This window comes from Salmo salar, chromosome 12, assembly GCF_965601325.2.
Source record: "Salmo salar chromosome 12, fSalSal1, whole genome shotgun sequence".
Taxonomy (NCBI): Eukaryota; Metazoa; Chordata; class Actinopteri; order Salmoniformes; family Salmonidae; genus Salmo; species Salmo salar.
Genome location: NC_138302.1, coordinates 18,570,340 through 18,642,428, shown reverse-complemented (window position 1 = coordinate 18,642,428; position 72,089 = coordinate 18,570,340). Strand labels below are relative to the sequence as shown.

Below are 72,089 nucleotides of genomic sequence, written 5' to 3'. Positions count from 1 at the left end.
ACTCTATGATCCTGCTTTAGCTAGACATTTCTAAACCACAGCTAGACATTTCTAACTCTATGATCCTGCTTTAGCTAGACATTTCTAAACCACAGCTAGACATTTCTAACTCTATGATCCTGCTTTAGCTAGACATTTCTAAACCACAGCTAGACATTTCTAACTCTATGATCCTGCTTTAGCTAGACATTTCTAAACCACAGCTAGACATTTCTAGGACCTAGACACTTATAATAGGCCCGGGTGGATCTAAAAAGACTAGAAAGGTGTAAACAAGTTGGGCAATAGCTCCACCTAGCCTTCTGGTAAACTGGGATGCTTACACCTATACAGGGCCTGTATTCATAAAGCGTCTCAGAGGAGTGCTGATCTAGGATAAGTTTGGCCCTGCAGATTATAATGAATGGAAAGGGGGAGGATCTGAACCTCGATCAGCACTCCTGCTTTGAGACGCTTCATGATCACTTGCCCCAGTTTGATCAAATATGGTCCTTTGTTTGAGAGAAGTGCAACATCCTTTAATGATATAGATGTAAACCCACCAGGTGAAAGAGTCCTACTACTAACCTTGGTCTGCAGGGTCTTAGATCCCGTGAAGTGCATTCTGGCATGCTCCCTCATGTACATAGGAGCCTGAGTGGACACACACAATAATTATCAAAACACACCAAAAATAATGATTATATTTCTCTTCTGTACTTGACACAAAGCATTACCTTATTGTAGCCCATGTTCCACAGATCTTATAAAATAACACTGACAACTGGGCCAGTTTCCCAGACACAGTTGAAGCCAATAGTATGAGGTATTCTCAATGTGTTCAGAAGTGTTTTAGTCCAGTGTGGCATAGTACAAAGCAGGAGTAATGTGTTAGCCAGCTAACTTTGAAAAGCAATCAGAAATAACTATAGATTTTCTGGTTCAAATTTTTGTAATTTTGTTTTTAAAGAAGCTAAACTTAGATATGTGTTTTTGTTTGTTGAATCAATTAGACCATGCTCATTTCAAGATGATCTTTCAAAATGTTTCAAAGTTAGCAGAATATTTAGGCAAGTTAGCTGGCTAACTCTTTGATCCTGCTGTATAGAAACCCCTCTGGACTAGGCTTATTCTGGGTTGGGAAACTGGCCCAGAGTGTGAAGTTAGTCTCTCTGACCCTGAATAGTTTCTGGGAGTGTTTGATGAGGAAGGCCATGCCGTTGTTTAGCTTCTTCAGATTCTCCTGGAGGTCACTGGCCACCATCTGGATAAAACACACACAAATTACTGTAGCTGAATGAAAATCAATCAGTCAGAGGTAGCCTAGTGGTTAGAGCGTTGGGCCAGTAACTAAAAAGTCCCTTGTTTAAATCCCAGAGCCGACAAAGTGAAAAATGTGTTGATGTGCCTTGATTAAGGCTCTTAGCCCTAATTGCTCCAGGGTCGCCGTTGATAATGGCAGACCCTGGCCGTGACCCCAATCTCCCAGGGTCTCAGGGGGAGTTGGGATATGCAAAAAAAAAAAAATACATGCGTAACATTACATGTGTGAAATAGGACAAATAAGCACCCACCTAATTATTTATATTCACATCTAAATTGAATGCATTTTTATTTTATTACATTCCTGATTCTACAATTCATAACACAGTGCACTGTGAGGATAGGCTGTACCAGAACAAAACACTGAACACATTTGTGGGCCAGTGTATATCTGAGGTTCTACTAGGCAAGCCAAGTGAATAAATCGCCATGACTACAGGACAGTAAAGCCTACATTTAACAGAACTCTGAAGCTCTGAACCATTGGGTTCTTGGTCACTTCTATGACCAAGACCCTTTTCCCCCCGATTGCTCAGTTTGGTCATGAGTCTCGGTGGTTCCAAACTTCCTCCATTTAAGGATGATTGAGACCACTGTGCTTTTTTTGGTACCTGGTACCCTTCCCCAGATCTGTGCATCAACACAATCCTGTCTCGGGCACTCTACAGACAATTCCTTTAACCTCATGGCTTGTTTTTTGCTCTGACATATAAGGTCCCACAGTTGACAGTGTATAGACAGGTGTGTGCCTTTCCAAAACATGTCCAATCAATTGAATTTACCACAGGTGGACTCCAATCAAGTTGTAGAAACATCTCGATGATCAATGGAAACAGGATGCACCTGAGCTCAATTTCAACTCTCATAGCAAAGGGTCTGAATACTCATGTATTATGCACTACACAGCTGATTGAAATAAGGAAGTCATGGTCAAACTGTGACTATCTGAATCAGTTGTGTAGTGCTAGGACAACAAGCCTCAGGACAGAGTTTGGGAAACCCTGATCCACATGATAAATGATCACGGCACAGTCCAGCTTCAGGCGTTTTTCCTAGTCCCTGTGATTCTGCCTTGGCATTGCTTTCTCTGAGGTTTTATGCTGGGTATCTATAAAGCACTTTTTGTCAACTGCCGACATAAAAACAGGTTTTATAATACACATTTGATTTGAATTTGAGTTGCAGTACATACATCTCTGGGCCACACAACGTGGGGGGCGAACATGAGGGCGAGGTTGAAGGCGGACATTTTGTTCTTGTCCTGCTGCTTGGCGGTGTGGTAGAGCAGGTCCAGGATCAGTTTGAGGAGGCTGCGGTTGGCCTGGGGCAGCAGCAGGAAGAGGAGCTGTAAGGCCTCAATCTGACGCTCCTTATCAGGTACTGACGTCATGTTGCCCTTCTCATCCAACAGAGTCATGTCTGGGGGAATGGAGGGAGGAGAGAGGGGAAGATGGGGATGGGACAGAAACAGAACACACAAGAGACTTCAATATAGGTATATTAAAAACTGAACATCAATTCTACAGATTTTTGAGCACCAGGGTGTGATTGTTTTTTGTAGGTTTTTGAAAACTAAAAAGCTACAGGAGAGAGAGAGAGAGTGGGGAGGTGCTCAGACAGGAGTACCTGCTATTTTGAGGTGAGCGTGGAAGTGTTGGTGTGTGAGGAGGGGTTCAGGTAGCTCTCCCAGGAAGGTCTTGAGGAGGGTGGCCACGTCGTTGGGGTGGAAGCCCCCTGCCTCCAGGTCGATATCTGCCCCACTATTCAGCTGCTCCTTCAGGGCCTGCTGCCGCACACTGTTACCTGGCACCCTGAACAGACCCTCTACCTGCAGGTCTGATCATCAATCAATCAATGAAACAAATCACCTAGCACCCTGAACAGGCCCTTAACATGTAAGTCTGATCATCAATCAATGGTGGAAATCAATCAATAAGTCAAATATGTAGTGAATCAATCAGCAGTGTTTCTCCAATACTCATTTATAAATCATTCCCGGCATTCCAAAAAATTAAGTTATTATAATATTTTTTTTATGGAATGGAAATTATTTTAGGGTTTGTAAAATGTTTTCAGTGCAAACTTAAACTACTAAAACCAGATATACAGTATGTATACTGAACAGAAATATAAAAGGCAACATGATGCAATTTCAAAGACTTTACTGAGTTAGAGTTCCTATAAGGAAACCAGTCAGCTGAAATTAATTCATTAGGCCCTACTCTATGGATTTTACATGACTGGGAATATAGATATGCATCTGTTGGTCACAGATACCTTAAAAAATGTAGGGGTGTATAAATCAGAAAACCAGTCAGTATCTGGTGTGAACACCATCTGCCTCCTGCAGCGCAACATCTCCTTTGCATAAAGTTGATCAGGCTGTTGATTGTGGCCTGTAGAATTCTGTACCACTCCTCTTCAATGGCTGTGCAAAGTTGCTGTATATTGGCGGGAACCGGAACACACTGTCTTACATGTTGATCCAGAGCATCCTAAACATGCGAAATGGGTGACATGTCTGGTGCAATGGCTGGTGCAATTCCAGGAATTGTGTACAAATCCTTGCCACATGGGGCCGTGCATTATCATGCCGATGCATGAGGTTGGAGACTGAGGCAGTTTATGGTAGAGAAATTAATATAAAATTCTCTGGCAACAGCACTGGTGGCCATTCCTGCAGTCAGCATGCCAATTGCACGCTCCCTCAAAACTTGAGACATCTGTGGCATTGTGTTGTGTGACAAACCCGCACATTTTAAAGTGGCCTTTTATCGTTCCAAGCACAATGTGCACCTGTGTAATGATCATGCGGATGAATCAGCTTCATGATATGCCACACCTGTCAGGTGGATGGATTATCTTGGCAAAGGATAAATGCTCACTAACGGGATGTAAACAAATTTGTGCACAAAATGAGAGAAATACACTTTTTGTGCATATGGAACATTTCTGGGACCTTTTATTTCAGCTCATGAAATATGAGACCAACACTATATAAGGAGCTATATAACTACATATTTTTAAATAAGATCACCTTTGAGAACTAACAATCAAAATAAAACAGACAGTCATGGAGAATCGTATTTTTTTTGGGGGGGGGGGGGGGGTACTACACCGAGTCCCAAGTCCCTAGTGTTCGAGTCAGTCTTTTACATTCCAGTTACGACTCCCTTGGTAGTGCTAAAAGCTCCATTGCTTAATGTAGAAAGCTGGTACTACAGACTTGAGTACTACAACACTGCATGTCAGAACAGCAAGTTTAGCCTACTTTCTGATAAAATTTTACATTACATTTGAGTCATTTAGCAGACACTTTGCGACAGTTAGTGCATTTATCTTAAGATAACTAGGTGGGACAACCACATATCACAGGCATATTAAGTACATTTTTCCTCAATAAAGTAGCTATCAGCAAAGTTAGAGCTAGAAAGAAGGGGGGGGGGGGGGGGGGGGGGTTCTGTGGGATTACTTAAGATACTCTTAGAAGAGATAGGGTTTTAGATGTTTCGGAAGATGGGCAGGGACACTGCTGTCCTAGCTGGTTCTACCATTGGGTGCTAGGACAGAGAAGAGAGAATTACATTCAGGGATCATGCCTCAGATGGGAACTGTAACAACAACATGATCAACTCACTCTTGCTGAGGTATTCGATGAGCTGGTAAATCTGGGCGATGCCTCCCTCTGTCAAAGGAGTCCCAAACACCACTTCCTTATCTGTGACGATGACAACGGCCAAAGGACGAGAATCTGAGTGCTGTACATTTATATTATTATTCAACATTATTGCAACCCAGGGCCACGTTCAGTAGCCAAACACTGTCAAACGTTGCAGATTAAAATGCCATGAGTAAAGCCATCGTGATTCCCTCTTCTACATGTCAGACAGGCATATTTGTTCTACATTGCATCCTGCTGAACACACCCCAGGTGAAGACAGCCTTGGTTGATCCTCATGGCAGGTCTCTCACCTTTACGTTTGAGGAAGTTGAAGGAGCGGAAGAATCCCCCTCCGGCCCCTGTGAGTGTCTTGGGCCCTCCCTCGTCCCCTAACAGCAGAGAGAACTCAGCACCGGGAAGGTCGATGAGGCGGCTGATGTTGCTAAGCACCAGCTCTTGAAACACCTCAGGTCTCTCGTGACGTAGCTTCTCCACAAAGAAATCTGGGTTAAAGATGACGGGCGGGCAGCCACCAACACCACCGCCGCCCGAAGATCCCCCTGCATCCTGGCTGATCACCACCTTACACACCGTACCCCTGATGGAACACACATACAGATGCTGAAGATCTAGGCAAATCTTTAAACAACCGCTTTATCTTTACACTGACTTTCTCACACACACCAAATCTGTCTCCCTCTTACACACACGTATGATGATGGTGTAGTGGTTGGCTAGCCCAATAACGGACTAAAGAAGCCTAACGTTACTATAGTCCAAAGACCTCATGTTTTGTTAGAGGCGAATTGAATCTGGCAGCTGAAACAGCAAAATACTCCATCTAAATGTGAATCGGTTCTCAATTGCGGTACAGTTCTAGAAACATAAAGCCCTCCACTTTCATATCACTTCAACATAATTTCACAAATGCAAAAAATGCACGTACTGTAGAAAGCTTTAACAGTTGCAGCCAACAGTATTTTTCAGTGACAACATGTTTGTAGTGTCTGTCTTCAGTGGCCGTGTGTGAACCGTATTTTTTGGCCTTTCCTAGGGAGTTTTTCCGAGCCACCGCGCTTCTTTCACATGCATTGCTTGCTGTTTGGGGTTTTAGGCTGGGTTTCTGTACAGCACTTTGAGATATCAGCTGATGTACGAAGGGCTATATAAATAAATTTGATTTGAACCGTAACCCTATAAAAAGCTGTGTAGTAATTGAACTTTTTGCATTTTGAAAATGAAAGCTACGTTCCTTATGTTTCTCCTCCGGCCAGAAGATACTGTCGTCCATACGCGCTAAAGGTAGTTAGCGTCGATGAATGGGTTAGTGGTTGGACAGACAGGAGAAAGTATGGGTCCATTGCGCTAAAGATCAGTGAACTCATAGCTCTGAAGATCAGTGAGCTGAAGACACCTCTTTCACACAAGTACACACTCACTGGCAATTCAGAGCAGCTTGACTTGGCATAATGGTGGGGAGTTGGTTTTACATGGCCTGGTGCCTCACGTGAGTGGAGATTTGACTTCAGGACCAATGGAATGGTCTAAAAATCAACAAACCCCGCTCACCGGACCATTCAAAACGTAGTCGACCAATGACAGCTCACTGCTGTGTCTATATTTGCGACTACTAGCTAGCTAACTATGGAGTCTTGCTGTAATTCAGCGACAGCGCAGAAATAAATGCTATGCACCGTATTGTTGTTCACTCCGTTCAGAGTAGTTGTGTGATGCACTGAAATTGTATTTTGCCACAACACGTCACTTGATTGTCAGCGCTACAGTAGCTAACTAACGTTAGCTAGCTCAATTAGCTTTCACTGTCACTGAAAAACAACATGCATGTCAGAGAAGCTAGCAAGCCAAATTCGAATGCCAGTACCACAACTCCATAGTATATTTACGTGCGTGCATGGTTTATTCTGTCTACATATTGTTTAAATGTTATTTTACCTTCTGTTTTGTGTATTTTCATTTGTATCTTTATCCGCTGCCATTTTCCGTTTGAATCCTCCGCTGGTATCCCTGACTCCGCCCACTCCACCACTGATTGGTCGGTTATAAAATACGGGCGGGGTGAGCGGTAAAGATTTGCAGGTCTGGTTCTCTGATTGGATTGTTTGAATTCACTTTAGTTGTTTCAATCAAAGAAAAACAATAACATTGAGTGCGGTTACAAGCACACACACAATAATGCGATTATTGTGGATAATCTGATTCATATAATAGTTTATACATTTATATGCGTTGTACGAAGAACGATCTCCCAAATAATAATGTTTACATAGACACATCTGAAATCAGGTTTCTATAGCACTCTGATAAATACAGAAAATCGCTAATCAAAATAAAAGTTCTACCACAGCGACCATGTTATTTTTGGTGAGCATATTTGATTATGGGTTCGGACATGTAAAGTTTGTATTTTAAAACTATTTCTAAGATGCATACATTCCGTTGTACTCACGCTAAAGAGGGAGGAGCCTCGCTTGGCTCGTGCTAGCACATGCAGATCAAATACACAGCTGGAACGCTGATTAAGGTGTTTACATGTCCTAATAATTCGAAAGGTTGCTCAGAAAACCAGGTTTTTCAATCTCATATCGGTATGCTTACTTCAATTTTGACCTTACACCGATTAATAGTCATGTAAGGTGTTTACATGACTATTGCACCTGCCTACTGCCATAATCCGTTTAATATTGAATTGTTACTGTGCATGTAAAGTGACTTTACATAAACACGCTGTCTTACATGTTTTCCGGGGACAGTCCCCGTTTTTGGTGGCCTGTCCCCGGCTGGAGCTGTCACCGGAAATGTCCCCGTTTTTAACAGTGCATTAAAAACAGACCGCAGAGTGAAATAATATTTAACGTTGCAAGAAAGACCGGGCAGCAGAGCCTACCGGTTGACGTCTCAATCGCGTTGTGCTTGTTTTGTCCAGCAGAGGGGGCTGCTCGCTATATCAGCTTCATTCACTCTTCTACTAACTACTTGCTCCCGCTGGTTTTAGAGAAAACTGCTGTGGAAAACTCGACCAGAAGCTAGCAAGTGTCAAGTGAATACACAACATCACCACAAATGCCTTTTCAAGCCAGGTAAGTTACAATCGTTTGAGATACTAGCTAGTGATGTTATATGTCACAATTTATTGTGTTGATAGATGATCTGCTCTATAAGATTTTAAATAGGTTATGCTAGCTAACATTAGCTATGTCGACTAAGTTATCTAGCTAGGTTAGCTAGCTACTGTCATGGTAGCTAGGTTAAAAAACGTTCATATTGTAGCGACCCGCACAGACAGTTGTGGGTTATGTGTTAGGCTATTAGTGGGTTGTGTCGTACTTACCAGTGTTCGCGGGGTCATGCCAATCAACCTGCTATCTGCCAATCACGGGAATGCCTGGAATGTTCTGATACCGGGCAGCCTGGTAGTTGGCGGAGTGGCGTGAAGGGGGGTTGGGCAGGGGGATGGAGCATTGGAAGTTAAGACCGGGTTTAGCCATTGTTCTCTCTCTTATGTCTGGGCTTCACAAGAGAAGGTCACGGTTGGTTTGTAGTGTACCTTTCATTTATTTGGCGTGGGCTACGGCCAAACAGTAGCCTGTGTTAAGTTGGGTTAATAAACCGTCCATTCGTTAACTCCATCCTCTGTCTGGACAATTGTTCCTTCATGATCTAGTCAGGTCATTACACTGGTGTCAGAAGTAAAAACGTGTATAGAAGTTAGCCAGCTAGCTAACGTAGGTGAGAACGGGGTTGAAAATGCTTCAAGGGAATCCAAAAGTGAAGGTGGAGGTAGGGGACGATTATGGCCAAGGAGGTGCGTGTGCATGGACGTCGGAGGATCTGGCTGAGGAGATCGCCAGGGCGTCGGATCCCAGAGGCCGCTTGAGGGAGGACGTTGGAGTGATGGCGGCTGAAGCGGGCATGAGTGCTTCGTCTAACGTGTTTCGTGCGGATTCTGGTGGGCGGACCGAAGGGGTGACGTCGACGAGGAATCTGGGGCTCAGGATGTAAACAAACATGGCGGCGCCCAGCCCCCGGCTGCGTCCGTATCGTTAAGACCCCAAAGTATTCCGGTAAGGCGGATTGGGAAGCTTTTCATGCTCAGTTTGAACTGTTAGCTCATTTTAGGGGGTGGTCGAATGAAGATAGGGCACTGCAGTTGGCTTTATGCCTGACGGATGATGCTCTGGCCTGTTTGATATTGATTAGCCCCGAGGACAGACGCGATTATGGTGCCTTAGTGGGAGCACTGAGGAGGCGTTATGGACAGTGTGTACAGCCCGGGCTGCTGCGCTCCGAACTGAGTAATAGACGCAGGCAGCCTGGAGAGCCTCTACGGGTGCTAGCTAATAACATTGAGAGCCTCTCGGCGGGCATATGCTCACATGCCCCCCCTACGTGCAGAGCGAGCTAGCACGGGACCAGTTCATACAGGTGCTTTCTCCTACGGAGCTGCGCCTACAGACCCAGCTGGCTCATCCTGAGTCGTTGCAGATAGCCTTGGAGATGGCTTTGGAGAGGGAGCTGGTGTGGGCTGGGGCTTCAGCTGGGTCTTTGGTGGGGGCGCAGGGAGGCAGACCCTCTGGGAGAGCTGGGGGGCAGAGCAGCCCAGAGCCGGAAAAGCCTGCATGCGTGGCTGATATGACAGAACTCATTCGTGCTGTGTCGCTACAGGTGGAACGAAACACATGCCGTGGTCCCCGGGTCTGCTGGGGTTGTGGCCAGACAGGCCATCTGCGCCGGGATTGCCCCAAGTCCCCCGGAGCTTAGGGAAACGGCTCGGGGTCCGCATTGACCGGGTAGTGCGGACCCCTGGCTTTCTATCCCAACCACCACCATCTTCTTCAGGAGGAGCCCACCGGCCCAGACGGGGAAGCAAGGCTCCACTTCCCCCAGAAGCAGACGTGGGCAAGCGGACGGAGCCTGTTGTTGTGGTGGGCCGGACCTGTGTTGGGGACTTTTGTCATGTCACTGTCGAGGGGGTGCCCTGCTCTGCCCTGGTGGACACTGGGTCCACAGTAACCCTGGTGAGGCCAGATATTGTACCAGGTTGGATTCAGTGTGAGCCCACAACTGTGCAGCTCCGCACAGTCACAGGTGAGCTGGCACCCATGAAAGGGAAGGGAATAATGACTCTGACAGTAGGGCAGGACTGTGCGTCATCCCGTGTGGGTGGCGGCTGTGCAGGACCCTTGTATCCTGGGGTTGGACTTTCTTAGGAGCACAGGCTGCCAGTTAGACCTAAATGGGGGCACACTGAGCTTCCAGGGAGGGCCTGCAGTCATCATGGCCCCCCCTAATATCACATACACTCAACCCAACAAACCCTTTACTCCAACAGTTAAAGCAGCAGAGACTCATGGCTGCCCCCCCCCCCCCCACATCTGTGTGTGACTTTTCCCCAGCCCCCCTGTCACCTACGGCTGTGTGTTACATTCCCCCAGCTACCCCCACGACACAGCCCTCCGTGAGCCCGGGCCGCACCCCCCCAGCCCAGCTACCCCAGATGGGAGAGGAGAGGACACTGTCTGCAGTGAGGGAGATATGGGAGAGGAACGGTGTTGGTCTTGACCCTGAGCAGCAGGAACGGTTGTGGCAGTTGCTGTTTGAATTCAGAGACAGCTTTGCGCTGAGTGAGGAAGAGGTGGGTCAGACTCATCTGGTGCAGCATGAGATTGACACAGGTGATGCTCGACCCATCAAGATGCGTCCCCGCCGTATCCCGCTGGCATGCCAGGAGGCGGCAGACAAGGCTGTGTTGGAGATGCAGCGGGCAGACTTCATCGAGCCCTCAGACAGCCCCTGGGCGGCGCCGTTTGTCATGGTTCCTAAGAAGGGGGGCAAGCTGAGGTTCTGTGCGGACTACAGGCGGCTGAATGAGGTAACCAGGAAGGACTCATACCCCATACCATGTATCGATGAGTCGCTGGACCTGGTTAGGGGGTCCTCCTGGTTCTCCTCACTAGACCTCCGCAGTGGCTACTGGCAGGTGCCCCTCTCCCCAGAGCCCAGAGCCAAAACTGCATTCTCCACTAACAGAGGACACTGGCAGTTCAAGGTCCTGTGCTTTGGCCTGTGCAACGCTCCAGCTACTTTTGAGCATTTGATGGACAGGGTGCTGGATGGCATCCCCCGACAGCAGTGTCTGGTATACCTCGATGACATCCTGGCCCATGGCAGCTCCTTCCAGTCAGCTCTGGTGGCGCTACGGAGTGTGCTGGAGCGGGTGGCTGCCACAGGTCTGAAGCTCCACCCCGAGAAGTGCCACTTCATGAGGAGAGAGGTGTCCTTCTTGGGCCACCGAGTGGGGAAGGAGGGGATCAGCACCATGGAGGACAAGGTGGGGGCTGTCCGAGACTGGCCCACCCCCACCGACCAGCGTCAGCTGAAGAGCTTCCTGGTCCTGGCCTCGTACTACAGGAGGTTTGTACGGGCTTCTCAAGTGTCGCTGCTCCCCTGAACCGCCTGCTGCCGAAGGACAAGGCCTTCACTTGGACAGTGGAGTGTGAGGAGGCCTTCAACACCCTCAAATGTGCACTGATCGAGGCCCCTGTGCTCGCCCCCCCTGACCTCACCTTGCCCTTTATCCTGGACACCGACGTGAGCAATGTGGGCATGGGTGGGGTGCTGGCCCAGGTGGGGCCAGAGGGGGAGAGAGTGGTGGCCTACTTCAGCAGAACATTTAACAAACATGAGCGCCGCTACTGTGTCACCCGGCGGGAGCTCTTGGCTGTTGTGGCTTCCATCAAACACTTGAAGTACTACCTGGGTGGCCTGCCATTTACTGTGAGGACTGACCACTCTGCTCTCCGGTGGCTCATGTCGTTCAGAGAACCAGAGGGGCAGGTGGCACGCTGGTTGGAGGAGCTTCAGCCGTATGACTTCACAGTGGTGCACAGGGCAGGGGCACGCCACTCCAACGCCGACGCCATGTCCCGTCGGCCCTGTACTGCAGATGGCTGCCGCCACTGTGAACGGAGAGAGGGACGGGAGTGAGCGCTGAGTGCAGAGGAGGGGGTCTGTGCCACAGTGTGTCGGGTGAGCGGCCCTGTCTGCTGTGAGCTGCAGACTGTCGACGTGGCTGAATGGGGGCAGCAGCAGGGACGGGACACAGACCTACAGCCAGTGCTACAGTGGGTAGAGGCACAGGTGAGGCCACCATGGGAAGAGGTGACAGCGCTCTCACTCGCGACCAAAGGGTTGTGGTCAAAGTTTGAGAGACTGCGGCTGGCTGATGGCGTGCTACAGCGGGCATGGAAGGAGTCAGCTACGGGAGAGGAGAGGTGGCAGGTGGTGGTCCCATAAGCATTGCGGGAGGCGGTGCTCCAGAGTACTCATGGGGGGGTGGGGACTGGACACTTTGGGGTCACAAAAACACTCCGCCGCCTCCGTCAGGGCTTTTACTGGGGGCAGCACAAGAGGGATGTGGAGGACTTTTGCCGCCGCTGTGACAACTGCACAGCGAGAAAGGGCCCCCCAGGCCGCTCTCATGCTCAGCTCCAACAGTTCCCAGTGGGGGCTCCCATGGAGAGGGTGGGAGTGGATGTAGTTGGGCCGTTCCCCACCACAGACAGTGGAAACCGCTGGGTGCTCACGGCTATGGACTATTTCACAAAATGGCCTGAGGCCTATGCTCTGCCTGACCAGGAGGCAGAGACCATCGGCGACGCCCTGACAGCGGGGATGTTCAGCAGGTTTGGAGCTGCGGAGTCCATCCACAGCGACCAAGGCAGAAACTTTGAGTCCCGTGTGTTCGCCACCATGTGTGAGAGGCTGGGTATTCACAAGACCCACACTACTCCTCTCCATCCTCAAAGTGATGGCCTTGTGGAGCGCTTCAACAAAACACTTGGACAGCAACTGGCCATCGACTCTGCCAAACACCAGCGTGACTGGGACAAGCACCTACCTATGGTCCTCATGGCATGCCGTTCCGCTGTCCAAGACTCCACCTCCTGCACGCCTGCCCTCCTCATGCTGGGGAGAGAGATCCGCACCCCTGCGGAGATGGCGTTTGGTCGGCCCCTGGATAGCCCTCATGTTCCCCCGGGGCCGGAGTATGCCCGGAGACTCCAGGACGGCCTGGAGACAGCCCAGACCTTCGCCAGAGAGCAGCTGGTGAATGCAGGTGTGAGGCAGAAGAGGAACTATGACGTGCACACCTGGGGAAGGCACTTTGTGGCTGGGGAGCTGGTCTGGGTCTACAGCCCCCTAAGGAAAAAAGGCAAATGCCCCAAGTTGGACAGTCACTGGGTGGGGCCCAGCAGCGTCCTGGAGAGGGTAGGGGAGGTTGTGTACCGGGTGCAGCTTCCTTCCAGGGGGAGAAAGGTGGCACTGCACCGGGACAGGTTAGCCCCATACAGAGGGTCCGCTTCTCCCCAAACCCCAGGGACCCCCACAATTCCCCTCTCTGGCAAGGACATTCTCCAGGCACCCACCCCCAGGTGCCGTCGACAAGGCTCCAGACGGCCCACTCCCCCTGTCTCCCTCCCTGTGTCACCGCGTGGTTCCCTGGAGCAACGGACTGTATTCCCCGTTCCCGCTTCCTTGTCCCCCATATCCCTTCCTTCATCCCCTGGGTCCCAGAGGGGCAGCCCCCTGCCACGGATGGAGCCCCCTGTTTCACATCTGGACACTCTGCGACCATCACGGCCACGCAGGCAAAGGAGACCTCCGGGTCGCTTCAGAGACTTTGTTTGTTCCCTCGGGGACGAGGGACTTTGTGGTGGGGGGGCTGTGTAGCGACCCGCACAGACAGTTGTGGGTTATGTGTTAGGCTATTAGTGGGTTGTGTCGTACTTACCAGTGTTCACGGAGTCATGCCAATCAACCTGCTATCTGCCAATCACGGGAATGCCTGGAATGTTCTGATACCGGGCAGCCTGGTAGTTGGCGGAGTGGCGTGAAGGGGGGTTGGGCAGGGGGATGGAGCATTGGAAGTTAAGACCGGGTTTAGCCATTGTTCTCTCTCTTACGTCTGGGCTTCACAAGAGAAGGTCACGGTTGGTTTGTAGTGTACCTTTCATTTATTTGGCGTGGGCTACGGCCAAACAGTAGCCTGTGTTAAGTTGGGTTAATAAACCGTCCATTCGTTAACTCCATCCTCTGTCTGGACATTTGTTCCTTCATGATCTAGTCAGGTCATTACAATATGTAAACATGCAGTGGACGGGCTATTTTGAAAATATGATATTAAATGAATGCACAATTAATTATGAGGATATTTATTTGTAGATTACAATTTTAATGGTTTGGCATTATAAGTAGTGTGAAAATATATTTTGACATTTTCATGGATAACATTAGCATAATGTTTTCTGTTAGAGTAGAGAGGAACGAGAGGAGGAAGACTGGATAGGAAGAAGAATGAAAGAGAGAGGGGGGAAAGGTAAAGATATGATTACAGAGCCTGCCAATTTATTATTCTTAACAATGTTTTTGATATAAAATACAAAAATGAGGCAAGCAATGGGAATCTGTTAACCAAAGTATTTTATCTAATAGTGAACTAGTTATTATTAAAGATTGGAGAGGAAGGAGAAGGAAAAATTAAGGGAGTAAAAAGAGTGAAGCAAGGAGAGTGTAGAAGAGTGAGGTGAATAGAAGGAAAGGAAGATGAGTGAAGAAAAGAGGAGGAGAAAGATTCGAGCAGAAGAAAAAGTTAAGCGAGTAAGAAGAGAAGACAGAGGAGGTACAGTGGCTCTTTCCAAGAAACGGAATGAATGATATATGGACAGCAGCAAGAAATAGGTTCAATGTTCCTACCATCAAGGCCATGCTTATTGTGAAGTTAAACTTCAACCTCCCCTGCCAGGAGTTCATGGAGAAGCTGGCCAAAGACGGAGCAATCCTGAAGAAGATACATTCTTCTGAGAAATATACAGATTAGGTTGGAATAAGTATATTATGTAGTTACCAATCACATCATCGTCTAATTTTTTTATTATGTTAAGTATTTCACATATACTATTGTCTGTTTTTTTTTTATTTTTCTCATGTTCTCTTCTGCTCTTATTCTACCCAGACTACCAGGACCACTGAATGGCTGTTCAGATTGGACAGTTCTGTCTTGTCTGTAGTGTTTCTGTAATATAGTTGTTTTCTCTATCACAGTGAGCCTGTTAGACTAAATACATGAAACTGTAATTGTCCCCTTTTTTATTTCATATATAATAACATTGGATATTTTAATGGTATATTGACCGCCGAACTGGAAATGTCCCGGTTTTAATTTCAGAAATCTGGTCACCTTATTATAAACGTACTCAATTGATGAAACGCTTTTGTGGGAAATGTGAAACCCTTGCCTGGTTCCCTGGTCCCTGGCCAAAATGTTGGCTTCGCTGCTTCCTCTCTGCTCCTGGCTTTTTCTTCTTCCTGTGGTTTTCCAACAGACTAGACACATTGTTGCTATTGCTGCCCTTTCACAGTTTGGAAAGTGCATTGCACATTTATTCACAAAAAAAGGGAAATGGGGACAAAAGGAAATTGCATCACCATCTAAACTTATATATCCCACTATCTCCAACACATCCCACCACTACTTTGGACCTAACAGATCCTACACCTAGGAGGCTGGAACCCCTTCTCTCAAAACCACCTGTAGTTCTACACTAAAATCTCTGATACCCCAACACTTCTCTGCTGCTGCTACTTTGAATTCAATCTTCTGGGATTTCCTTTCCATCTTTGCGGTACAATTAATGACTACAGCAATACATGCCAAGAAGCCTACCTTACTAAAGCAAAAATTGTTTGGGTTACTCTGTACCGGCCTAGTACTCACATGGATCCTCTCAGGCTCCCTCATCCTTAGCCCACCATCCTGTACTTTCCTCACTGTCTCAGTATATGACACTTGCTGCACTTCAATCTGTCTCACTCACAATGGACATTTCTGATCCCCACCATGGTCATCCTCACAATTGAAACACTTTTTCACCGAAACTACAGTCCTTTGTCCCATACCCTCCTGCACACTTATCACACCTGGGAATCTCCCTCCTACATACTGCTGCAACATGGTCATAAACTTGGAACCTGAAACACCGTACTAGGTTCGGAACAAAAGCTGTCACAGGATAACTTGTATCCCGTAGCATGACTTTATCAGGCAAAAACTCTGCATCAAAACTCAGAAGGACAGACAGGGTCTTCTTAGTCTCTCACTCGCCAGCGGGTCTGCTACACACCAAATGGCGTGCATCACAGACACCGGGGATTCTCAACTTCAGTAGATCCACTTCAACACTAAACACTGAACAGTTATCACACCTTTCAGCTGCTCTCTGCTGCAGAGAGCAAAGCAGGACACAGAGCTCGTTCCGAGTTGCAAAACACATAGCGCCCTGTCCCTCTGGGCAGCAGACACACAAAAAATCCACTTCTGGATAGTTTGACCAAATTGACAGAACCCAACTCCTTCTTCACACAGCCTGATACCATAAACGGATCGGCCAAAAGGCATTGATCCATTTTCTCCACGAATCGTACTCCCACTGGGCCAGAGTAATTTTCCTGATCTGAATGGACAAAAGGCCACCAATTAGTGGCAAAGAAAAATGCATACTTTTAAATTATATTATGTGAGCTAAACACAAACATTTAAAATAAAACAATATTAAAAAAAAAAATCTTTAAATTAGAATTTTTGGAAAGTACCAATGTTCCTTTCCCACTACAACAACAAAAATACTTAAATAAATGTAAATTTGTCCTTGAAACATTGAATTGAAATATGTAGATTTCAGAGGAGGCTGGTCGGAGGCGCTATAGGAGGACGGGATCATTGTAATGGCTGGAATGGAATTATTGGAACTGAGTCAAAAGTGGTTTCTATATGTTCCATGAGTTCCAGTCCAGTCTTTACAATGAGCCCATCCTCCTATAGCTCCTCCCACCAGCCTCCTCTGGTAGAATTAAATTAATTCCTATGGGGGACTGCTTCTTCTTGGGAGTACCACTATGGCTGACTGGTGGCCTCAAATCCTGTCATTACCCAATACATAGCATCAGCAATCCAGGGTTTATAGACGTCATTGGCCCTATGCCTTTTTGACTATGTCTCGATTCTCCACCTGAAGTATCTACTTGCACACTTTCTCATATGGATTTAACAAAGATGGAATCTGCAGCCAATGTTCACACCAATTCCATACATTAAAATCCATGACAGGAAGTGTGCACTTGCACACTTAGGAAAGGGTCCTCCTAAATAAAGGTTAAATAAAATACTCAGGCACCTTACTACTAGTTTATTATTGATCTGTTATGTACTGAGTTACTTTTTGCCCAGCTACAAGGGGTTAATGGGGGTGTGGCTTTGGGGGTCATATTAGACTGTTCTGAAGTGATCTTACCCAACATGTAAATGTAATGTTGATCTGAAGCTCTTAGTAAAAACCCATGAACATGCATCGGTCTTTAGCTGTCCTTCCTACTAATAGAGAGATGTTATACTAATTAGTAGGAAGGACAGCTGAAGACTGTTCTAATAAAAACTTCAGATGATCCAAATGGATGAGGACATGAGACTAGAGGCTGCAGTAATGTTGAGATGCCAGTAGGAGGAGCTCTAGTCTAGAACACAGTACCACTTTGATGCAGTTGATGAGGAGTGATGGGAATGAGTCACATTTAGCCTCTTTAAAAATAATGTAGGCCCACTCTTCAAATAAAGAAATGAAACTGTGCTGAATATTTTCCATTTTATGTTCAGTAATGGGGCCCTTTACCCCATTTACAGTTTCTACTTCAATGTATCAGGTGGAGTTATTCACCAGCTATAGAGTGAGTTGTTGTTTATGTTTCTAAGACTGCAGGGTGGAAGATGCAACAATGGCCTTGAGAACAGCAGGAAGTGTGTTGGTGGTCTTTCTCTGGTCTGTGACAGTTCATTCCTATCTTTTAGGTTATCTGTTTAACAGTCTACAAACATTTTTAAAAGGAATCATAATGATATTCTAGTGTGTTCTGTTAGGAGTCTCCACTTCACTTATATAGTTCTTTCACACCTCAGAGTGATGCTTATCTGTGGTTTCCATTCACGCTCAACTATGGCAACAAAGTATGGACAAACCCTACTGTTAGTGTGAGTCAATAGGCATTGGCTTAATATCCTTGTGTTCTGTGACTGTTTCACTGGTGCTGGGTCAGAATTGCTGGAGTGTGTGTCACGTTGTCTAATGATTGGAGACAGGGGCAGGAATACGAAATAGTTTTTATTTTCTCCACCTAAACAAAAGAGCGAGGTGTAAACCTCTAAATAATACACGGGACGAGACCCGTAAAACAAGTGCATAATAACACGTAGCATGGAAGCCGATACAATAGCACAGGTACTCACAGGACCAACGGACATGGGGACAATAATCAACAAGGACAATGGGGAACAGAGGGCACATATAACATACTAATCAGGGGGAATGGGAACCAGGTGTGCATAATGAGACAAGACAGTCCGGGGTTGGTGGTAATGAATTCAGTTCAGTGACTCCTGGAAGGCCGGTGACGTAGACCTTCTGAGCTGGTGAACGGAATGAGCAGCAGTACTGGGGGGAACCGTGATAGTCTGGTGTAAGTCACACTATCTGTGCCTTGAAGGGGTCAACAGTGGAGCTGTCCTGCTCTTACATGTATTTTGCATTACTCAGCTCATGCGTATATACAGTAGAACAGAATACAGTATCTTAGTCTATGCCGCTCCGATATTGCTCGTCCAAATATTTATATATTTTTATCACATTCCTTCACTTAGATTTGTGCGTATTGTTGTGAAAATGTTAGATACTACTTGTTAGATATTAATACACTGTTGGAGCTAGCAACACAAGCATTTCGCTACACCCGCAATAACATGTGCTAAACACGTATATGTGACCAATAAAATTTGATTTGATCCCAGTGGTAACGTCACAACAACCTTCTGGTTCACCAAAATGGATGTTGTGAAGGATTATTTGAGTCTGAGTGATGACCCAGACTACAAAGGTCGTGTGACGTACCATAGAGATAGAGACTGGTCACACCCTTACAATCACAGACCTGAGAGAGAGTGACTCAGCTACGTACAAGTTAAGATTTATAACAGATCAGACTGGAGGGAAATATACTGGTGATCCTGGAGTCACTCTGTCTGTCACAGGTACAGTAACATTCTATATACTGGTGATCCTGGAGTCTCTCTGTCTGTCACAGGTACAGTAACATTCTATATACTGGTGATCCTGGAGTCACTCTGTCTGTAACAGGTACAGTAACATTCTATATACTGGTGATCCTGGAGTCTCTGTCTGTCACAGGTACAGTAACATTCTATATACTGGTGATCCTGGAGTCACTCTGTCTGTAAAAGGTACAGTAACATTCTATATACTGGTGATCCTGGAGTCACTGTCTGTAACAGGTACAGTAACATTCTATATACTGGTGATCCTGGAGTCTCTGTCTGTCACAGGTACAGTAACATTCTATATACTGGTGATCCTGGAGTCACTCTGTCTGTAACAGGTACAGTAACATTCTATATACTGGTGATCCTGGAGTCTCTGTCTGTCACAGGTACAGTAACATTCTATATACTGGTGATCCTGGAGTCTGTCTGTTACAGGTACAGTTACATTCAATAGAGCTAAACTGTTCCCCCCCTACTGTATAAACAATGTATATCGGTCAGAAGTGTGACTTTCACCCCTCAGAGTATCTGTGCCTTGAAGGGGTCAACAGTGAACATATCCTGCTCTTACACATATCCCAGTTATCATGAGATCAAAACAACTTTCTGGTTTACTGAATGGGAGTCTGGTATTGGTCCTAAAGATCTGAGCTCAGTGCCAGGGTATGAGGGTCATATAGAGTACCTTGGGGATAAGAAGAGTGACTGTACCCTGAGAATCACAGACCTGAGACTGAATGACTCTGCTGGGTACAGGTTCAGATTCATAACATCTGGAGGAAAGTTTTCTGGCTCAGCTGTCTCCCTGACTGTCAACAGGTAATCTGTCATCTCATATCTTGAAAGTATGTGAACCCTACAGGGCTGGTCATTATTTTGCTTTAAAATATTTAAATAAACATTACATACTTGGATTTAGGTCTGGACTTTGACTTGGCCAATCCAAAACACAAGTCTTCTTTCTCCTGAGCCAATCTTTGGTAGATTTGCTTGAATGCTTTGGGTCGTTGTCTTGTTGGAAGACCTTATTTTCAGCTCAGCTTTAGCTCCTTGACTGATGGCCTGACATTCTGTTCAAGAATCTCCTGGTATACCTCAGAATTCATGGTTCCCTTAAATGATGTGGTGTCGTCCAGGTCCAGAGGAGGAAAAGCAGCTCCAGATCTTGACATTCCCACCACCATGCTTGACTGTTGGGATAAGGTTCTTTTGGTGGTAGGCAGTGTTGGGTTTTTGCCAAAAATAGCGGTGTTGATTGTGACCAAATGTCAATTCAGGACTCATCGGTCCAGAGAATGGACTTCCAGAAACCTTCAGGTTTGTCCAGGTGGTCCTTGGCAAAGTTACAGGCAGTTTGCTGTCAAAAGAACCAGAGGCTTCTTCCTAGTGTAACCGATGTGAAATGGCTAGTTAGTTAGCGGTGGTGCGCGCTAGTAGCATTTCAATCGGTTACGTCACTCGCTCTGAGACTTGAAGTAGGGTTTCCCCTTGCGTCGCAAGGGCCGCGGCTTTTGTGGCGTGATGGGTAACGATGCTTCGTGGAGTGTCAGTTGTTGATGTGTGCAAGGGTCCCTGGTTCGAGCCCGGGTTGGGGCGAAGAGAGGGACGGAACCTACACTGTTACACTAGCAACCTTCCCATGAATGGCATTTCGATTCAGTGTTCTTATTGTTGAAGCATGCACAGTTACCTGAGATGCAGCAAGGGAAGTCTGCAAATCTCTGGATGTTATGTTTGGGCAGGGTTTGGGAGTAATGGATTACATGTAAGGGAGTACAAAAAAAACAGTAACAGCAAAAATATTGTAATCGGATTACAGATACTTTTGAAAAACTTGATTACTTTTAAATTCAAAAAGGGTGTTTGCGAAGAAAAAAACATCTTTGACACTTGTTTTTTCAATGACATTCAAATTGGCATTGAATAAAGCTTACGTTTGTTGCACCTAAGCGAGTCTGACCACAAGTTAGAGACCAGTGTGATGACACACCAAATGTGTTTGATGGATCGCAGGAAAAGGCTTTTGTTGGCTACTGTCCAAGCTATGTCTTCCAATGGTGCGACTACTGTCGGTGTAACGAGTGCGCTGAGAGTCGGGAAACAAGTTCAGGGAGTGAGCGTTTTAATAAATAAAAGAACCAACGCACCGACATGAAAACAGAGTCAATAACACATGAGGAAAGAGCCAAGGGGAGTGACAAATATAGGGAAGATAATCATGGAGGTGATGCAGTCCAGGTGAGTGTCATGAGGCGCAGGTGCGCGAGACGATGGTGACAGGTGTGCGGGATAATCAGCAGCCTGATGACCTAGAGGCCGGAGAGGGAGTATACGTGACAGTCGGCATCCAAAGATTATCCAACTTGAATAAACGTTTGGAGGTAAGGATGACAGCAGTGGTGTAGTCTACGGCGATATGGATATCTCTTATTATTGATATCTACATAGCGCATTGATGTGAATCATACTGCTGCTCTCTCATTTAGCTGTTTGCGCCTACGGATTGTGGTTGTTGTGGATGGCTGTTCAAGAAGTTTTTGCTGCCTATCAATCATTGTTTTTGCAACCAGTGGACAGCCAGTGAAACATGTGCTCTTGCAACAGTTGCATAGTGCAGATCCCAAACTATGGAATAAAAGTGGGCATTTTATTGCTCAATCTAATTCATGCTGATATTTCTTTTTATCCATAGGCCTAATGGACACATGCTCAAATTCGCACACTTTTGCTAGACTTAAAGGGGCAATCTGTAGTTGCTACATCCATTTTTTTTTATATATATATATATATATATATGTGTGTGTGTGTGTGTGTGTGTGTGTGTGTATGTGTGTGTATATATATATATATATATATATATATATATATATCTATATCTCCATTGATTCTTAAAGAATCTAGTTATAAGCTGACAGTCTGCACTTTAACCTTGGTCACAAGCTTAATGTGGTCATTGCATGCTATGAATATGGGACCAAATACTCAACTTTTTACTACTTTAATGCACATAAGGGAATTTGTCGCAATACTTTTGGTCCCCTAGAATGGGGCACTATGTACAAAAAGTGCTGTAATTTCTTATGGGTTCACCCGATATGGATGTAAATACCCTTAAATGAAAGCTGACCATTTGCACTTTATCCTCACAGTCTGGAGTACAGAGCCAAAATGACAACACTGTCCCAATACTTTTGGAGCCCACTGATGTTACCCGGACTATCTGCATTGACCCTTTTTGCAGTAACTCTTTTGACTCATCATATACGCTGCTGCTTTTGTCTTTTATCTGTCACTTTATTCCTAGTTAGGTACATATCTACAGTGGGGGGGGAAAGTATTTGATCCCCTGCTGATTTTGTACGTTTGCCCACTGACAAAGAAATGGTCAGTCTGTAATTTTAATGGTAGGTTTATTTGAACAGTGAGAGACAGAATCACAGCAAAAAAATCCAGAAAAACGCATGTCAGAAATGTTATAAAATGATTTGCATTTTAATGAGGGAAATAAGTATTTGACCCCTCTGCAAAACATGACTTAGTACTTGCTGGCAAAACCCTTGTTGGCAATCACAGAGGTCAGACGTTTCTTGTAGTTGGCCACCAGGTTTGCACACATCTCAGGAGGGATTTTGTCCCACTCCTCTTTGCAGATCTTCTCCAAGTCATTAAGGTTTCGAGGCTGACGTTTGGCAACTCGAACCTTCAGCTCCCTCCACAGATTTTCTATGGGATTAAGGTCTGGAGACTGGCTAGGCCACTCCAGGACCTTAATGTGCTTCTTCTTGAGCCACTCCTTTGTTGCCTTGGCCGTATGTTTTGGGTCATTGTCATGCTGGAATACCCATCCACAACACATTTTCAATGCCCTGGCTAAGGGAAGGAGGTTCCCTCAGCCAGGGTCTGGTGAGGACCTGCCTTACAACATGCCTACAAGCTCTCAGTCCAGCCTCTCTCTGCCTATTGCGGACAGTCTGAGCACTGATGGAGGGATTGTGTGTTCCTGGTGTAACTCAGGTAGTTGTTGTTGCCATCCTGTACCTGTCCCGCAGGTGTGATGTTCGGATGTACCGATCCTGTGCAGGTGTTCCTACACGTGGTCTGCCACTGCGAGGACGATCAGCTGTCCGTCCTGTCTCCCTGTAGCGCTGTCTTAGGCGTCTCACAGTACGGACATTGCAATTTATTTCCCTGGCCACATCTGCAGTCCTCATGCTTCCTTGTAGCATGACTATGGCACGTTCATGCAGATGAGCAGGGACCCTGGGCATCTTTCTTTTGGTGTTTTTCAGAGTCAATAGAAAGGCCTCTTTAGTGTCCTACGTTTTCATAACTGTGACCTTAATTGACTACCATCTGTAAGCTGTTGGTTTCTTAATGACCGTTCCACAGGTGAATGTTCATTAATTGTTTATGGTTCATTGAACAAGCATGGGAAACTTTGCAATGAAGATCTGTGAAGTTATTTGGATTTTTGATTATTTGAATCAGTCATAACTGAGGTTTATTTCCCTATAATAAAATATGGATGAGACAAGTACATATTATTATTATTAACCGCAAATGAATACACAGCAATAAAGCAATACTTGTATATATGAGCCTAAGTGTAATTCGGGAAGTATTCAGACCCCATTACTTTTTCCACATTGTGTTTCAGCCTTATTCTAAAGCAAATTCTATAATTTTTTTTCCCTAAACAACCTACATACAGTACCCCATAATGAAAGATAAAATAGGTTTAGAAATTTTTGCTAATATTATAAAAAACAGAATTCAGACCCTTTGCTATGAGACTCGAAATTGAGCTCAGGTGCATCCTTTTTTCCATTGATCATCCTTGAGATGTTTCTACAACTTTATTGGAGTCCACCTGTGGTAAATGCAATTATTGGATATGATTTGGTAAGGCACACACCTGTCTATATACGGTCCCACAGTTGAAAGTGCATGTCAGAGCAAAAACCAATCCATGAGGTCAAAGGAATTGTCCGTAGAGCTCCAAGACAGGATTGTGTTAGGGCACAGATCTGGGGAAGGTTACCAAAACATGTCTGTAGCATTGAAGGTCCCCAAAAACACTGGCCTCCATCATTTGTAATAGGAAGGCGTTTGGAAACACAAAGACTCTTCATAGAGCTGGCTGCACAGCCAAACTGAGCAATCGGGGGAAGAAGAGCCTTGGTCAGGACGGTGACCAAGAGCCCGATGGTCACACTGAAAGAGCTCCAGAGTTCCTCTGTGGAGATGGGAGAACCTTCCAGAAGGACAACCATTTATGCAGCACTCCACCAATCAGGCCTTTATGGTAGAGTGGCCAGACGGAAGCCACTCCTCAGTAAAAGGCACATGACAGCCTGCTTGGAGTTTGCCAAAAGACACCTAAAGACTCTCAGACCATAAGCAACAAGATTATCTGGTCTGATGAAACCAAGATTGAACTCTTTGGCCTGAATGCCAAGTGTCATGCCTGGAGGAAACCTGCCACCATCCCTACGGTGAAGCATGGTGTTGGCAGCATTATGCTGTTGGGATGTTTTTCAGTGGCAGGGGCTGGGAGACTAGTCAGGATCGATGGAAAGATGAACGGAGCAAAGTACAGAGAGAGCCTTAATGAAAACCTGCTCCAGAGCTCGCAGGACCTCAGACTGGGGCAAAGGTTCATCTTCCAACAGGACAACAACCCTAAGCACACAGGCAAGACAATGCAGGAGTTGCTTCGGGACAAGTCTCTGAATATCCTTGAGTGTTCCAGCCAGAGCCCGGACTTGAACCCGATCGAACATCTCTGGAGAAACCTGAAAATGGCTGTGCTGCGATGCTTCCCATCCACTCTTGACAGAGTATGAGAGGATCTGCAGAGAAGAATGGGAGAAAATCCCCATGTACAGGTGTGCCAAGCTTGTAGCGTAATACCCAAGAAGAATCGAGGCTGTAATCACTGCAAATAGTTAATCAACAAAGTACTTAGTAAAGGGTCTGACTACTTACGTAAATGTGATATTTCAGTTTATTTTTTACTTTGCCTTACAAAATTGGGAGTTGCCGGAATAAAAAGTGAGCACGAGAGGGGGGTGACCTGGGAAGCTCTGAGGTACTAGAAAGAGAAATCAAATGTCCTTTTATAATAATAAAACATTGCATGCATATCATTGCTGTCACGTCCTGACCGGTAATAGGGGTTATTTGTTATTGTAGTTTGGTCAGGACGTGGCAGAGGGTATTTGTTTTATGTGGTTCGGGGTGGTTGGTTGTTTAGAAGGGTGTTTGATTTATTATTTCCGGGTTTTGGGCTATGTTATATGTTTTGTATTTCTATGTTCATTCTAGTATTAGTATTTCTTTGTTTAGGTCATTGGGTGTTGGACTCTCAATTGGAGGCAGGTGTTTCCTAGTTGCCTCTGATTGAGAGTCCTATATATATATAGGTTTGTGTTGGTAGTTTGTGGGAGATTGTGCTAGGTATAGCTTTTATGCCTTACCGGCCTGTTATTCGTCATTGTGTTTTGTGTACATGTTTATTTTGGTTTTTCCTTCTTTGCCAATTCAATAAAAGAAGATGAGTGCACATAACCCCGCTGCATTTTGGTCCGACAATGATTTTTCTTTATCATCTGACGAAGAAGAATGTGACAAATGCATTTGCATATTTAGTGTAAGATGGCACCAGAGTTTTACGTACCCCCAACCAATTGTTTTTTGGTTCGTTTATCTGCGTTGATTGTAACTTTTTTATTTTTTTTAAACTTTTTTTGTACATAATGTTTCCGCTACCATCTCTTATGCGCCTTATGTGTTTAATAATTAGCTTTGTATTGCTGTCAGACATTATTACTCAATGGCCTGTTACTAAGAGTTTTTATTACGTAATACTTTATGGTTCAGTATCATGATATCACTTGTTTTTATCATCAAATTATTCACTATTGCCTATTTTAGATACATTTAATTACATGTTTACCTTTGCAGTTTTTACAGTGTGGTTTAGTGGCAATACATTATAAGCATCATGTTGTAAATAAGCTCAGAGTTTAAGACAATAAATACACATTTAATTGTGTTTGAAAATATTACAGCTCAGCCTGCCATTCTTTACTGTGTGTTAACTTGAAAAATGAAAAAAGCTTTAACCCTTGTGAAGTCTTAACATTCTGTATACTCCCCTTGTCCTATGCGTAAAAAATTACCCACCTTCACTAAACCCTTAAAATAAAGCAGCTTAATTGAATTTTAAACCCCAAATCTATTTTGCATGAAGAAACAACCTGTCATTCATCACAAACTTTGTGAATATGTGGGTTTTCCCTCTTCACAATGCAGAAAGACTGCATTTAAACAGGTGACACCACTTGTTTTTATGACAACACACCTGTAATAATTGTTTTCTTTACTAAAGTAGAGGTTTATTATTATTGCTAAAGGTACTACATAGGTGTAAAACATTGTTTGCAAGAGATAGCACTTGTATAGCCTAAGAAAGTAGCAGAAATATGCAGAATGTAGTTTTGAATGCATTTTAATGTACAATTAGGAATTCAACTACAAAATGCTAGTCTTCTCCCTTTTTTAATGATTGCCCCCACCCACAAGGTGTATAAACAACAACAATGAATAAGATAATAGATACAAAAACGTGAAGAACATAAATCAATCAACTCTAATTAGCACATGTAGGACAGTATACAAGTGTGTGTGTGTGTGTGTGCATGGACTTTGCAGATGCATTTCTCACATGTGCAGCACATAGTATTTGTTTAACAGTCCTTCTTTGGGGGGCAGAATTGGTATCTCCTCCTCTTGCCTGCTGCAGCCTTAGGTGGATCAGGACAAGATTTAGCCCCCCTCAACAGCTTTCACAAGCGCTGCAGAGGCTGCTGTGTGGGGGAGGCGCTCCCTTCTTCGAATGTGTGGGGTTACTAGTGACTTTCCCAGCTGCTCCAGGAACACCATCTTGTTCTGCTTATCAGGCATCCAGGTAGGGTTGATCTTGTTCCAAATCACGAAGGCATTGTATGAGGACAAATCAATGATTTTATGGAAGATGGCCAGCGGGCAGTTATCCTCCTGCAGCTGTAAGTTCCAATCACCTTGTCCAGGTTGTCCACGTCTCCTTTGTTGTGGTTGTAGTCCAGGATGATGGCTGGCTTCCTGTCCTCACGATCGCTGATCTCAGCCGTTTTGTGCAGTGTGCTCAGGAGGACCACATTCTTGTTCGACTTTGGGAGGTAAGAAACTAGAGTGGGGGTAAAGGCAAACTTTGATGAGAAGGCCTCTCTCCCCCTTGTTGCAAGGAGTGCAGGGGGAGCTCAGGCTTGTTCTTTCTAACTATGCCAACCACGGTGATCTTCCTCTTCAGGAGCTGCTGGCTGAGTTCAATCAGTATTGCACATAATCTCAATTTCTCATTTTGTGTGTGTGTGTGGTGTGTAAATGATTTTATAACTGCCGGGTCAAAAAGGACCCTAAGACGATCTTTGTACCCTGGTGGTGTACAGCTTTCATGGAAATATGAACAAAGGTGATTTTTCACTTTTTCTAAAGTTGGGGTCACTCTTGGAAAAGTCATCAAATTTTAAGTTGAAACAATATAATTTAGGGGGTTTTCCCTGCTGTTAAACATAGTGGCAGGTCATTTTTTACCCTTTAGACCACACAAGGGTTAAACATGTATTCCACGGTACAGTAAACAGTTATTATAATATTGCATTACATTGTTGGTTGTCAAGCATGTAAATGTGTTGTTGAGGAAGGACGCCATCTGCGTCAGCTTCTTGGTCCCTGACATAGAGTTGGATAGAGGGTGCATCTTTGCCATGATTATGTTTTCAGGTGAGTAACAACTTTTTTAATGAATAACATATAACTTCAACCGTTCATGTAATAAATATAATACCAAAATCAATGTTTTTATGTGCCATTATGTACCCAGCATGAGACACATGGCTCTGCCTTCTTGAGTCTGAAGGAAGATCCAACTGACAATTAACATTTGATCATTAGTTGATCAAAATGTATCTATTTTCATACATTCTGAATAAGCCTGCAGTGACAGCAGTTCTGACAGTTTGGTGAATGCACAGGCGGCAAAGATAAGTTTGCAACACAGGAAACCTCTCTTCCTGTGTTTGTTCTTGCTGACTTCTTCAAAACCAACACCATTGAGTAACTCGTTGAGAGGTCAAACTATCAAACACATGTTGCATTTTGCTTATTCAGTTTATCAGTCTGAAATGTCTAAAATAGGCATATTTTATGTATTAGTGGTGATTGACATGAATGATATGTCTAAATAGCATGCAGCAATCAAACATTCATCATAATGCTTCTCATCAATTGTTCTCACGGGGCGACAGGTAGCCTAGTGGTTAGAGGGTTGGACTTGTAACCGAAAGGTTGCAAGATCAAATCCCCAGATCAAATCTGTCGTTCTGCCCCTGAACAAGGCAGTTAACCCACTGTTCCTAGGCCGTCATTAAAAATAAGAATTTGTTCTTCATTGACTTGCCTAGTTAAATAAAGGTTAAAAAAAATCAACAGGCCCTTGGTCAGCCTTGATGATAAGGTGATAAAAACATGTTACCTCAGAACCACATTACACCTTTATGAAACCTTTATGAAACCTTCATTAGTGTTCCAGAATCGTTCATTACAACTGTCATAACACATTTATTTGACATCATTTGTAAGGAATTTTCAAAATAGAAGTCCCTTTTGAATAGCTCTTTATTTATCAGCACAACGGAAATGCAAATTATTACTGTCATAGTACCCAACCCCACTGACATGCTATTTGTGCAACAGTCTGGGAACACTGGGTAATCCTCAGAGCATTAACCAGGTAGCATTAGCAATTAAGGCGTTTATTTGCCTTGTACAAGGCTACAATGGCAGAAGGGGCTGGGACCACACCTGTGTGTAAATAGTGTATTTCATATACTTTAATGAGCTGTACTTGATGATTGAGCTTGTTTGGTGCAATGGAACAAAGGTGCAAAGGTGCAAAAAACATTCAGCTGGCACTCCAGGCGGGCTCAAGCAAACTCTCAAAATATTTGAACGATATAAAATACTATTTGAACCCAGGTCTGGATAACACCAGTGTAATTGGTGTCATTTTAGCATCGTAACCTTGCCTGAAAACGGAATACTTGCATTAGCTCCACAAGCTAACACATTGGCTTGTGCTCAGCAGAGTCTAAACCAGTCAGTAACACCAGCAACCATCTGGCTCAATCCCACCATGTTCTTCTACTAAAGAAATGTGTAATACTGTAATAAAAACTGGACTTTTATTTTGACGTTTACAGTCTCAACATGTATTACAAACACACACAATGGTACAGTACATACCCCTACATACAGTCTCAACATGTATTACAAACACACATAATGGTACAGTACATAACCCTACATACAGTCTCAACATGTATTACCAACACACATAATGGTACAGTACATAACCCTACATACAGTCTCAACATGTATTACCAACACACATAATGGTACAGTACATAACCCTACATACAGTCTCAACATGTATTACCAACACACATAATGGTACAGTACATAACCCTACATACAGTCTCAACATGTATTACCAACACACATAATGGTACAGTACATAACCCTACATACAGTCTCAACATGTATTACAAACACACATAATGGTACAGTACATAACCCTACATACAGTCTCAACATGTATTACCAACACACATAATGGTACAGTACATAACCCTACATACAGTCTCAACATGTATTACAAACACACATAATGGTACAGTACATACCCCTACATACAGTCTCAACATGTATTACAAACACACATAATGGTACAGTACATAACCCTACATACAGTCTCAACATGTATTACAAACACACATAATGGTACAGTACATACCCCTACATACAGTCTCAACATGTATTACAAAAACACACACAGCCCCCCGGCACACAGTCATGTGACAAAATAAAACACACACACTCCGGCAACATTTGTATTTTTTTTATATGAAAGTCTATTGTACAATGGGAAAGTGTATTTCTGCTGTCACAGTACCCAGCCCTATGACACATCAGGCACAGAACAGGAGCACAACAGAGTCAGTCTTGTCCTTGGAGCAGTTTAGGGGCAAAGTGTCTTCGTCACGGCCACCAAGGCATTAGGGGATTTACATTTAAGTCATTTAGCAGACGCTCTTATCCAGAGCGACTTACAGTAGTGAAGGCATACATTTCATACATTGTTTTCTCCGTACTGGTCCCCCGTGGGAATCAAACCCACAACCCTGGCGTTGCAAACTCCATGCTCTACCAACTGAGCCACACGGGACTACACCTGAGCCACACGGGATGGAACCTGAAAAGTGATGTAGGTGTTGAGAACTTGTCTGAGACCTGAAGATTTGTATAAGCTTCCTAAGCTAACGCCTATGCTTACTTGGTGTAGCAGGGTAACACAGTCTTGTGGCCTGCAGGAGACCTAGGTTAGAAACCAGTTTGTTACATTGCTGCCTGGATAGGTACAGTCAGGTCCCAAGTGAATGGCACCCTTGATAAAGATGAGCATAAAGACTGTATGAACTAAATAATAGAAATATATTGTTATATTGTATGGTCATTTTGGTTTTTGAAAATGATATTTAATACTAACACAAAGCTCAAAGAAAGAGAGAAATTCATCTTTCACAAAAATGAGATCAAACTTTGAAAAAGCAGTCACAAAAACCATCAAGTGCTATGATGAAACTGGCTCTAATGAGGACCGTCACAGGAAAGGAAGACTCAGAGTTAGCTCTGCTGCAGAGGATAAGTTCATTAGAGTTAACTGCACCTCAGATTGTAGCCCAAATAAATGCTTCACAGAGTTCAAGTAAGACACATCTCAACATCAACTGTTCAGAGGAGACTGCGTGAATCAGGCCTTCATGGTCAAATTGCTGTCAAGAAACCACTATTAAAGGACACCAATAAGAAGAAGAGACTTGCTTGGGCCAAGAAACACGAGCAATGGACATCAGACCGGTGGGAATCTGTCCTTTTTTCTGATGAGTCCAAATTTGAGATTTTTGGTTCCAACTGCTGTGCCTTTGTGAGATGCAGTGGAGGTGAACGGTTGATCTCTGCATGTGTGGTTCCCACTGGGAAGCATGGAGGAGGAGGTGTGATGCTGTGAGGGTGCTTTGCTGGTGACACTGTCAGTGATGTATTTAGAATTCAAGGCACACTTAACCAGCATGGCTACCACAGCATTCTGCAGCGATACGCCATCCCATCTGTTTTGCGTATTTTGTTTTTCAGCAGGACAATGACACAACACACCTCCAGTCTGTGTAAGGGCTATTTGACCAAGGAGAGTTATGGAGTGCTGCATCAGATGACCTGGCCTCCACAATCACCCGACCTCAAGCCAATTGAGACGGTTTGGGATAAGTTAGACCGCAGAGTAAAGGAAAAGCAGCCAACAGGTGCTCAGCATATTTTCATCGGATGGGGCCACAGTGTCTCCTGATCCCTCCTGTCTTAGCCTCCAGTATTTATGCTGCAGTAGTTTATGTGTCGGGGGGCTAGGGTCAGTCTGTTACATCTGGAGTATTTCTCTTGTCTTATCCGGTGTCCTGTGTGAATTTAAATATGCTCTCTCTAATTCTCACTTTCTCTCTTTCTTTCTTTCTCTCGGAGGACCTGAGCCCTAGGACCATGCCTCAGGACTACCTGGCATGATGACTCCTTGCTGTCCCCAGTCCACCTGGCCGTGCTGCTGCTCCAGTTTCAACTGTTCTGCCTGCGGCTATGGAACCCTGACCTGTTCACCGGACGTGCTTGTTGCACCCTCGACAACTACTATGATTATTATTTGACCATGCTGGTCATTTATGAACATTTTAACATCTTGACCATGTTCTGTTATAATATCCACCCGGCACAGCCAGAAGATGACTGGCCACCCCTCATAGCCTGGTTCTTCTCTAGGTTTCTTCCTAGGTTTTTGGCCTTTCTAGGGAGTTTTTCCTAGGGAGTTTTTCCTAGCCACCGTGCTTCTTTCACATGCATTGCTTGCTGTTTGGGGTTTTAGGCTGGGTTTCTGTACAGCACTTTGAGATATCAGCTGATGTACGAAGGGCTATATAAATAAATTTGATTTGATTTGATATGTGGGAACTCCTTTAAGAATGTTGGAAAAGCATTCCTCATGAACCTGGTTGAGAGAATGTCAAGAGTGTGCAAATCTGTCATAAAGGCAAAGGGTGGCTACTTTGAAAAATATAAAATATTTGTTTAACACTTTTTAGGTTACTACATGATTCCATATGTGTTGTTTCATAGTTTGATGTCTTCACTATTATTCTACAATGTAGAAAATTTAAAAAATTATAAATAAAGAGAAACCCTTGAATGAGTAGGTGTGTCCAAACTTTTGACTGATACTGTATATATACACTGTATACAGCTGATGTGCTGTGCCCTGAAAATCCACAAGCAAGGGAAAAAGTGGGAGGAGGAAAGTGTGTAGATAGATGTGAGAAGGAAGTATATACAGGATATTTGCTTAAAAAAATACAAATGCAACATGCAATCATTACTAAAATTTTACTGAGGTCACATAAGGAAATAAGGAAATTTCACATGACTGGGAATACAGATATGCATCTGTTGGTCACAGATACAGTACCTTTAAAATCACAACGAGGGCCGTTGTGTTTCATCTCCTTTGCATACAGTTGATCAGGTTGTTGATTGTGGTCTGTGGAATGCTGTCCCACTACTCTTCAATGGCTATAAGAAGTTGCAGGATATTGGTGGGACCTGGAGAACAGTGTCGTCACGTGTCGACCCAGAGCATCCCAAACATGCTCAATGGGTGACATGTCTGGTGAGTATGCAGGTCATGGAAAAACTGGGACATTTTCAGCTTCCAGGAATTGTGTAGAGATCCTTGTGACATGAGGCAGTGATTATCATGCTGAAACAGGGGGTGATGGCAGCGGATGAATGACACGACAATGGGCCTCATGATCTCATCACGGTATCTCTGTGCATTCAAATTGCCATTGATAAAATGCAACTGTGTTTGTTGTCCGTAGCTTATGCCTGCCCGTACCATAACCCCACCACCACCATGGGGCACTCTGTTCACAACGTTGACATCAGCAAAACGCTCTCCCTCAGAATGCCATACACCTGGTCTGTGCTTGTGAGGCCAGTTGAATGTATTGCCAAATTCTCTAAAACAACGTTGGATGCAGTTTAAGTTAGAGAAATGAACATTAAATTCTCTGGCAACAGCTCTGGTGGACATTTGTGCAGTCAGTATGCCAATTGCATACTCCCTCAAAACTTGGGATGTGGCATTGTGTTGTGTGAGAAAACTGCACATTTTATAATGGCCTTTTATTGTCCCCAGCACAAGGTGCAACTGTGTAATGATCATGCTGTTTAATCAGCTTCTTGATATGCCTCACCCGTCAGATGGATGACTTATCTTGGCAAAGGAGAAATGCTCACTAATGGGGATGTAAACAAATTTATGCACAACATTTGAGAAAAATAAGCTTATTCGTGCTTATGGAACATTTCTGGGATCTTTTATTTCAGCTCATGAGACATGGGACCAACACTTTACATGTTGCGTTTATATTTTTGTTCAGTTTCATCACACCGAATATATCCCCTATAGTGTATGCCAAAATGTACATGCCAATTGACCCACACAACACTTGAGTTAGGAAACAGCATGTGAACAGTCCCTCAGCACAACAATTTCTTCTTCTTGCATCTTTGTATCTGTGCCATTATAGTATCTGTGACAGCATGGTCAGCGCCACTGAGGCTATCTCCATTTTGAATTTTTCACGATTGGCTGGTTGAACATGACTCCAACTGGGTCACCAGGAGGGATCAGCCAATAAAGTTGAAAGTCACATCCAGTTGACTACATTAAAATGACACTGCCCATGCTAACACGGCCTTTTGGCCACTTGAGGCCTCTATCCTTCTCTATGGACAGCATTTTAAACAAGCTCTAATTTGAGTTGTCAGGTGCGGATCCCTGGAAAACGTCCAAGAGCCCTGATTGGTTGGCATGTGAGGGTGATTGACAGGCCTGAATGCCAATCAGACTGAAAGGGCTAGCCATTTTCACACATATGATAAGTGGTTTACAGAAAACTAAGATCTGAGGAGAGTACATGGGGAGCTATATCTCTGCAGATGATCTGTCTATGTGATCAAAATCCCTGATACAGGTCCACTCAAATTAATATGGGCGGAATAGGTGTTTTTGCACGGGGTCAAACTTTTCAAATTCCATATTGATACAGAAACCCTAAACAATGATTTAGATGCATTAAGAACACGTTTATTGACATAATCATGAAAAATGTGAAGAATTTAATTATCTGGTTATGATAAAAAATATGCCTCTGGGGTCAAAATGACCCCAGTCGGTAGTATGAGGGTTAAGAAACCATGTACATTCCAGTCAACACGTTGTACTGGATCTGTATAAAGACCACATTGAAAATGGGCTGCATTTTGCCTGTTGACTTTTTTTTGGCACAAATGAAGAAATGCAACTAGCTATGTGGTCACATTTTATATTTAGATACATAAAATACAGTACATCTTTTTTTCTGACATGCTGTTGATGCATGTGATTGTTTTAAATTCCTGACTAGGCTACTTTAAAAGCGTGTCAATCAACCACAGAACTCACACTTCTTGTTTCTATGCCCTGCTACGCCAGTAAGTTGACTCACTGTACAATACCTCTCCCCTTCACTCTGTAAGTACGCTACAGTATATTATATAGTTGAGTGTTTTATGTTATTATTATTATCATTGTTATTATTTTATGTTTTAGCCATAAATGACGTGGTACGACATACTAAATCCTTTAACTTTTTGTTTAGTTTTGAGCTGTGTTTAGGTTGTTACATCAGAGCCTGTATTCATGAAGTGTCTCAGAGTAGGAGTGCTGATCTAAGATCAGGTCCCCCTGGTCCATATAATAATGATCTAAAAAGTTAAACTGATCGTAGATCAGCTCTCCTAGTCTACTTAAAGACACTGTGTGAATATGGACCCTGGACTGTTTTTATGTTTTATGTTTTATATTTAATGTTTTATGTTTTATGCATATTTTTTATCATAACCAGATAATTAAATTCTTCACATTTTTCATGATTATGTCAGGTATCAGGTGGAGTTATTCACCAGCTATAGAGTGAGTTGTTGATTATGTTTCTAAGACTGCAGGGTGGGAGATGCAACAATGTCCTTGAGAACAGCAGGAAGTGTGTTGGTGGTCTTTCTCTGGTCTGTAGCAGGTATGGTCTCATTCATAACTTGATATGTTTGTCAATCTACAGACATTTATAACATTTTAACATTATATTTGCGTTTAATTATTCTGGTGTGTTCTGTTAGGCGTCTCCACTTCACTTAAATAGTTATCTTTCACACCTCACTGAGTGATGTTTATCTCTGGTTTCCATTCACACTCAAATCAGCAACTATGGCAACAAAGTGTGGACAAAGCCTATACTGTTAGTGTGATCCAATTGGCATTGGCTTAATGTAATACTCTTGTGTTCTGTGGATGTTCAGTTGTACTGGGGCAGAATGTCTGGAGTGTGACTTACACCACTCAGAGTATCTGTGTCTTGGAGGGGTCAACAGTGGAGCTGTCCTGCTCTATCAGATATCCCAGTGGTACAGTCACATCAACCGTCTGGTTCACTAAATGGGGGACTGGTGTAGAACCTGAAGATCTAGGTCAGGACCCAGAGTATGCAGGTCGTCTGGAGTATCATGGGGATAAGAAGAATGGTCACAACCTGAGAATCACAGACCTGAGAGAGAAAGACTCAGCTACGTACAAGTTCAGATTTATAACAGATCAGACTGGATGGAAATATACTGGTTATCCTGGAGTCACTCTGTCTGTCACAGGTACAGTAACATTCTATATACTGGTGATCCTGGAGTGACTTTGTCTGTCACAGGTAAAGTAAAAACCAGCTATTATGTTCAATTACAATTAGTTCTGGACAATTGTTGTGGTGTATTTATGATAGTCTGTATAACATAAGATTTCCTCCATCTTTGTATTAGAGTGATAAGTCAGTGATAAAGGGATTTACAGTGATATTGTTTTTTCTCCAGGTCTTCAGGTGAAGGTGACTGGTGGACATCAGGATAAGACACTGACCTGTATCACCACCTGTACTCTGACTGGTAACCCCACCTACATCTGGTACAAGAACGGACAACATCTAGATGAGAGCACCTCCCCCCAGTACAAAGACCTTGTCTCCAGTAACTATGACGACAGTTACTCCTGTGCTGTAAAAGGCCATGAGGATCTCCACTCTCCTGCAGTGTGTGAGTGTTTATTTAATACAGTATACTGTGTGTTGGTTTCACTTTGTCAGTTGAGAACTTTTAGCTTTTCTAGAAAGAACTGAGAATATAATCCAGTTGTCCTCTTGTTATGTCACTGTGTTTCAGGTGTTCAGGATCAGATCTGCTACAGAGTAACTTACACCAAGAGGAGAATCTGTGTCTTGAAGGGGTCAACAGTGGACATATCCTGTACTTATGTTGGTTATTATTCCACCACATCAACATTCTGGTTTAGAAGTGATAAGTCGACCCCTGAAGACCTAACCAGAGACCCAGGGTATACAGGTCGTGTGAAGTACACTGGAACATACGAGAGGTCCCTCCACCCTGAGAATCACAGACCTGAGAGAGGAGGACTCAGCTGAGTATCGCTTCACTTTTAAAACAGACAACTTTGAATGGGGTCATAGTTTCCCAGGAACAACTCTGTCTGTCACAGGTAATACTACACTGTATGATACAACTGTAAATCATATTGAATTACAGGAGAAAATAAATGAACCATCCTGTTAACACAGAGGTGTATGTGGTTTTATACATATTGTTTCAGGTCTGCAGGTGAAGGTGACTCCTGCTGCAGAGGGACAGAAGACACTGACCTGTATCACCACCTGTACTCTGACTGACAACCCCACCTACATCTGGTACAAGAACGGACAACATCTAGATGAGAGCACCTCCCCCCAGTACAAAGACCCAGTCTCCAGTAACTATGAGGACAGTTACTCCTGTGCTGTAAAAGGCCATGAGGATCTCCACTCTCCTGCAGTGTGTGAGTGTTTATTTAAGGGACAAATCAACATTTATTAGGGGACGGGACGGAATGGGGCTGGTCTCCAAAGTTGAAAATATTTTCACATGACCCTCCTATTGTACTGTAAAATAAATTGAACACCCTCCCCCTCATAGAATTCATGCAAAATAATGTTTACGGCCACAAATAAAAATAACTGTATTTATAAACGTGAATATCGACTTTGCCACTTCAGCATGCTTTTGTGGCATGGTCGATGCCACGCAGGGCTGCGGGCCAGAAGTTTGACGGTTCCCAACCACTGCAGACAAGCTCACCCTGCCTGCCTGTTTCATTACACTACGATCATATACAAAATATATGCAATGAATTTTCCACCAACAGGTTTCTGTGCCAATGCACCACACAACCAATAAGCAAAGCGTACAAACTTCGGGCACTTAAATATCATGGTTTGTGTTTTCAACACCACAATAAATAGACAATGTAAATCTGGACAAACAGAGAATACATCCCTCCCTACCTTGTAGTCTTACCCAGTATCGAAGGCTTGACAATCTCTGAATGTCATTCAACGTTTTGGTGTTTTGTAACAAATGTCTCTTTCCATTCATCAAATGGCTGCTGTACAGTTTGGATTGATTGACTGATTGATTTTATTTGTCAGTAAAATACATACATACACAACATTTTTTTAAGTGACCACAATTGCACAATAAAGTCAGGGACGTATTTCCATTGTGGTCCCTATGTTATACATAAATACATATACAATTATACTGAACAAAAACAAACGCAACATGCAACAATTTCAAATATTTTACTGAGTTAGGGTTCATACAAAGAAATCAGTCAATTGAAATAAATCAATTAGGCTCTAATCTATGGATTTCACATGACTGGGCAGGGTCGCAACCATGGGTGGGCTTGAGGGCATGGGCCCACCCACTGGGGAGCCTGGCCCAGCGAATCAGACTGAGTTTTTCACAACAAAAGGGCTTTATTACAGACAGAAATACTCCTCACCTTCATCAGCTGTCTGGGTGGCTGTTCTCAGATGATCCCGCAGGTCAAGAAGCCGGATGTGGAGATCCTGGGCTGAATGTAAAAAAAACACTCCATCCTCCCTAAAGCAATAAATAAATTGATCTGTCCCTAATACATCACTGTAAAACTGTATAAACTGTATATCAAATCAAATCAAATGTATTTATATAGCCCTTCGTACATCAGCTGATATCTCAAAGTGCTGTACAGAAACCCAGCCTAAAACCCCAAACAGCAAGCAATGCATGTGAAAGAAGCACGGTGGCTAGGAAAAACTCCCTAGGAAAAACTCCCTGGAAAGGCCAAAAACCTAGGAAGAAACCTAGAGAGGAACCAGACTATGAGGGGTGGCCAGTCCTCTTCTGGCTGTGCCGGGTGGATATTATAACAGAACATGGTCAAGATGTTAAAATGTTCATAAATGACCAGCATGGTCAAATAATAATAATCATAGTAGTTGTCGAGGGTGCAACAAGCACGTCCGGTGAACAGGTCAGGGTTCCATAGCCGCAGGCAGAACAGTTGAAACTGTGCTAGTTTCACTTTGTAGTAGGAGAACTTTTAGCATTTCTAGAAAGAACAGAGAATAAAATCCAGTTGTCCTCTTGTTATGTCACTGTATTTCAGGTGTTCAGGATCAGATCTGCAGCAGAGTAACTTACACCAAGAGGAGAATCTGTGTCTTGAAGGGGTCAACAGTGGACATATCCTGTACTTATGTTGGTTATTATTCCACCACATCAACATTCTGGTTTAGAAGTGATAAGTCGACCCCTGAAGACCTAACCAGAGACCCAGGGTATACAGGTCGTGTGAAGTACACTGGAACATACAGAGGTCCCTTCACCCTGAGAATCACAGATCTGAGAGAGGAGGACTCAGCTGAGTATCGCTTCACTTTTAAAACAGACTACGTTGAATGGGGTCATAGTTTCCCAGGAACAACTCTGTCTGTCACAGGTAATACTACACTGTATGATACAACTGTAAATCATATTGAATTACAGGAGAAAATAAATGAACCATCCTGTTAACACAGAGGTGTATGTGGTTTTATACATATTGTTTCAGGTCTGCAGGTGAAGGTGACTCCTGCTGCAGAGGGACAGAAGACACTGACCTGTATCACCACCTGTACTCTGACTGACAACCCCACCTACATCTGGTACAGGAATGGACAGAATGTACAAGATACCTCCTCTCACATGTACTCCATCAGCAGTGAGGATGCAGACAGCTACTACTGTGCTGTAAAAGGCCACGATGGTCTCAGCTCTCCTGCAGTGTGTGAGTACAGTACAATAGTACCGTATTCTACTCAGCAAGTATCATGCATTCAGGCAAAAGAGACATGTCTTACTTTATCAATCATTACAGAACAAAACTTTTCTTTTTACTCGCTGTTAATATCACTTTGACAAAATGTTTGTCTTTTACATCAGATAAACCAAAGACCTCAGTGTCAGTCAGTCCCTCTGGTGAAATAGTGGAGGGCAGTTCAGTGACTCTGACCTGCAGCAGTGATGCCAACCCACCTGTGGACAAATACACCTGGTACAAGAAGAATGGAGGTGACTATCAGAGTATGACAGGACCACAGCATGTCTTCAATCAAATCCAGTCATCTGACACTGGAGAGTACTACTGTGAGGCCCAGAATGAGATGGGGACAGACAGGTCTAGGACCATAAACATGGATGTGAAGTGTGAGTAAAGTACAGCTCAGTGTTTGAATGATAAGGTAGCAAAACAATTGGAATTAAATGCATTAGTCCTAAAGCATAACATCTCCATCTGTATTTATTAACGTTTTGTGTTAGTCAGAGTTTCAGATAGTTCTCTGACTTAACAGATCATTTATTTTTGACATGACATGACATTTGTAAATATACTACGGTCATAAATATACTACTGTCATATCCTTCTGACAAATTCTCCTTTACCAGACGGCCCAAAGAACACCTCAGTGTCAGTCAGTCCCTCTGGTGGAATAGTGGAGGACAGTTCAGTGACTCTGACCTGCAGCAGTGATGCCAACCCACCTGTGGACAAATACACCTGGTACAAGAAGAATGGAGCTTCACTGACAGGATCTGAAAAGACATACAATTTCACCACCATCAGCTCTGAGGACAGTGGAGAATACTACTGTGAGGCTGAGAATAAATATGGACGTCTCAACTCTTCTTCTGTGTCTGTGGACGTTCAGTGTTAGTACACCTAACCTCATCTTTTAATCAGAGGATCACATTTAAATTAATGTTTCAATTACAAGTAAAACACTATTTTAAACACTGTTGTTACATATTGTCCACCAGATGGTCCAAAGAACACCTCAGTGTCAGTCAGTCCCTCTGGTGAAATAATGGAGGGCAGTTCAGTGACTCTGACCTGCAGCAGTGATGCCAACCCACCTGTGGACAAATACACCTGGTACTTTCAAAATAAGACTTTTCTAAATGGATTTGGACAGATGTACAACATAAGTAAGTTCAAGTCTAAGGACAATGGACATTACCACTGTGAGGCCTGGAATGGAAGAGGATCTAGGAACTCTACAGCTCTGATGATCATTTTACCAGGTGAACTTTAATCTTCAATATTTCAATACAAAATGACATTTTATGCTCATATTAATAATTATACATTGGCTTATCAGACTTTGTTTAATAATTATATATACATTGATATTAGATCAGTTAACAAATATTGTACTATTGTACTCATATCATTCATATTTTATTATAGGGAAACAAACATCAGTTCTGAATGCAGCTGTAGGAATCATAGTGGTTGTTCTGGTTCTCATCCTCTGTATCTCTGGACTCATGTGGTTCAGGTGAGTGATTCTTTTAAAGATTATTTCACTATAACTCTTTTTTTATTAACTTACTTTGTTCATTGATTCATTAAATAATAAATGTATTAATTAATGTGCAAACCAGGAAGAAGTCCTCCATATCCAGCTCTGACACAAGAGACACATCAGAGAATGTACAGGTGAGTCTGTTACAATCAGATTATTTGTATTGCTTTGTGGAACATTTCTACTCATTATGTTGTCTGTCCTCTCTTTCCATCAGGGAGACTCTAGTCCCGTGTATGAAAACGTCTCAAGCGTGGCCATGGCCCCTACTGCAGCACAGACAGCAGCCACCGTCAACCAGGATGACGTTCATTATGCCAGCGTCCACTTCTCTCGCTTCAAAAACCAGGAAGTGCCACTGTACTCCACTGTCCAGCTGCCTCAACCCCAGAAACAGGAAGAGGATGTCCAGTACGATGCTGTGAAATTCAACCTCCCATGTGCTGCCAACCAGTGAGCATATTCTGCCATTACAACATAGAGTCAATTCTAGAGCATTGTGGATACACCGCAATATAGGAGAAGTTGGCTTTTTTACAACCAAATTTCTATTTTTTTTATGTAAATGCCATGTTATAGAAGGGTCCAGACACCTTTTATTGCGATTTACCCAACCAGCAATTCACTTCCTCATCCTCGTTGTGCAGTAGAGGCTCTGAAAAAACATGAACAAATGCTCCAAAAACTCCCAAATACTGTCTTTTAGAAACAGAAATATCTCAGTATAGTGATGCAGCTCTTTAGATGTAACAGTTGTACACATGAAATTGTGTCATTCCAAACGTTATCCACAACGTTATATTCCATTTTGTGTGACTCGTGCTGTTTCCCCGTCCAACTGTTCTATTCTCTGTGTATCATGCTGCTAGAACGGACGAGAGGCATCGTTCAAGTCTCAACAACATGGAACAAAACGTTGGGGATAAAGTTCTGAATGACACAATTTCATGTCTACAACATCTAGAGACATGCATCACTCACTATAGACTATGTATAGCTTTTTTGTTTCTTAAAGCATGTTTTGGGGTGTTTTTGGAGCCCACTTACTGAACAACGAGGATGAGGAAGTGAATCGTTGGTTGGGAATAGTTTCTCAAAAAAAAGAGTGAATTCGCACCAAAATAATCTGGACCCTCCTGTAACATTCCAGTTACATATGTTTTTAGATTTGGTTGTAAACAAGCTATATTCTTGATTACAGCTCATTCATATGCTGCTGCTTATTGGACGAGAAGACCATGATGGGTCTTGGTCAAAGTAATGCACTATAAAAGAGAATATGAAGGTTTTTTGGAGGGATGCAGATTCAGTTAAATTTCTGTTTCTCTTTCTTCAGACCCACAGCAGCACAAGCAGCTGAGGAGGACTCTTCTGAGATCTATAGTAGAGTCAACAAACCCAGAGGACCTGAACACAACAAACCCAGAACCAAGAGGACCTGAACACAACAAACCCAGAACCCAGAAGACCTGAACACAACAAACCCAGAACCAAGAAGACCTGAACACAACAAACCCAGAACCAAGAAGACCTGAACACAACAAACCCAGAACCAAGAAGACCTGAACACAACAAACCCAGAACCAAGAAGACCTGAACACAACAAACCCAGAACCAAGAAGACCTGAACACAACAAACCCAGAACCAAGAAGACCTGAACACAACAAACCCAGAACCAAGAAGACCTGAACACAACAAACCCAGAACCAAGAAGACCTGAACACAACAAACCCAGAAACAAGAGGACCTGAACACAACAAACCCAGAACCAAGAAGACCTGAACACAACAAGTTTGACAGAAACCTTGTATATCTGGAACCTGTCTAGTCCAACTAAGTGTTATAATAATATATCATGATATGCCATTTAGAAATGCTTTCATCCAAAGTGAGTTATTATGTGTGGATCCATCTTTCATGCCGGTGGCCCCATTGGGAATTGAACCCAAACACCATGTTCTACCAACTGAGTCACAGGACTATTGTATTCACACTTAGTTGCAGTGCTGATCTAGGGTCAGTTTTGCCTTTTAAACTATGATGAATAAGATGGGAAACCTTGTAAATAATTTGTATGTTAAATATTTTTCCATAAATGTTTAAGTAACATGGAACAGAATCTGAACACAACTTTGCTTTGTATTTCTGTAATAGCCTCGATGTACAGTTCTATTTTATATGAAGGCTGAGAACATTATAAATATGTTTTAATTTCTTCTTGATGTTTGCTCACAGGAACAATACTTCTATTCTACAGTTGTCACGACTTCCACCGAGGGTGACTCCTCTCCCTGTTCGGGCGGTGCTCGGCGTCGCCGGCCTACTAGCTGCCACCGATCCCCTTTTCCTTTTCATTTAGTGCTGTCTAGTTTTACACACCTGTGTCTTGTTTTCTCTGATTTAGGTGGGTATAATTTTCCCCGCTGCAGGTTAGGCTGCGTGCGGGATTGTTTGCCTTAGGGAACATGTAAGGGGTGCGTGCCTGCACCACGGGCGTTGTTTGTTTCATTTACGGTATGTGTTTACCGGGGATATATTTGCTCGTGGCTAGCGGAGTTGAGATTTCTCCCCTGTGTGTGTCGCTGTGCTTGTGGAACCACCAAAATAAACAATGGATTCTCCTTGAACCCTTCTGCTCTCCTGCTCCTGATTCCACACACCCCCCTCCATCGAGAGGCCTTGTTACAATAGTACCATTCTGTTGCATTCTACAGTACTTTACTATTATACTACATTCTACAGTACTATTCTGTTACATTCTACTGTCCTGTACAGTACTATTCTGTTACATTCTACAGTACTGTACTATTCATTTACATTATACAGTAATATTCAGATACATTCTACAGTACTATTCTATTACGGTACATTCTACAGTACTATATTGCAGTATTCTGTACTATTCTATTACGTTATACAGTCCTATTCTATTACAGTCCTGTACTTTTACAGTACTATTCTATTACAGTACTGTAAGATGATACACATAATATGTTACCTTGATATTTTCATATACATTTATTATTGGTTTTATGACAAAGTTATGGTAATATTTTACCTCATTGTTCTGATGCAACGTTTCTTATCACTTTGTAGTGTCTGTGACTGTCATATGATGACATGCTATTTTAACAAATCCATTACCTAACGTTTAATTGATTATGTGATTGAATTAAATCATGCAACAATTAACTCACTAATAACCTGGGGCTTATTTAAAGGATTTCCCTCTTCCAAATTAACTCTTACAGATCTAAAAATATCTTACATTTCAGTCATCAATTATTCTTGACCTCATTTAGTCACATCTGAACGTCGTAAAATTATTGGTTATTTGCACGAACTCTGGTTTCCATAATGAATCAGCAATATACAAATTGGCTCATTTATTTACTAACTAAATAATCACACAGAATGACATAAACAAACAGTAGATATTGGTTACTGACAATGATAGAAAAGTCCCTAGTGCACTATATGACCTCTTGGTAGACAAAAGAAAGGGGCGGGAAAGACAAAATGGATTCACTACACAGTCTATAATAACATTCATTGAAATGCTGATCCTTTGCACATGAACGGCCGCTCTTTCGAGAATAATTGCAATGTATATATATATATATATTTACGCCCCTATGTCGTTGTCATCTTCTCTGTTGGAATCCTTGATCTTCCTGTGGGTTCCTCAGTCTAATTTTGTCCAACTAGTAGTTAGAGAATAAAGGACATTATTGTACAGTGAGAATGTGATGTCATATAGAATGAGTGTTATGGTCTCCAATATGGCGTGGCTCTTGAGCCCCTAACTGTTGTCCGACCTTCCCAGGTAGGGGTGTCTCTTTTGGGGAGCAGAGATGGGCTAGAGGTGGATGAGAGAGTGGAGACCCATGGAGGTGTACCTATTGCCCACCTAACTGTTGTCTGATCTTCCCAGGTAGGGGTCTCTCTTTTTTTGGAGGGGGGGGGGGGGGGGGGGGGTGGCGGATGGGAGAGTGGAGATCCATGGAGGGGCACGTTTTACCCCCCTGACAGCCCTAATGAGTCTGTGTTTAGGGATAGAGGAGAGCTAGGGGTGGAGGCTGTGGGCTAAATATGGGCATCCTGTCCAGAAATTCCTCAATGGTGACCACACCATCTTTGTTCTTGTCCATTTTCTAACAGAGAAACAGTTGAATATGCAACCCTTTCTCCTCCCCGAGGGTGTCTCAGTAGGAGTGGGATATGCAAAAAAACACATTTCCATTTCACACCACACACACTGTACAGGTTACACACTTACCTCTGAAACAGGACAAATATAAGCACAACCTATTTCACCTTTTGGTCCTGGTTGTTCATAAGGTCTGAGTGCACCAATAAGGAGAAGATTATGTCCACAGGATCCTTTTAAAACACTTTGTGGAAAACACAGGATGTAGACGTATCTAACCCTGGATCCAATTAGAAACCACAGGATGTAGACGTATCTAACCCTGGGGCCTGGATCCAATTAGAAACCACAGGATGTAGACGTATCTAACCCTGGGGCCTGGATCCAATTAGAAACCACAGGATGTAGACGTATCTAACCCTGGGGCCTGGATCCAATTAGAAACCACAGGATGTAGACGTATCTAACCCTGGGGCCTGGATCCAATTAGAAACCACAGGATGTAGACGTATCTAACCCTGGGACCTGGATCCAATTAGAAACCACAGGATGTAGACGTATCTAACCCTGGGGCCTGGATCCAATTACAAACCACAGGATGTAGACGTATCTAACCCTGGGGCCTGGATCCAATTAGAAACCACAGGATGTAGACGTATCTAACCCTGGGGCCTGGATCCAATTACAAACCACAGGATGTAGACGTATCTAACCCTGGGGCCTGGATCCAATTAGAAACCACAGGATGTAGACGTATCTAACCCTGGGGCCTGGATCCAATTAGAAACCACAGGATGTAGACGCATCTAACCCTGGATCCAATTAGAAACCACAGGATGTAGACGTATCTAACCCTGGGGCCTGGATCCATTTAGAAACCACAGGATGTAGACGTATCTAACCCTGGGGCCTGGATCCAATTAGAAACCACAGGATGTAGACGTATCTAACCCTGGGGCCTGGATCCAATTAGAAACCACAGGATGTAGACGTATCTAACCCTGGGGCCTGGATCCAATTAGAAACCACAGGATGTAGACGTATCTAACCCTGGGGCCTGGATCCAATTAGAAACCACAGGATGTAGACGTATCTAACCCTGGGGCCTGGATCCAATTACAAACCACAGGATGTGGACGTATCTAACCCTGGGGCCTGGATCCAATTAGAAACCGTGCTAAAGCATTTAAAAGGTCATTTCCATTTGAGCCGACATCTGCTGTGTTTACCTTGAATGTGATCTCCACTAACGCAGGAACTCTGCCTTTAAATAAACATATTGTCTACAAGCACATTTGGATTGACTGAAGGGCCACAGTGGATTCAGAAAGTATTCAGACCCCTTGGCTTTTTCCACATTTTGTTAAGTTACAGCCTTATTCTAAAATGGATGAAATTGTTTATTTTCCCCTCAATCTACACACAATACCCATTAATGACAAAGCAAAAACACAATTAAAAATGTTTGCAAACGTGGTTAGTTCTGTTACCTGGAATAAGTTGTCGACATGCTCCATGGGTACATTTTTTATATTATTTAACCAAGTAAGTTGACTGAGAACACATTCTCATCTACAGCAACAACCTGGGAAATAGTTACAGGGAGAGGAGGGGGATGAATCAGCCAATTGGAAGCTGGGGATGAAGGTGATGGTATGAGGGCAAGATTGGGAATTTAGCCAGGACACCAGGGTTAACACCCCTACTCTTATGATAAGTGGCATGGGATCTTTAGTGACCAGAGAGTCAGGACAGCCGTTTAGCATCCCATCCAAAAGAGGGCACCCAACACAGGGCAATGTCCCCAATCACTACCCTGGGACATTAGGATATTGTTTTAGAGCAAAGGAAAGAGTGCCTCCTACTGGCTCTCCAACACCACATCCAGCAGCATCTGTTCTCCCATCCAGGGACTGACCAAGACCCACCCTGCTTAGCTTCAGAAGCAAGCCAGCAGTGGGATGCAGGGTGGTATGCTGCTGGCAAATACATTCCCATCATATTGTATCATAGATGGAGAGCATGATATGAGTCATCCCCTGGAACACATACATCACCCTAATCCCTATATAGTGCAATACTTTTGACTATGGGCTCTGGGTATTGCACTATATAGGGATTAGGGTGCCATTTGAGACAGAAACAGTGTAACAGAATATGACATTGGCATGTTGTACCAATACAGACATCAGTTTGTAGCGGTACTGTTAGAGAGAGGTAAAGAGAAAGGTTTTTATGTTCAGGCGCCAGACAGGTATTAACCTGCTGAACTGGAAAGAGTAGGATAGATAGAGAACCACTACCAGACAGGTATTAACCTGCTGAACTGGAAAGAGTAGGATAGATAGAGAACCACTACCAGACAGGTATTAACCTGCTGAACTGGAAAGAGTAGGATAGATAGAGAACCACTACCAGACAGGTATTAACCTGCTGAACTGGAAAGAGTAGGATAGATAGAGAACCACTACCAGACAGGTATTAACCCTGCTGAACTGGAAAGAGTAGGATAGATAGAGAACCACTACCAGACAGGTATTAACCTGCTGAACTGGAAAGAGTAGGATAGATAGAGAACCACTACCAGACAGGTATTAACCCTGCTGAACTGGAAAGAGTAGGATAGATAGAGAACCACTACCAGACAGGTATTAACCCTGCTGAACTGGAAAGAGTAGGATAGATAGAGAACCACTACCAGACAGGTATTAACCTGCTGAACTGGAAAGAGTAGGATAGATAGAGAACCACTACCAGACAGGTATTAACCCTGCTGAACTGGAAAGAGTAGGATAGATAGAGAACCACTACCAGACAGGTATTAACCTGCTGAACTGGAAAGAGTAGGATAGATAGAGAACCACTACCAGACAGGTATTAACCTGCTGAACTGGAAAGAGTAGGATAGATAGAGAACCACTACCAGACAGGTATTAACCCTGCTGAACTGGAAAGAGTAGGATAGATAGAGAACCACTACCAGACAGGTATTAACCCTGCTGAACTGGAAAGAGTAGGATAGATAGAGAACCACTACCAGACAGGTATTAACCTGCTGAACTGGAAAGAGTAGGATAGATAGAGAACCACTACCAGACAGGTATTAACCTGCTGAACTGGAAAGAGTAGGATAGATAGAGAACCACTACCAGACAGGTATTAACCTGCTGAACTGGAAAGAGTAGGATAGATAGAGAACCACTACCAGACAGGTATTAACCTGCTGAACTGGAAAGAGTAGGATAGATAGAGAACCACTACCAGTCAGGTATTAACCTGCTGAACTGGAAAGAGTAGGATAGATAGAGAACCACTACCAGACAGGTATTAACCTGCTGAACTGGAAAGAGTAGGATAGATAGAGAACCACTACCAGACATCAGCAGAAGAGACTGCCTATAGGGTAGCCTGTTGGCCAGATAGCCAGTGGAGGAAAAGACACCATATAAAAACACACACGTCACAGCACAGGGGTAACCCAACCAATAATACCTCACACAAAATTAATGTCAAAGCAATTCAAAGGCAACTTCCTAGAAACAATGGACAAGAAAGAACCCAGTCATAAAACGTAGAGCATTTGCAATATTTTATATTACCTCCAAATGAAAGAGGGAGGGGTTATGAATGGGTGGGTGTAGGTGTGTTCATAGATAAAAAAAAAAGGACTTAAAAATGTCCAAATGTCAGTTGTCCCACACAAAATCAATAAAGTTCAAAACACTCACGCAACCTCCCTTTACCTAAAATGTCAAACAGTCCTAAAGTGCATTATTAGTTCACTGAATGCACTGAACATGAAAGGGAGAGCAGCACAAAGAGATACAATAGTTCACTGAAGAAAGAGATAGAAAGTGAGATGGGCTTAGCTGTTGCGTCCAGGCTTGAACGTGCATTTGTCCGTCCGACACAATACTTGGTTGTTCGTTTGACAAAAGCTTGCAACAATGTTGCTAGTAATCGATGAGATCAGAGGCCAGAACGCTTCCAACTCGTCAGGAGTAGCGCGATAACAACAGCGATCAAACTTAGAAATGTTATAAACGAAAGAAGACGTATGCGGAGTTGAACAAACCCGTCAAAACTGCCCCGCCAATCGAGAGCTCCTACACTGAGCCGGAGAAGCCGTCTTGATTTCCTCCTTCCTGACTGCTCCTTCGCTCTTAAAGCGTCAGTGTACGGTGAAGACTCCATGCAGGATTTCGCTACAAGTGTTTGTTTGCTTATTAAATGTGATTTTGTCGAGTACCAGACAGTGTTGTTTTTCACCATTCTATCTGATTCATTTCCAGTTTGTAATGTTGTTATTAGTCCAACATTATGGAGGACATTATTGTCAGGATGGTGCAGTAATGTTGAGATGCCAGTAGGGAGAGCTCCGGTGTAGAACACTGGAACCTTCAGTACCACTTTGATGCAGCTGATGAGGAGTGTAAATTGAATGTGTTTGTAGAATAGAATGAATGACATCATGGAACTGACCAAATGTAAATGGAACTTTGAACTGTTCCATGTAGAACTCAGAGGGACAAGGCAACACATTCTAAGATATTATAAACATTCTAAATAGTAGGCTATAGTCAACACATTCTAAGATATTATAAACATTCTAAATAGTAGGCTATAGTCAACACATTCTAAGATATTATAAACATTCTAAATAGTAGGTTATAGTAAACGCATTCTATCGATTTTATAAACATTCTAAATAGTAGGCTATAGTCAACACATTCTAAGATATTATAAACATTCTAAATAGTAGGTTATAGTAAACACATTCTAAGATATTATAAACATTCTAAATAGTAGGCTATAGTAAACACATTCTAAGATATTATAAACATTCCAAATAGTAGACTATAGTAAACACTATTCTAATTTATTATAAACATTCTAAATAGTAGGTTATAGTAAACACATTCTAAGATATTATAAACATTCCATATAGTAGGCTACAGTAAACATGATTCTGTATTTAGTCAATAGAATACATTGTAAATGGGCCATATTTAAAAACTGTAAGCCCACTCCTCAAATGAAGAAATACAACTAGATATGCAGTCTGTTGTGTATTTTCTATTGAAATAAAACCTCCCCTTTCTGATGTGCTGGTCTGGTCCTCATGCATGTTAATGACTTAAAGAGGAAGGAAGTTCTGCATCAGATACTTGTGTCTTAACTACTTTAAATATGTATCAACCACAGAATTCACACTTAATGTGTAACAGAAGTTGTCATGGAGAGAAGACCAAGGCACAGGAGGTATGTGAATACTCATATTTAATTTTAAAAAAGGAGTAAAGCATCCACTTGACAAAACAATAACGGTGACAGCAGCAACAGTTCTGCAGGCTAGAAACGCAGTGCAAAAACAACCACCCACAACCCCAAAGAAAAACACACACACCTATATAGGACTTCCAATCAAAGGCAACTCAACACACCTGCCTTCAATTGGAAGTCCCAATCAACAACACAATCATTCACATACACAAAACTGCCACGTCCTGACCCCAAAACTAATACAATAGCTCCATCTGCTGGTCAGGACGTGACATAATGTCACTTTCCATGCACTGCCAGTAAGTTAACTCATTGTACAAGACCTCTCCCCTTCACTTCACCTATGTAAGTACACTTGACAAAATATTAAAATATAATTTTTGGTTATTTGTTTTTAGTCATTAGTCATATACTTGAGGGTAATGTATAATTTTACTTCTTGTTATGTTTTGAGCTGTGTTTTGGTGATTACATCAGGGCCAGTATTCATAAAGTGTCTCATTGCCACAGTGTTGATCTAGGATCAGGGCCCCCAGTCCATATAATTATTATATAAAAGGTGTGTGTGTGAGTGTGAGTGTGAGTGTGAGTGAGTGAGTGAGTGAGTGAGTGAGTGAGTGAGTGAGTGAGTGGAGTGAGTGAGTGAGTGAGTGAGTGAGTGAGTGAGTGAGTGAGTGAGTGAGTGAGTGAGTGAGTGAGTGAGTGAGTGAGTGAGTGAGTGAGTGAGTGAGTGAGTGAGTGAGTGAGTGAGTGAGAGTCACTTACTGTTTAGCCTCACAGCTTGGGGATAGGAGTTATCATTGAACCTGGTGGTCAGTCTTTAGGCTGCTGTACAGCTTGACGGACCGTAGAGGATTGAACATTTATCCTCCTATATTTGGGGTTCTGAGAATAAAACAGCTTCAGAATAATCAATGTAGAAATATGTGTTTACAGTACAATAGACAGACAGTATTCACACAACCATATACATATGTAGGATCTTACAAGTAATCCTGCAGCAACAGGAAAAGTGAATTATTATGTGGATTATAATTAATGTGGTGGTTGACACAGTTTTCATTAGGGAAAATGAAGTCTGACAGTTGAAATTACAAACTTTAAACTTTAAATCTTGAATACACTACAAGATTGCAGTTCCTGCTGAGAAGGAAAATTCTCTACAACTAAAGAGTGATCAAATTAAGATCCTACATCCGTAACACAATACAGCACAAAACAATGTGAGCTTGGTTCATTTCCAGTAATGAGGCCCTGTACCCCATTTACAGTTTCTACTTCAATGTATCAGGTGGAGTTATTCACCAGCTATAGAGTGAGTTGTTGTTTATGTTTCTAAGACTGCAGGGTGGGAGATGCAACAATGGCCTTGAGAACAGCAGGAAGTGTGTTGGTGGTCTTTCTCCGGTCTGTGAAAGGTATGTTATTATTCATAATTGTATTATAGTATCCTTAGACATTTCTGAAAGAATACCGATCTTAATGTTATTCTGGTGTGTTCAGTGATGTCGCCTGTTAGGAATCTCCACTTCACTTTTATAGCTGCATTTCACACCTCGATAAGTGTAGCTGTGGATACCATTTACACTCATCTCAGAAACTAGAGACAAAAAGTGTGGACAACACCCTACTGTTAGTGTAAGCCAATAGGTAATACACTTGTGTTGTGTGAATGTTTCAGTGGTACTGGGTCAGAATGGCTGGAGTGTGGCTTACACCAAGAAGAGTATCTGTGCCTATTGAAGGGGTCAACAGTGGAGCTGTCCTGCTCTTACACATATCCCAGTGGTCATACAGTCACAGCAACATTCTGGTTCACTAAAAATGATGGTGAGGGTAATCCTTTGAGTCTGAGTGATGACCCAGACTACTAAGGTCGTATGACTTACCAGGGAGATAAGAACAATGATCACACCCTGACAATCAGAGACCTGAGAGAGAGTGACTCAGCTACGTACAAGTTCAGATTTATAACAGATCAGACTGGAGGGAAATATACTGGTGATCCTGGAGTCACTCTGTCTGTAACAGGTACAGTAACATTCTATATACTGGTGATCCTGGAGTCTCTCTGTCTGTCACAGGTACAGTAACATTCTATATACTGGTGATCCTGGAGTCACTCTGTCTGTAACAGGTACAGTAACATTCTATATACTGGTGATCCTGGAGTCACTCTGTCTGTAACAGGTAACATGCTCTTGTCTGATATTCTGTTTTGTCACGCTCTGACCTAGGAGACCTGTGTTTTCTCTGTTTAGTTAGGTCAGGGTGTTATGGCCAGGTATGGTTTCCAATCAGAGGCAGCTGTATATCGTTGTCTCTGATTGGAAGCCATACTGCGATCCGCAGCCCAGAATCTTCAGTGGCGGCCTTCAGCTCAGAGTCTTCAGTGGCGGTTGCCGTTTCAGAGCCTCCGGCGATGACCCACGGTCTGGTTCCTCCGGACACACAGAAGCGGGGGGGATCAGTGGGCAGGGGGGGTTCTACGCCCGGAACCAGAGCCGCCGCCAAATATGGTTGCCCACCTGGACCCTCCCCAATAGGTTCAGATTTGCGGCCAGGAGTCTGCACCTTGGGGGGGGGGGGGGGGGGGGGTACTGTCACGCTCTGACCTAGGAGAGCTGTGATTTCTCTGTTTAGTTAGGTCAGGGTGTGATAGGTGGGTGGGCATTCTATGTTTTTGTTTTCTATGTTTTGGCCAGGTACGGTTTCCAATCAGAGGCAGCTGTCTATCGTTGTCTCTGATTGGAAGCCATACTTAGGCAGCCTGTTTTTCCTGTGTTGGTGTGGGTAGTTGTTTTCCGTTTTCTTAGTATACCTGACGGAACTGTTGGCTGTCATTTTGTTGTTTTTGTTTAAGTGTTTTTTCATTAAAGTAAAGTATGAGCACTCTACACGTTGTGCCTTGTCCCCTTTATACGACCCGCGTTACATGATTAATCTTCATTGTCCCTTTAGGTCTGGATATTGTCTTGATTTGTATTAATCTAATACAAATAATGAGCTGGCGCACACCCAGAGAAAATTATTTATTGTGCTGACTAAAGGGGAATAAACTGTAAGCTATAACAACAAAGACACTCCATATGTATAACCTCCTAGTAATTTATTGCGTAAAAACACCAATGTTTCTATCAAGGCACAAGGCAAGACCCAAATGCAGACACAGGAGGAAGATGGTTGGAGTCTTAAAATGTTTATTAATGTTGAGGACAGACGTTCCGCTACCGGAACACCTCGCCAAATATCCAATGGTAGAGCGTGGCGCGAAAATACAAAAACCTTAAAAATGCTATAACTTCAATTTCCCAAACATATGACTATTTTACACCAGTTTAAAGACAAGACTCTCGTTAATCTAACCACACTGTCCGATTTCAAAAAGGCTTTACAACGAAAGCAAAACATTAGATTATGTCAGCAGAGTACCCAGCCAGAAATAATCAGACACCCATTTTTCAAGCTAGCATATAATGTCACATAAACCCAAACCACAGCTAAATGCAGCACTAACCTTTGATGATCTTCATCAGATGACAATCCTAGGACATTATGTTATACAATACATGCATGTTTTGTTCAATCAAGTTCATATTTAAATCAAAAACCAGCTTTTTACATTAGCATGTGACTAGCATGTGACTAGCATTCCCACCGAACACTTCCGGTGAATTTACTAAATTACTCACGATAAACGTTCACAAAAAACACAACAATTATTTTAAGAATTATAGATACAGAACTCCTTTATGCACTCGCTATGTCCGATTTTAAAATAGCTGTTCGGTGAAAGCACATTTTGCAATATTCTGAGTAGATAGCCCGGCCATCACAGGCTAGCTATTTTGACACCCACCAAGTGTGGTACTCACCAAACTCCGATTTACTATTAGAAAAGTTTGATTACCTTTGCTGTTCTTCGTCAGAATGCACTCCCAGGACTTCTACTTCAATAACAAATGTTGGTTTGGTCCCAAATAATCCATAGTTATATCCAAATAGCGGCGTTTTGTTCGTGCGTTCAAGACACTATCCGAAGGGTAAAGAAGGGCCCGACGCGTTTCGTGACAAAAAATGTCTAAATATTCCATTACCGTACTTCGAAGCATGTCAACCACTGTTTAAAATCAATTTTTATGCAATTTTTCTCGTAAAAAAGCGATAATATTCCGACCGGGAGTCGTTGTTTTCGTTCAAAGAGAGAGAAAGTAAACATGGTGTCGGCTCGTGCACGCGCCTCCAGTCTCATTGTCCTCAGATCGACCACTATCAAAATGCGCTAATGTTTTTCAGCCAGGGCCTGCAAAGCCACCATTCATCTTTCTGGCGCCTTCTGAGAGCCTATGGGAGCGTTAGAAAATGTCACGTTATGCCAGAGATCCCCTGTTTTGGTTAGAGATGATCAAGAAGGCCATGAAATGGTCAGAGAGAGCGCTTCCTGTTTGGAATCTTCTCAGGTTTTGGCCTGCCAAATGAGTTCTGTTATACTCACAGACACCATTCAAACAGTTTTAGAAACTTTAGGGTGTTTTCTATCCAAATCAAACAATTATATGCATATTCTAGTTACTGGGCAGGAGTAGTAACCAGATTAAATCGGGTACGTTTTTTATCCGGCCGTGCAAATACTGCCCCCTATCCCCAACAGGTTTTAAGGGACGGCATGGAATGGGGCTGGTCTCCAAAGTTGAAAATATTTTCACATGACCCTCCTATTGTACTGTAAAATAAATTGAACACCCTCCTCCTCATATAATTCATGCAAAATAATGTTTACGGCGACAAATAAAAATAACTGTATTCATAAACGTGAATATCGACTTTGCCACTTCAGCATGCTTTTGTGGCATGGTCGATGCCACGCAGGGCTGCGGACCAGAAGTTTGACAGTTCCCAATCACTACAGACAAGCTCACCCTGCCTGCCTGTTTCATTACACTACGATCATATACAAAATATATGGAATACATTTTCCACCAACAGGTTTCTGTGCCAATGCACCACACAACCAATAAGCAAAGCGTACAAACTTCGGGCACTTAAATATCATGGTTTGTGTTTTCAACGCCACAATAAATAGACAATGTAAATCTGGACAAACAGAGAATACATCCCTCCCTACCTTGTAGTCTTACCGAGTATCGAAGGCTTGGCTTGACAATCTCTGAATGTCATTAAACTTTTTGGTGTTTTGTAACAAATGTCTCTTTCCATTCATCAAATGGCTGCTGCACAGTTCGGATTGATTGACTGATTGATTTTATTTGTCAGTGTCACGTCCTGACCATTCTAAGAAGTCATTTTCCATAGTAGAGTGGTCAGGGCGTGACAGGTGGTTGTTTTGGGTGGTTTTGGGTTTTCTGTTTATATGTGGGTTTTTTCTAGATTTCTATTTCTATGTTTTATTTTCTATGTTTTGGCCGGGTATGGTTTCCAATCAGAGGCAGGTATCTATTGTTGTCTCTGATTGGAAGCCATACTTAAGCAGCCTGTTTTTCCTTTGGGTTTTGGGGGTAGTTGTTTTCCGTTTTGTCTATGTACCTGACGGAACTGTTGGCTGTCGTTTTTGTTATTTTGTTGAAGTGTTATCATTAATAAAGGAAATATGAGCACTTTACATGCTGCGCCTTGGTCGACTCATTATGACGTCTGTGACAGAACTACCCACCACAAGAAGACCAAGCAGCGTGCATTCTCCAGGAGGATGAGCGGGACTAAGCAGTATGGCTCAGAGGAGTGGACCTGGGAGGAGATCCTAGATGGGGCAGGACCGTGGACAAGGCCGGGAGAATATCGCCGCCCGCTGGAGGAGATAGAGGCAGCGAGGGCAGAACGGCGATACTGGGAGGAACGACTAGGCAAGCAACTGGAGGCCGAGAGGCAGCGGCAAACATTTTTTTTGGGGGGGGGGGCACACGGGTAGAATGGCTAAGGCAAGGTTAAGACCTGAGCTAACTCCCATGTGCACTCACAGCCCGGTGCACTCGGTGCAAGCTCCTTACCGCTGCCGTGCTAGAGTTGGCATTCATCCAGGAAGGAGTGCGCCAGCTCAGCGTTCCTGGTTTCCGGTGCGTCTCCTCGGCCCAGGTTATCCTGCGCCAGTTCTACGCACGGTAACCCCAGTTCGCCAGCTCAACCCAGTGTGGCCTTTTTCAGCTCCCCGCCCTTGCCGGGCTATGGCCAACATCGAGCCAGACCTCCAGTGCGCCTCCAAGGCCCAGTGTACCCTGTGCCTGCTCCGCGCACTCTCCCTCCAGCGACGGTCCTCAGCCCGGAGCCTCCAGCGACGCTCCTCAGCCTGGAGCCTCAAGCGGCGGTCTGCAGCCCGGAGCCTTCAGCGGCTGCCTGCAGCCCAGATCCTCTAGTGGTGGCCTGCAGCCCGGATCCTCCAGCGGCGGCCTGCAGCCCGGATCCTCCAGTGGTGGCCTGCAGCCCATATCATCCAGCGGCGGGCTGTAGGTCAGAACCTCCAGCGGTGGTCTACAGCACAGAGCTTCCGGTAATGACCTACAATCCGATTCCTCCGATAATGATCCACAGGCCAGTGTTACAGAAGCGGAGGGATCTGTGGGCAGAACGGGGGTTACGCCCTGAGCTGGAGCCACCTCCGTTGCTGGAGGATTGGAGGGAGAGGAAGGGTCCGGGTGTAGCACATGAGCCGCCATAGATGTTTGTCACCCTCCCTTCCCTCCCTTTCTGTTTTGGGTTGTTTTTGTTGATTTTTGTTTGGGTGAAGTCGGGGTCTGCACCTTTGGAGGGGGGGGGGTACTGTCACATCCTGACCCTTGTAAGAGGTCATTTTCCATAGTAGAGTGGTCAGGGCGTGACAGGTGGTTGTTTTGGGTGGTTTGGGGTTTTCTGTTTATATGTGGGTTTTTTCTAGATTTCTATGTTTTGTTTTCTATGTTTTGGCCGGGTATGGTTTCCAATCAGAGGCAGGTGTCTATCGTTGTCTCTGATTGGAAGCCATACTTACGCAGCCTGTTTTTCCTTTGGGTTTTGTGGGTAGTTGTTTTCCGTTTTGTCTATGACCTGACGGAACTGTTGGCTGTCGTTTTTGTTATTTTGTTGAAGTGTTATTTTGTTGAAGTGTTATCAGTACTTTACACGCTGCGCCTTGGTCCCCTTTCGACGACCCTTGTGACAGTCAGTAAAAAAAAGACATACATACACAATATTTTTTGAAGTGACCACGATTGCACAATAAAGTCAGGGACGTATTTCCATTGTGGTCCCTATGTTATACATAAATACATATACAATTATACTGAACAAAAACAAACGCAACATGCAACAATTTCAAATATTTTACTGAGTTAGGGTTCATATAAAGAAATCAGTCAATTGAAATAAATCAATTAGGCTCTAATCTATGGATTTCACATGACTGGGCAGGGTCGCAACCATGGGTGGGCTTGAGGGCATGGGCCCACCCACTGGGGAGCCTGGCCCAGCAAATCAGACTGAGTTTTTCACAACAAAAGGGCTTTATTACAGACAGAAATACTCCTCACTTTCATCAGCTGTCTGGGTGGCTGTTCTCAGATGATCCCGCAGGTCAAGAAGCCGGATGTGGAGATCCTGGGCTGAATGTAAAAAAACACTCCATCCTCCCCAAAGCAATAAATAAATAAATCTGTCCCTAATACATCACTGTAAAACTGTAAAACTGTAAAACTGATTATCTGTGTCTGTGCTAGTTTCACTTTGTAGTAGGAGAACTTTTAGCATTTCTAGAAAGAACTGAGAATAAAAACCAGTTGTTTCAGGTGTTCAGGGTCAGGACTGCAGCAGAGTAACTTACACCAAGAGGAGAATCTGTGTCTTGAAGGGGTCAACAGTGGACATATCCTGTACTTATGTTGGTTATTATTCCACCACATCAACATTCTGGTTTAGAAGTGATAAGTCGACCCCTGAAGACCTAACCAGAGACCCAGGGTATACAGGTCGTGTGAAGTACACTGGAACATACGAAGGTCCCTTCACCCTGAGAATCACAGATCTGAGAGAGGAGGACTCAGCTGAGTATCGCTTCACTTTTAAAACAGACTACGTTGAATGGGGTCATAGTTTCCCAGGAACAACTCTGTCTGTCACAGGTAATACTACACTGTATGATACAACTGTAAATCATATTGAATTACAGGAGAAAATAAATGAACCATCCTGTTAACACAGAGGTGTATGTGGTTTTATACATATTGTTTCAGGTCTGCAGGTGAAGGTGACTCCTGCTGCAGAGGGACAGAAGACACTGACCTGTATCACCACCTGTACTCTGACTGACAACCCCACCTACATCTGGTATAAGAACGGACAACGTCTAGATGAGCCCACTTCCCAACAATACTCTAGTAATACCCTAGTAGTGTTGGGTGATTCTGAGGACAGTTACTCCTGTTCTGTTGAAGGTCATGAGGGTCTCCACTCTCCTGCAGTGTGTGAGTACGAATTAAACTACTTAGAAAGTATCAATCATTTAAGGTCAATGAGAAGGGTAATACTTTAATATTCATCATTACATAGAAATTACAGACAATGTCATAGATGTATGCATGTCTATAGTTAGAATGTTCAGTACCTCAAACACTTGAAGTATAGTTTAGTAGACACTCTGGTCCTAAAGTATCTCCAAATGTATTCTTGTTCATGTTTTTTGTAAGTGATAGTTTTAGATAGTCCTCTGAATTTAGATATCATTTATTTTACACATGACGTCATTTGAGGTAGTATACTACTGTCCTAACCCTCTGACAAATTCTGCTTCACTAGATGCTCCAAAGAACACCTCAGTGTCAGTCAGTCCCTCTGGTGAAATAGTGGAGGGCAGTTCAGTGACTCTGACCTGCAGCAGTGATGCCAACCCACCTGTGGACAAATACACCTGGTACTTTCAAAATGAGACTTTTCTAAATGGATTTGGACAGATGTACAACATAAGTAAGTTCAAGTCTAAGGACAATGGACATTACCACTGTGAGGCCCAGAATGGAAGAGGATCTAGGAACTCTACAGCTCTGATGATCATTTTACCAGGTGAACTTTCATCTTCAATATTTCAATACAAAATGACATTTTATGCTCATATTAATAATTATACATTGGCTTATCAGACTTTGTTTTATAATTATATATACGTTGAGATTAGATCAGTTAACAAATGTTGTATTATTGTCCTGGACTATGTTTATTTTCAGTTTATAAAATGCCAGTACTCGTATCATCCATATAATATTATAGAGAAACAGACCTCAGTTCTGACTGCTGCTGTAGGAATCATAGTGGTTGTTCTGGTTCTCATCCTCTGTCTCTCTGGACTCATGTGGTTCAGGTATAGTGAAGAAGGGAAAATTGATATTTGTATTATTCTTTCACCTTATCACTCTGATTTGTTATTAACTTCATTCATTTATTTATTGGCCCAAAGCCCTTAACTACTAAACTATATTGGTAACATATCAACTTCCACTAGAGGTCAGTAGAGAGCAGAACTCACTCTGTCCCTCTTTACAGGAGATCCACAGGAGGAAGTGATGCCACAGCAGACACACAGGTGTTTATATCAGTTACACCAGGACCCCCCCCCCAACAACTCATCAGTCTTTGATTATATGAATCAGCTGTGTAGTGTTCGGGCAAAAAACAAAATGTTTTTTTACATTTTTATTTCACCTTTATTTAACCAGGTAGGCAAGTTGAGAACAAGTTCTCATTTACAATTGCGACCTGGCCAAGATAAAGCAAAGCAGTTCGACAACATACAAAAACACAGAGTTACACATGGAGTAAAACAACATACAATCAATGATGCAGTAGAAGAAAAAAAAATAAGAAAAAAAATGTGCAGCTCTGAGATCAAAGTGTGCAGGGCCCAGCTCTGAGTTTGGGAAACCCTGAGTTACAACTCCATTTTCATTCATTTACTGTGTCACTACAGTCTCTTTCATACTATTTTAATTGTTACCTTTCTCTCTCTCTCTCTCTCTCTCTCTATCTCTCTATCTATCTATCTATCTCTCTATCTCCCTCTATCTCTTTATCTATCTATCTATCTATCTATCTATCTATCTATCTATCTCTCTCTCTCTCTATCTCTCTATCTCTCTCTATCTCTCTCTCTATCTCTCTATCTCTCTCTCTATCTCTCTATCTATCTCTATCTCTCTCTCTCTCTCCACAGAGTGTCCGTCCTGACTGTAACAGTGACACGTACACAGGTCTGAACATGAGGACCATGTCCCCTGACTATGACACTCTGGCAGTAAGTCTCTTATAATTCATTTTGATTGTTTGTTAGTGTGTTTGTTTTATACGTTTTAGAAAGACTAGTGTCTCAATGAAGTCATGCATTTCCTCTCTCCAACTCCATCTTTCTCTCTCTCTGTCCACAGAATGTCCATCCTGACCCTACCAGTGACCCCAACAGTGACATGTACACACCTCTGAACATGAAGACCAGGTCACCAGAGTATGACACCCTGGCAGTAAGTGTGTGTGTGTGTGTGTGTGTGTGTGTGTGTGTGTGTGTGTGTGTGTGTGTGTGTGTGTGTGTGTGTGTGTGTGTGTGTGTGTGTGTGTGTGTGTGTGTGTGTGTGTGTGTGTGTGTGTGCCATAAACATTTTAGAGGGAGCGCTAATTCAGTATGTCTTCTTTCAGAATGTGAGGGGAATCTCCCTCTGAAGAGGTTAGAGCGTTGGACTAGTAACCTGAAGGTTGCAAGATTGAATCCCTGAGCTGACAAGGTACAAATCTGTCGTTCTGCCCCTGAACAAGAACAAGGCAGAACAAGACTGTTCCTAGGCCGTCATTGAAAATAAGAATTTGTTCTTAGCTGACTTGCCTAGTTAAATAAAGGTAAAAAATATTATGCAATACGATATTGTTTTTTTATTTAAAAAAAATGTAATCAGTACATTACATACATTTAAACAGTTGCAGTTTTTTACATTTTATATTCATTATAATTGTATATTATGTAATGCTATATTGTTCAGTGTCATGATATCACTTGTTTTGTCATCACATTTTTTATTATTACGTACTTTATATACGTTAAATACATGTTTACCTTTGCAGTTTTTACTGTGTGGTTTAGTGTCAATACAGTATAAGCATCATGTTGTAAACAAGATCAACATTTAAGACAATAAATACATAGATTATTTGATTAACTAATTATACACTGATTCATAACTATTTCCACTCAGCTCTTGTTTCTTGTATTTCTGCCTATTAGACACATGATGGTGGCATTGAATCATTTAACCATGAGTGGCTAGGCCAGCGTTTCCTAAACTCAGCTCTAACAGCTAGGCTACCCGCCATAGTATAGACAGGCTGCACTACCAGACCCCCCCAAAGGGGCATTGTATATGCAGACTGCTCTACCAGACCCCACCTCAGGGGTATTGTATAGACAGACTGCACTACCAGAACCCACCAAAGGGGGTATTGTATAGACAGACTGCACTACCAGACCCCACCACAGGGGGTATGGTATCGACAGACTGCACTACCAGACCCCACCACAGGGGGTATTGTATATACAGACTGCACTACCAGAACCCACCACAGGGGGTATTGTATAGACAGACTGCACTACCAGACCCCACCACAGGGGGTATTGTATAGACAGACTGCACTACCAGAACCCACCACAGGGAGCATAGCCATTATTAGAGGAGTTTGATTTCTGATTTACCCAAAACACTACAACAATAATGAAATACATGCTGTACATGAAATACATGCTGGACCTCTCCTCCCCTCAGGACTCCAGTGGTGGACCTCTCTTCCCCTCAGGACTGCAGTGGCGAAACTCTCCTCCCCTCAGGACTCCAGTGGTGGACCTCTCCTCCCCTCAGGACTCCAGTGGTGGACCTCACCTCCCCTCTTGACTCCAGTGGTGGACCTCACCTCCCCTCTTGACTCCAGTGGTGGACCTCTCCTCCCCTCAGGACTCCAGTGGTAGGCCTCTCCTCCCCTCATGACTCCAGTGGTGGACCTCTCCTCCCCTCAGGACTCCAGTGGTGGACCTCTCCTCCCCTCAGGACTCCAGTGGTGGACCTCTCCTCCCCTCAGGACTCCAGTGGTGGACCTCACCTCCCCTCATGACTCCAGTGGTGGTCCTCTCCTCCCCTCAGGACTCCAGTGGGTGGGTATGTTTAATTCAGGTTATTCCACAGTATATATTCCTAAAGTTATAGGTTCTATAGGCTGTCTCAAATAGCACCCTGTTCCTATATGCATTGTATTTTGACTGTGGTCACCTCCCTCCCTTCCTCTCCTACATTCTGTACTTTAGTTGTGTGGAGATATAATTAGAAGGTAGAACTTTGATACAAACTATGTTCTGTACTGTAGTTGTGGGGAGATAGAGAGTATCAGAGTTCTACATTCTAATTCTTTATTCGGTACTGTAGTTGTGGGGAGATAGAGAGTATCAGAGTTCTACATTCTAAATCTATGTTCTGTACTGTAGTTGTGGGGAGATAGAGAGTATCAGAGTTCTACATTCTAATTCTTTATTCTGTACTGTAGTTGTGGGGAGATAGAGAGTATCAGAGTTCTACATTCTAATTCTTTATTCTGTACTGTAGTTGTGGGGAGAGAGAGAGTATCAACGTTCTACATTCTAAATCTAGTTTATGTACTGTAGTTGTGGGGAGAGAGAGAGTATCAGAGTTCTACAAGAGAGATTATGTGCCTTTGTCAACTTCAAGAATCCCAACGTGTCCACTTGCACCTTGGAGAGGCTAAAGGTGAGTGGTGGGATGAAACATAATGCTGTCATATGCATTGAACTATGTGAGATGTGCTATCAATTTTTTAGCTTGACCTTAAGGAGTGTGTACTTTTGGGACCATGCTATTGGTTCAATTGTACTTTTGGGACTATGCCATTGGTCCCATTGTACTATTGGGACTATACTATTGGTTCCACTGTACGCTTAGGACTGTGCTATTGGTTCTATTGTACTTTTGGGACTATGCTATTGGTTCCATTGCACTTTTGGATAATCTTTATTTAACCAGGCAAGTCAATTAAGAACAAATTTTTATTTACAATGGCGGCCTGGCAAGAGGCAAAAGGTCTCCTGTGGGGACGGGGGCTTAAAATAAGGCAATACAAACTAGTGACATGGGCTGACAACTAGAAACAGCTACATATCTCAATAACCTGTTCATCTATTTGTCCTTTGAACTCCTCCAATGGAGGACATTCTAATATCAAGGGGCTGAATAATGAAATGAAAATACTTTTTTTCATGTTTGGTTCTAATTTTCAGAACTGTTAGCATAAAACAAGATTGAGATCTGAGTTTGTATGTGTTCTCATTTCATGCTAGAAGAGAGCATATATAACATGGCAGTTTTCCTTAAATGGTCTTCTAAATAAGAATGTACCAGTGTTTGAGCCTGCGTGTTGCTACTGATGTCCACCTGACAGCACTGTAGAGATCACAATGGTGAGTTAGACGTCTCTGCATGATACACAGAGTCAAGAGCCTTCGGTGGAGAGCATGAGTCTTGCACATAAATAGTATCACAGTCCAACACAGAGAGAAAAGTACAACGATTCAACTCCTTTCTGGCGGCAAATGAAAAACAAGCCGGTAATAAAATCCAATGCAATGTTATTGGTTTCATTGTACTTTTGGGACAATGCTATTAGTTCCATTGTACTTTTGGGACCATGCTACTGGTTCATTTGTATGTATTTGGACTATGCCTGCGGTTTGTCTTCCTGTCCAGGGGGTGGAGCTGGAGAGCACCAGGCTGGTGATCAGGTACCCAGACAGCAAGTATTACAACAATATAGAAATACATACTGTACATCTAATAATGATTTATTGTGAGGTTTAGCTACGTTTCACCAAAGATAGTACATTAGAATGACTCTCTGGTTTTACAAATAATAAGTGAACCTTTTCTTGTACTTTTGAGACTAATCTATTGGCTCCATTTTACTTTTGGGACAATGCTTTTGGTTCCATTGTACTTTTGGGACTTTGCTATTGGTTCCATTCTAAATATTTTGACTGTTGCTGCTGTTTGTCCTCCTGTCCAGGGGGTGGAACTGGAGAGCACTAGGCTGGTGATCAGGTACCTAGACTGCTGGCTGTAGAGAACCCCTCCCTCTCCTCAGAGGACCAACCCTATAGGCCTCATCACCTCCTCAGCCTCCCAGTACGCCTCCACAGGGTAAGGACATCCATCTGTCTGTCAAAACATCATTATGAGTTATTCTAAAGTGTTATCAATCAACTCATAAACTTTTGAAATGTACAAAGTGATGGAAGGAGGAAGCAGGAGCACAGGTGCAGGTGTTTGTGTTTTGATACTGTTTGTCTCTCTCTCCCAGGACCAGGAGGATGGCTCCCATCAACGGTGACGAGTGTTTCTTCTGGAGGACCACCGGCTGTTTCTATGGTGACAAATGTCGCTTCAAACACAAGCCTGACTAGAGAGGAAGAGACAGGAATCCATGGCAACGCTGACCACCATGACAACCCTGACCACCACACAGTGACTGGATACTAGAGAGGGAGGAGAATGATGAAGATTAAGGAAGAGGATGAGGGACCGTGTCCCAACTTTAAAAGGGAACAGGAGGTTTGGGGGGATGGTGGATGGGGGGACAGAACACTAGACATATAGAATGAGTGTGTGAAGTGTAAATCAAAGTGAAGAAGAGTGCACCTCTGATTTCCTTCCCCCTCTCCCTCGGCATGAGCTGTGAAACATGTCATCATTGATGTCAGATGATGGAGATGATGTCATCATTGATGTCAGATAATGGAGATGATGTCATCATTAGAACCTTGATGGGATCTTTGCCCAGGGAGCCTCCTCTATGATGACCATGTTGTAAACACTAAGGAGGCTGACATCTGTTGTTATCATGTGTTTTAGACATGTAGAGGTTCAGAATCCCAGTGTCAGAGGGAGCAATGTCCAGCACCTAAACACACAAATCAAATCAACTTGTATTAGTTACATGCGCCAAATACAACAGCTGTAGACCTTACTGTAAAATGGTTAATGACAAGCCCTTAACTAACAATGCAGTTGATTTTATTAAAAATGCTACAAAAAAATCAGACAATAAAATAACAATAATGAATCAGCAATAACCAATTACATGAAAGATTATTCATTGTCATTTAAAAGAAACACGCATCATGCAGACACAATGGGACACAATAATCCCAGACATTTACATTTACGTCATTTAGCAGACGCTCTTATCCAGAGCGACTTACAAATTGGTGCATTCACCTTATGATATCCAGAGGAACAACCACTTTACAATTGTACATCTATATCTTTTTTTTTTTGGGGGGGGGGGGGGGGGGGTTAGAAGGATTACTTTATCCTATCCCAGGTATTCCTTAAAGAGTTGGGGTTTCAGGTGTCTCCGGAAGGTGGTGATTGACTCCGCTGTCCTGGAGTCGTGAGGGAGCTTGTTCCACCATTGGGGTGCCAGAGCAGCGAACAGTTTTGACTGGGCTGAGAGGGAACTGTGCTTCCGCAGAGGTAGGGAGGTGAGCAGGCCAGAGATGGATGAACGCAGTGCCCTTCTTTGGGTGTAGGGACTGATCAGAGCCTGAAGGTACGGAGATGCGGTTCCCCTCACAGCTCCGTAGGCAAGCACCATGGTCTTGTAGCAGACGCGAGCTTCAACTGAAAGCGGAGGAGCGGGGTGACGTGAGAGAACTTCGGAAGGTTGAACACCAGACGGGCAGCGGCGTTCTGGATGAGTTGTAGGGGTTTAATGGCACAGGCAGGGAGCCCCGCCAGCAGCGAGTTGCAGTAATCCAGACGGGAGATGACAAGTGCCTGGATTAGGACCTGCGCCGCATCCTGTGTAAGGCAGGGTCGTACTCCGCGAATGTTGTAGAGCATGAACCTACAGGATTGGGTCACTGCCTTGATATTAGCGGAGAATGACAGGGTGTTGTCCAGGGTCACGCCAAGGCTCTTAGCACTCTGGGAGGAGGACACAATGGAGTTGTCAACCGTGATGGCGAGATCATGGAACGGGCAGTCCTTCCCCGGGAGGTAGAGCAGCTCCGTCTTGCCGAGGTTCAGCTTGAGCTGGTGATCCGTAATCCACACTGATATGTCTGCCAGATATGCAGAGATGCGATTCGCCAGCTGGTTATTAGAAGGGGGAAAGGAGAAAATTAATTGTGTGTCGTCTGTGTAGCAATTATAGGAGAGACCATGTGAGGATATGACAGAGCCAAGTGACTTGGTGTATAGCGAGAATAGGAGAGGGCCTAGAACTGAGCCCTGGGGGACACCAGTGGTGAGAGCACGTGGTGCGGAGACGGATTCTCGCCACGCCACCTGGTAGGAGCGACCTGACAGGTAGGAAGCAATCCAAGAGTGAGCCGCGCCGGAGATGCCCAACTCGGAGTGGGTGGAGAGGAGGATCTGATGGTTCACAGAATCAAAGGCAGCAGATAGGTCTAGAAGGATGAGAGCAGAGGAGAGAGAGTTAGCTTTAGCAGTGCGGAGAGCCTCCGTGACACAGAGAAGAGCAGTCTCAGTTGAATGACCAGTCTTGAAACCTGACTGATTTGGATCAAGAAGGTCATTCTGAGAGAAATAGCAAGAGAGCTGGCCAAGGACGGCACGCTCAAGAGTTTTGGAGAGAAAAGAAAGAAGGGATACTGGTCTGTAGTTGTTGACATCAGAGGGATCGAGTGTAGGTTTTTTGAGAAGGGGTGCAACTCTCGCTCTCTTGAAGATGGAAGGGACGTAGCCAGCGGTCAAGGATGAGTTGATGAGCGAGGTGAGGTAGGGGAGAAGGTCTCCGGAAATGGTCTGGAGAAGAGAGGAGGGGATAGGTTCAAGCCGGCAGGTTGTTGGGCGGCCGGCCGTCACAAGTCGCAAGATTTCATCTGGAGAGAGAGGCAGAAAGAGGTCAAAGCATAGGGTAGCAGACAGACAGACAGACTTATAACAGACTTAGTTATATGCATGTCAGGGTTCACTTTGAGTCCATTGTTCTGAAGATCAGTGAGCTGAAGACACCTCTTTCACACAAGCACACTGGAAATTCAGAGCAGCTTGCCTTGGCCTTGGCATAATGACAGCTCACTGTTGTCTGTTGTTTCTACCTAGCTAATGTTGATAGCTAAATGTTAGCTAACTAGCTAGCTCACTAGCTAATGATGCGGTCTTGCTGTAATTTCAGCAGCAGTGCATCGTATTGTTCACAATCCACTCCATTCAGAGTAGCTGTGTGATGCACAAAAATGCTTGTTTATCACTGAATAACAGCAGCTTCATGTAGCTAACAAGCTAGCTGAGCTCACTAATTCACTCAATTCAAACGCCAGTTCAACATAAGTCCCAATAACACAGTATTTTTACGTGCGTGACTGTTTTATTCTATATTTATGCCATTTTCTACCTTCTATTTTGTATATTTTCAACGGACAAGTAGGGACAAGTGAAGCCTGGAAGCTGCAGTAATGTTGAGATGCCAGTAGGGAGAGCTCTAGTCTAGAACACTGGTACCAAAGATACTCCCCTTTCATCTGTTCTGGAACCTTCAGTACCAGCTGATGAAGAGTGATGGAATGGGTCACATTTTGTCTCTTGTAAAACATATAGGCCCACTCCTCAAAAAAAGAAATACAACTACAGTATGCTGACTTTAGACCATTTTCTATTTAGATACAGTAACATCCCTTATGTGACATGCTGTTGCTGCATGTTAATGCCCTGACTAGGCTACTTTAAAATGTGTCAACCACAGAACTCACACAGGCTACGCCTGCTTCTACTAATACTTACAGTAGACTACTTCATGTTTCCAACCATTGACAGTACGTTGACTAACTGTTCAAGACTTCTCCCCTTCACTTAACTCTGTAAGTACACTTGATGATATCTTGGAATATAGTTTTGTTTTGATGTTTTTAGCCATACATCACATGACTTCCTGTATCTTTGTACTTGTTGGTTTATATTGAACTGTGTTTTGGTTGTTACATCAGGGCCTGTATTCATAAAGTGTCTCAGGCGGTCCATATCATTATGATCTAAAAGGCTAAACTGATCCCAGATCAGCTCTCCTACTCTGATACACTTTGTGAATACTGATCCTGGACTGTGGTTTCATGTGTTTAGTTTATTTCAGTTTAATCAATTGCATGTTTGCGGAGCCCCATCGGGTCTTCACGACTGGACCACCGACGTTATCTGCCCGAGGGAGTTATCCAACTGGCCCCTCCGTCGCGACGTAACCTGATCGCCCATCTGCGGCCCGCTAATCGTTAGCTGTCTTTTCGGCTGCGATCTGAATAGGTCTATCGGACACTTTTCTTGGGCCACTATAACTAACTATTTTGCCAACTTGGACTGGTCCCCCCTTCCACACGGAACCCCACTAACCCACAGACGGAAACGCACGAGGTGGCTAAAAACAGACCTCCCTCCCATCTTCCACCAGCTTGCTACCTATGGCCCGGCTAGCTGTCTGAATCTCACTGGACCCTTTGATTACTCGGCTAAGCATGCCTCTCCTTAATGTCAATATGCCTTCTCCATTGCTGTTCTGGTTAGTGTTTATTGGCTTATTTCACTGTAGAGCCTCTAGCCCTGCTCATTATACCTTATCCAACCTCTCAGTTCCTCCACCCACACATGCTATGACATCTTCTGGTTTCAATGATGTTTCTAGAGACAATATCTCTCTCATAATCACTAAATGCCTAGGTTTACCTCCTCTGTACTCACATCCCACCATACCTTTGTCTGTACATTATACCTTGAAGCTATTTTATCGCCCCCAGAAACCTGCTCCTTTTTCTCTCTATTCTGGACGTCACAGACGACCAATTCTTATAGCTTTTAGCCGTACCCTCATACTTATTCTTCTCTGCTCCTCTGGGGATGTAGAGGTGAATCCAGGCCCTGCAGTGCCTGGCTCCACTCCTACTCCCCAGGCGCTCTCTTTTGATGACTTCTGTAACCGTAATAACCTTGGTTTCATGCATGTTAACATTAGAAGCCTCCTCCCTAAGTTTGTTTTATTCACTGCTTTAGCACACTCTGCCAACCCGGATGTCCTAGCTGTGCCTGAATCTTGGCTTAGGAAGTCCACCAAAAACTCTGAAATCTTCATCCCTAACTACAACGTTTTCAGACAAGATAGAATGACCAAAGGGGGCGGTGTTGCAATCTACTGCAGAGATAGCCTGCAGAGTTCTGTCCTGCTATCCAGGTCTGTACCCAAACAATTTGAACTTCTACTTTTAAAAATCCACCTCTCCAAAAACAAGTCTCTCACCGTTGCCGCCTGCTATAGACCCCCCTCGGCCCCTAGTTGTGCTCTGGACACCATATGTGAACTGATTGCCCCCCATCTATCTTCAGAGCTCGTGCTACTAGGTGACCTAAACTGGGACATGCTTAACACCCCAGCCATCCTACAATCCAAGCTTGATGCCCTCAATCTCACACAAATTATTAATGAACCCACCAGGTACAACCCCAAAGCCGCAAACACTGGCACCCTCATAGATATCATCCTAACCAACGTGCCCTCTAAATACACCTCTGCTGTTTTCAACCAAGATCTCAGCGATCACTGCCTCATTGCCTGCACCCGTAATGGGTCAGCGGTCAAACGACCTCCACTCATCACTGTCAAACGCTCCCTGAAACATTTCAACGAGCAAGCCTTTCTATTCGACCTGGCCCTGGTATCCTGGAAGGATATTGACCTCATCCCGTCAGTAGAGGATGCCTGGTTATTTTTTTTAAAATGCCTTCCTCTCCATCTTAAATAAGCATGCCCCTTTCAAGAAATTTAGAACCAGGAACAGATATAGCCCTTGGTTCTCCCCAGACCTGACTGCCCTTAACCAACACAAAAATATCCTGTGGCGTTCTGCATTAGCATCGAACTGCCCCCGCGATATGCAACTTTTTAGGGAAGTTAGAAACCAATACACACAGGCAGTTAGAAACGCCAAGGCTAGCTTTTTCAAACAGAAATTCGCTTCGTGCAACTCCAACTCTAAAAAGTTCTGGGACATTGTAAAGTCCATGGAGAATAAGAACACCTCCTCCCAACTGCCCACTGCACTGAGGATAGGAAACTCTGTCACCACCGATAAGCCCACTATAATTGAGAATTTCAATAAGCATTTTTCTACGGCTGGCCATGCTTTCCACCTAACTACCCCTACTGCATTCAACAGCACTGCACCCCCCACAGCTACTCGCCCAAGCCTCCCCCATTTCTCCTTCTCCCAAATCCATTCAGCTGATGTTCTGAAAGAGCTGCAAAATCTGGACCCCTACAAATCAGCTGGGCTTGACAATCTGGACCCTTTCTTTCTAAAATTATCTGCCGAAATTATTGCAACCCCTATTACTAGCCTGTTCAACCTCTCTTTCGTGTCGTCTGAGATTCCCATAGATTGGAAAGCAGCTGCTGTCATCCCCTTCTTCAAAGGAGGTGACACTCTTGACCCAAATTGCTACAGACCTATATCCATCCTACGCTGCCTTTCTAAGGTCTTCGAAAGCCAAGTCAACAAACAGATTACCGACCATTTCGAATCCCACCGCACCCTCTCCGCTATGCAATCTGATTTCAGAGCTGGTCATGGGTGCACCTCAGCCACGCTCAAGGTCCTAAACGACATCGTAACCGCCATCGATAAGAAACAATACTGTGCTGCCGTATTCATTGACCTGGCCAAAGCTTTTGACTCTGTTAATCACCACATCCTCATCGGCAGACTCAGTAGCCTTGGTTTCTCAAACGATTGCGTCGCCTGGTTCACCAACTACTTCTCTGACAGAGTTCAGTGTGTCAAATCGGAGGGCCTACTGTCTGGACCTCTGGCAGTCTCTATGGGGGTACCACAGGGTTCAATTCTTGGGCCAACTCTTTTCTCTGTATACATAAATGATGTCGCTCTTGCTGCTGGTGAATCTCTGATCCACCTCTACACAGACGACACCATTCTGTACACTTCTGGCCCTTCTTTGGACACTGTGTTAACAACCCTCCAGACGAGCTTCAATGCCATTCAACTCTCCTTCCGTGGTCTCCAACTGCTCCTAAACACAAGTAAAACTAAATGCATGCTCTCCCGCGCGCCGCACCGCCCGCCTGTCCGCTCACCCGGACGGTTCACGAATTTGTGGACAACTACAAATACCTAGGTGTCTGGTTAGACTGTAAACTCTCCTTCCAGACTCACATCAATCATCTCCAATCCAAAGTGAAATCTCGAATTGGCTTCCTATTTCGCAACAAAGCATCCTTCACTCATGCTGCCAAACATACCCTCGTAAAACTGACCATCCTACCAATCCTCGACTTCGGCGATGTCATTTACAAAATAGCTTCCAATACCCTACTCAACAAGCTGGATGCAGTCTATCACAGTGCCA

The 72,089-nt window shown here is 43.6% G+C and overlaps 2 protein-coding genes and 1 long non-coding RNA gene across 3 annotated transcripts in view; 2 read left to right on the top strand and 1 right to left on the bottom strand.

The window, feature by feature from the left end:
- LOC106591504 (rho GTPase-activating protein 19) overlaps positions 1-7,076 on the bottom strand; it is a 12,797-nt gene extending 5,721 nt beyond the window's left edge. Inside the window, exons 1-7 of the mRNA XM_014182728.3 lie at positions 6,917-7,076; positions 5,275-5,561; positions 4,940-5,020; positions 2,929-3,138; positions 2,495-2,721; positions 1,157-1,243; positions 568-633 (exon numbers count right to left, since the gene is read on the bottom strand). Of these exons, the coding sequence (XP_014038203.3) occupies positions 568-633; positions 1,157-1,243; positions 2,495-2,721; positions 2,929-3,138; positions 4,940-5,020; positions 5,275-5,561; positions 6,917-6,960 (1,002 nt within the window). The 5' untranslated portion in view covers positions 6,961-7,076. The remainder of the gene's footprint in view (positions 1-567; positions 634-1,156; positions 1,244-2,494; positions 2,722-2,928; positions 3,139-4,939; positions 5,021-5,274; positions 5,562-6,916) is intronic.
- A 29,987-nt stretch (positions 7,077-37,063) lies between these two features.
- LOC145850253 (B-cell receptor CD22) lies at positions 37,064-43,843 on the top strand. Its single transcript, XM_082958680.1, has 10 exons — positions 37,064-37,320; positions 38,977-39,309; positions 39,421-39,636; positions 39,792-40,055; positions 40,296-40,559; positions 40,668-40,931; positions 41,098-41,188; positions 41,295-41,349; positions 41,433-41,668; positions 42,552-43,843. Exons 3-10 carry the CDS (start codon positions 39,555-39,557, stop codon positions 42,655-42,657), a joined length of 1,362 nt encoding a protein of 453 aa, XP_082814806.1. The 5' UTR covers positions 37,064-37,320; positions 38,977-39,309; positions 39,421-39,554; the 3' UTR covers positions 42,658-43,843.
- A 16,050-nt stretch (positions 43,844-59,893) lies between these two features.
- Positions 59,894-61,139, top strand: LOC145859313 (uncharacterized). The gene is made up of 4 exons (XR_014379511.1): positions 59,894-59,986; positions 60,169-60,208; positions 60,836-60,916; positions 61,047-61,139. It is a non-coding gene; the product is annotated as an uncharacterized LOC145859313 (long non-coding RNA).
- Positions 61,140-72,089: the final 10,950 nt, after the last annotated feature.

Excerpts from the sequence above, each read along its gene's own strand:
- LOC145850253 (XM_082958680.1), top strand. The coding sequence starts at position 39,555 with ATGTACTCCATCAGCAGTGAGGATGCAGACAGCTACTACTGTGCTGTA. Across the intron at positions 40,560-40,667 it reads TGTGTCTGTGGACGTTCAGT|ATGGTCCAAAGAACACCTCA; the intron begins GTTAGTACACCT and ends ATTGTCCACCAG. Across the intron at positions 40,932-41,097 it reads TCTGATGATCATTTTACCAG|GGAAACAAACATCAGTTCTG; the intron begins GTGAACTTTAAT and ends ATTTTATTATAG.